Source organism: Sebastes fasciatus, chromosome 6, assembly GCF_043250625.1.
Source record: "Sebastes fasciatus isolate fSebFas1 chromosome 6, fSebFas1.pri, whole genome shotgun sequence".
NCBI lineage: Eukaryota > Metazoa > Chordata > Actinopteri > Perciformes > Sebastidae > Sebastes > Sebastes fasciatus.
This window is the reverse complement of record NC_133800.1, coordinates 10,418,425-10,490,513: the sequence shown is the minus strand read 5'-3', so window position 1 is coordinate 10,490,513 and position 72,089 is coordinate 10,418,425. Positions and strand designations below refer to the sequence as shown.

The 72,089-nt window shown below is 40.2% G+C and overlaps 3 protein-coding genes and 1 long non-coding RNA gene across 4 annotated transcripts; 1 reads left to right on the top strand and 3 right to left on the bottom strand.

Moving 5' to 3' along the window:
• Positions 1–33,960: 33,960 nt before the first annotated feature.
• On the top strand, positions 33,961–35,823 carry LOC141770180 (uncharacterized). Its single transcript, XR_012594448.1, has 3 exons — positions 33,961–34,009; positions 34,242–34,357; positions 34,444–35,823. It is a non-coding gene; the product is annotated as an uncharacterized LOC141770180 (long non-coding RNA).
• A 5,760-nt stretch (positions 35,824–41,583) lies between these two features.
• On the bottom strand, positions 41,584–47,927 carry tm2d2 (TM2 domain containing 2). The gene is made up of 4 exons (XM_074637575.1): positions 47,529–47,927; positions 45,368–45,455; positions 45,176–45,291; positions 41,584–44,211 (listed from the first exon to the last, which is right to left on the bottom strand). The coding sequence occupies exons 1-4, from the start codon at positions 47,789–47,791 to the stop codon at positions 43,998–44,000; spliced, it is 681 nt and encodes a 226-aa protein (XP_074493676.1). The 5' UTR covers positions 47,792–47,927; the 3' UTR covers positions 41,584–43,997.
• A 2,641-nt stretch (positions 47,928–50,568) lies between these two features.
• LOC141770179 (uncharacterized) lies at positions 50,569–55,487 on the bottom strand. The gene is made up of 3 exons (XM_074639833.1): positions 55,204–55,487; positions 54,644–55,101; positions 50,569–51,820 (listed from the first exon to the last, which is right to left on the bottom strand). Exons 1-3 carry the CDS (start codon positions 55,277–55,279, stop codon positions 51,515–51,517), a joined length of 840 nt encoding a protein of 279 aa, XP_074495934.1. The 5' UTR covers positions 55,280–55,487; the 3' UTR covers positions 50,569–51,514.
• Positions 55,488–60,045: 4,558 nt separating this feature from the next.
• On the bottom strand, positions 60,046–64,239 carry tbx3b (T-box transcription factor 3b). The gene is made up of 4 exons (XM_074637574.1): positions 63,869–64,239; positions 62,769–63,036; positions 62,016–62,162; positions 60,046–61,863 (listed from the first exon to the last, which is right to left on the bottom strand). Exons 1-4 carry the CDS (start codon positions 64,069–64,071, stop codon positions 61,747–61,749), a joined length of 735 nt encoding a protein of 244 aa, XP_074493675.1. The 5' UTR covers positions 64,072–64,239; the 3' UTR covers positions 60,046–61,746.
• Between the last annotated feature and the right edge of the window lie 7,850 nt (positions 64,240–72,089).

The following is a 72,089-nucleotide window of genomic DNA, read 5'->3' as shown; positions in this document are numbered from 1 at the left end:
GCTCAGGCAAAAAAATAAAAAATACAACTTTATATGATTGTTAACTTTTGAGTTTGTTCGTTGTGTAATTGTAACCAAGTCTAAATATGCCTCTAACAATAACAAAAAATAAATAAATCTCAAGGTCTGGGATTACCACAGTAAATCTTAAAGTGATATCCTGGCTCGAGGATAAAGACAATGTATTTACACTGAATATCTAATTGGTCTTTGGCTGTAGATAATGATTGACTTCACTCAGAGAAATAATACACAGACACACAATAATTATTTTTCTGTACCAATATTATTGAAAATTTCAACAATCAACCCCCACATTAACTCAGAATGAAAAATAATAACAAATGAATAAATAAAATTAAAATAAAAAATCTGGTCAGAAAATGTTTAAGTTTTCTGCAGCTTTAGTCTCTTAAGGTTGTGCACAACTACAGTCCTTATTTTAACTCAGTCCAAAAGTCATTTTAGAGGTGGTCTTCCCAATCCCAAATGATGGAGAGATCTTACTGGTGTAATAGTAGGAATGAAAGCCAAGTCCTACTCAGGCCTGGAGTCCAGAATCCAGATGTGCAATCCACCAGCCACGGTCGCTCCTGGCTTTAGGAGTCTATGTAGAGTGGAACGGCTCCTCTGCTCCTTCACACCACGACACCTCTCTCAATGTCCGGGCTATTTCAACAGGATAAAGTTTTCAGACACCACGTTGTAATATCCCCAGGTCTGGATCTTATTTTCCTTTTCTTACAGAGAGGTAACTTATCGTCTTCTCCCTCTACAGCATGCATCGGAAAGAGAACACACCGCGCAGCTCTTAGCTACAAACAGGCTAGACTCCAACACATTACACCTTCATACATGTTAGCTAAAAGTCAAACTTAACCACGGTAAAATCATTAAACACTGGCCACATAACTTTATAAAATCTAAACTAATAGTATGCAACAACAATTAGCATAAATGTCATACATTGAAAGACAACACACACACACACCATCTCCAGGACGAGCGGTGCGGCTAATCTGAACGTTTGTATTCACTACATTGTACGGTAACATTTAGTCTTAAACTAAAAAAATGACAGTTAAACAAGAAATATGAGCTTACCTATTTCAACAGAATAACGTTTTCAGACACCACGTTGTAATATCCCCAGGTCTGGATCTTATTTTCCCTTTCTTACAGAGGGCTAACTTAGCGTCTTCTCCCTCTACAGCATGCATCGGAAAAAAAACACACCGGGCATTGCAGCTGCCACCTAGAGGTCATTACCACCAAGCGTTTGCCAACTGCTTCAAAATGTTGAAACAAATGACTCAAGCAAAACAAAGTGGCTTGGCCTGGTCTATCTGTGTCTGATTAGGCAGTGAAATAGAAAACTCATAAATCAATTTAACACTTTTCTTCCAAACTTAAATTTAAAGGGACTATTTGTAACTTTGTAAGCGTATAAATGTAGCGGGTCGTCACACATGTGCGTTCGCATATGCGCGCTCGCGTGTGGCTGGAGCCTCGTCTCCGCTGCCTGCTCTCCTTCACTCAGAATGCGCGCGCGTCCTCGCTGTCTCGCTCCACCTCTAGACGTGAACGCGCGCTCACTACACACTGCAGAAGAGTTAGTTTAGCTCTGAGAATATCTAGTGAATGCACAGGGGACGTTTGTTCAGAAATAAATGCTGCAGTTCCTCCAGACCAACAGAGGTTTCCCGTGTCTTGTGAAGTGACGGAGCTACGTTACCTTCTCGTTACCGACCGGGTGCCGGTGTCTCCTCTGCTCTCTCCGGCTGCGGGTGGAGAGAGCAGAGGAGACATGCCGCAGAGCCCCGCTGCTTCAGCCTGCACTTAGGCAGGAAAAGCCAACACTAGGATCAGATCTAAATCATGTTCATGGAGAGACCTTCGTCTGGTCAGCTTACATTACTGCCAAGCAGGTGAAATATAGAGTGATATTGTGGTTTTAGCTGACGTGTGTCGCCTCACTGTTTTGAGTGATGCTCGTTCAGGTATATTTAGAGCGAGCAAGCGCGAGCCCGACGCTGACTTTCGTTGATTTCACGGCCACAGGTGTCGCTGTTAAGAAGCATTTCTGAAAGTTACAAATAGTCCCTTTAAGTGAGCTTGTAAAATTATACTACATGTCACATTATGATAATTATGATTATGATGATAATGTTGATGAAGATTTTGGGTGGGTTACATAATGACAATCAAATAGGTCCTATTCTTTTCAGGATAAAACACACGGAAATTCCTTTTGAGGCAGAAGACAAGTATGTTTTCTCAGTACTATACATCTGTGAATTGTTTGAGTTAAAATAAAAAGAGCAGCTGTGTGAAATTATATAAATCAAGAATCAAGTTTGAATTTATCTCCCACAATTATTCCACCTCAGTTTACACACACCGCACTCTGCAGAGGTTTTATACCAAAGAAGGCTTTCCGTCTTAATTGTTTGTCAATTTATATTCCACTTTGATAAGAAGGAACGAGGAATACCGTCATGTCATTTTTGATTGTTAAAGCTGATGCTGACAATGCTAATATTGCAGAATACAGCTAACAATCATCATAATAATGCTGTCATCATCATCATGTAAGATGTTGCAGTGCTCACAACACCTAAATCGTTGCAGTCCATCAAGCTTGTGGGCTCTGACAGATCAATGGAAATCTGAGTCTGTGAAATTCAAGTAGAGTTTTACCATTGCCCTGAGCGTCCTGTGATAAAAGAGGGCGAGCCAAACCGTGATGGATATAGATTTTGAAAAGGATTTTTTTTTTATCTCAAAGTCATTTTATGTCTCATTGCATATATGACATGCAAAAGACAAGTGGATGTTTCAATTGATGCCAGATGTGTCTGATCAGGGTAAATGTTGCTTGAAGAGGAAATCTTTAAGATGTTCTTCAGGTGAGAGAAGTGCCGGCTTCTTGCCAAGAAATATCACCATACATACTGTATGGAATTAGTAGACCTAATGTATGAAGATTTCTGATGTATCTTAGCCAATTAAAAGGCCCGATTGGATGTGTGTACAGCAGAGGAAGCCTGGGTCAGTGTCAGAAATTACAGATTCTATTATCATTAAATGGGGGCTACATTAAAATGTAAAGAGGGACCATATAATCTGTTCAGCGACAGTAACAAGCCTGAATTATCTTTACAATTAACCATTTAGCAAATAGTTAATCCAGCAACAGTATAAATCTATATAAGAAAGTTTGAAATTAAAAACCACAAGCCTCACAGCCCACTGGAAATGTCAAAGTTTGAGTGTGCTCTCTTCAAATGCTCCATTATATTCCCTTTTCACTGAGGTGCTCTTACTACAGAATAAACACACAAGGCTATTGGTCCAAAAGGCCCAAACACATACTTCACAGTCCACTCACTGTTAAATTGCCTGATTTCATTGTCAGTTCTGCTTTTTTTAGAGTGCAACATTCAGGTTGCTTTGGTAGGAAACCCAGCCATCCAGAGAAAGTGGGAGATCACGAGCTTGTCTGTGCTGTTTGTGGTGACTGGGTATGTGTTCTCGCTTCCAACAACATGACAACAGCTACAGTACTGTATCTAAAATGAATATTTAAAGCTGCATTGCTAGGATTTTGTTTTTACGCCACCATGAAGCAACACAACATGCCTTAAAAACAACATCTGACATGTATCACCAAGTTGTCACGTGGCAAATGTGATAGCAAAACAGTTGCTCATTTACACACCCAGCTACAACATGTTCTCACACCAAGCTCATAAAATATGGTCAGTGGTCCCATGTTTCAAACTATGGCGCTCTACGTACCCCTCTAGCGTTGGTTTTACCCGTGTCAATTTCCACTTTTTACATGCATATGTAGTACACACAAAAATTGTGTAACTACTTTTGTGTTAATTTAATTTAATTAGATGAAAGGGTATTTTCTTTTATTTCCAGGGTTAAAATTGTCCCTAAGAATATACGTGACAATCACGGGATTTTATTTTTCATGTATCATGGAAAAAACATGATGAATGTAAGCAGCACCCAGGTGGAACTTTTGTCACGGGAGTCGTTGCGCCCCAGGTTGTCTCAGGTGGGACCTTCCGCCCACGCCTCAGATGCAATCTGGATGACGAACTGAGCGCTTCCGTGTCTTCATTGCTGCTGCACTCTATCTGTATTTTACAGATTCGTACTTTGTTGCGGTACCACACTCTGGGACCCGTAACACATACACTGTCTTTTCAAAATAAACTTCCATGTTCACAAGAAACAACTTTGTTAAGTTTAGGCAACGAAACTACTTGGTTACTTTCAGGAAAAGATCATGGTTTGTGTTAAAATAAGTACGTTTGTAGGCTAGGTTATGTAAGTTAAATGATTTACGTAACGTTTCATAAATTAACTTACATACGTAACTTTAAATAAGTCAGCGTTGACTTGCTTTCAAACGGGACACGAACAGCGGTCTTCTGGGTGAAAGTCCGTTGTTTTTTGATTCACCCCAACCTCCTCCCTTTGTGGACTTTATCGCTCTTTGTATGTCACCTGACTTCTTCCTTTACTCCCGTCAAACTAGGACCAGGTGACCAGGTGATTCCCAAATGCAATCCAGTACAATGCTTACATTTTACTCTTATTTGCACTCTTGCTGAGACTCAGATGAAAAGATTGATACCACTTTCATGTAATTTCATGAGGCAGTTAGGTAATATGCCCAACAACTGAGCAAGCCATAAGAGCAGACAAGGAACAAGCAAAATAACAGAAATTGTACTAATCTTACACGTTTTCATGCTGGAGGTGCAGCTGACCTCCTGAAAACCAAACCCAAATGGAACCAAGAATACTTCCCCACTATGCCTGAACTGAACTCTTACAGACTTGGGTTGGTGTCTTGTATTTTTATTTGTTTTACTTTAAAACTATGCTGAGAAACTTGGGACATCATCTGCACTGAGTAACTCTGTTACCAGGTCCAAATCTTTCTCTGCAATATTTTTCATTCCACAGTGAATTTCTAGACTTGGGTGAAACCCGCCCAACGACTGCTCACTGGGCTGACACTTTGACAGGCAAACTCCAACCCATTGTGGCATTGTGAGTGTTCAGATCCCGAACAGTTACATAGTGCTCCCTCTGGAATACATAACCAATCCCCACATGGCAGCTTGACAAATCACCTATCAATACCCACCCTTGTAATTTGCACCTATGTGGAACATCGAACAGGAGGGATCAGGACAAGTTTAAATATGGCAGAGAGGGAGGTTATTGCCCTGCACTCCAGGCTGGCCATTACCTCCAGTGTCTGATGACCCAAAAGAGCAGTTGTTGTGCGTCTGTCCCGTCCATCAGCGCCACAGATGCCCAAGCTGAGCAACGTAATACATCCCTGAGAGCTGCTGCTGCTGCTGATTCATCGGAGAAGATTCACTGGACGCTGGTATTGATCTGTGACCCAGGCTTGTGCCCAAGAATATCATTTCCCCCATCAGGCGACAGTTAGACGACACCAGGCTCAGCAGCACCGCACGGAGAATGACTTTGATGATTGGATCTTTTAACTATATGCTGGTATTAAAGTCAGCTGCATGCTGTGCGCCTACACCTGCAGTCAATACAGCATTCTGTCTTTTTAGCAAGATGACGTGATGATTTATTTCTAACATAACATTGTCAATAAAAAAACAAGACAATCAGATTAGCATATTCCCGCTGTTTACAATTTATTTTCATTTAAAAAGGACCATACCAGTGTTTTTGAAAATGTTAGAACCATGTGTACCTTGAATATTCATTGCATTTCATAGTGTGGTCAGCAGGGGATATTTGCATACATACTAACATACAGTATGAACATACACTTATACACAAGGGCTGTCACTTCTGACCATCTCAATCAATCAATCTACAAAATGTCAGACAGACACACAACAAAGCATTGCATACAAACAACATGTCAAAAGTAAAGAAGAAAAACATGCATGCAACATTTCATATTGTGCACCTTTAAAAGGGACTGTTTGTGACTTTCAGAATTGCTTGTTAACAGCGACACCTGTGGCCGTTAAGTCAACGAAAGTCAGCGTTGGGCTCGCGCTTGCTCGCTCTAAATAGACATGAACGAGCATCGCTCAAAACAGTGAGGCGACACACGTCAGCTAAAACCACAATATCACTCTATATTTCAACCGCTTGGCAGTAATGTTAGCTGACCAGACGAAGGTCTCTACCTGAATCAATGCTGATCCTAGTGTTGGCCGGGGCTGAAGCAAGAAGAGAAATGTTATCGTCTCCCGACTGCGCCCGCAGGGAGACACCGGCACCCGGTCGGAGAACATAACGTTTCTCGCTGCGGAGCCCCGTCACTTCACAAGACACGGGAAATCTCTGTTGGTCTGTAGAAGCTGCAGCAGTTATTTCTGCACAAACGTCTACTGTACATTCACTAGATATTCTCAGAGCTAAACTAGCTCTCCTGCAGTGTGCAGTGAGCGCGCGTTCACGTCTAGAGGTGGAGCAAGACAGCAAAAACGCGCGCGGTGTGTAAGTGAAGGCGATCAGGGACTCCGGCCACACGCGAGCGCGCATATGCGAGCGCGCATATGCGATACCGACCCGCTAGATTTATACGTGTAAAAAGTTACAAACAGTACCTTTAAATTAAATTGCAACTAATCTTTTGTAAACTTGTTTGGTCCTGGGGTTTGCTAGCAGGTTATCCTGTTTATGACTGCAACCTCTGCAAAGTTTTGTTCACCATGATATTTCCTGCCTTTATTTAATACAAAGATATTCAATAAAACATGTTTTAAAGTCTTGTCAGGGTTTCTGACCTGCATGTACTGCATGTTGCAAACTTAATATCACGTTTGTCAGCTCTGAAACCGAAGAAAGATGGGTTCACAAAGCCATGGGTGGGGCATGTAATATTCTTATGACATCTTATCTTTTTGATCCTTTCAACAACACAGGGTTCAACGACTGCACCTTGTTATTTTTCTTTTTACAAGAAGTAATAAAAATCTTACAAACAAAAAACGGGGCATGTCGATCCGAGGGCACACCGGCAGTACACAGCGGAATATGTTTAGAGTTTTGTGCAGGCTGTGATCATTCTCAACATCTTGCATTATTCAGCTCCATGAACAGGTTTCTCCTTCCCTGATATCCTTTTTGAACAAGCAGCATTTTGTTTACATCAGACTCCAGGAAATGTTTGAAGTGTCTTATAGCACCATCAAACCAAGCTGCCTAATCTGTTATTCAGGTCTGTGTTTAGGCTCTAGTGGTTGAGGTCTTAATAATAGAGACCCATCTTTGATGAGAGCAATGCCATAATAGAATCTGACCGTGTTTAAGTCTGTATGCGGAACTGCTCACAATAAAGCCTTCTCACAATACACCAATAAAAATATATTACATTTATATGCAAATTGGAAGCTGGTGGTGATAGCATGTTGCCAGCAGGTATTAAGAAATAAGCACATCTTAATGAAATACCTTCTGCTTGCTGGCCACAGTAGCTGCTCGCTATTCAGCACAAAGTGGGTCAATTCTAGTTTTAATGTTGCTTGCTCACCTTTGACAAATTTGTTTAAAAGGAGCAGAGAGAGTCTGCTGTTTTTTCCTGCAGCAGTAGGAAGGCAGAGAGGGCAGCGGCGGAGGCTCTGGCAGGATTTGATGTGATGCCAGCGGGGGCACAGAGGAAATTTTAAACTGCAGAAAACAACAACTGAGAACATGATACTCTGCAACAGATGCTGCTGCTATGTTACTGCCCAACCCTACTGTCTCCCAAACATGACTTTCTTATACCTGCCTGGAGCTCTATAACTTATTACACTTAATATTTACATGTACTTAATATTATCTAGCTATAAAGTAAAGAATCTCTGTCTGCCTTTCTGTCTGTCTGTGTGTCCTTCGCTTATCTCAAAAAACACTTGTACGATAGACGTCACACTATAGTGTCGAATTTTGTGCGATTTGGACACGTTCAATATTAATACACTTTTAAGAAACAAGCACACAGCGCTCTGTGCAGCAGCGGGGGATGGGCTTCAGGGGGGCAAACTGAGACAAGCATGTCGTCCAAGCCACCATAAAGAGCGCCGGTCGTTGATGCCAATTTTCGTAGTGGCCAAACGGCGGTACTACAACTTCCGTGTCCATCTCGTGATGCCATTGGGGCTAAAAAGTACTTTTACCCATAGACTTACATTGTCAAAGAGACGTCTGTAACTCAGTGGATAATTTTCTTTGAGGTGAATCAACTTCCCAGTATGAACACTCTAATAGACCTTATTTAAATCATTAGGTCCTAAAAGTTGTAAAATTCACTAATAGCTGAATCCAGAGTTATTTCCCTTCCTCCGTTCATGTGAATGAGCCCTAGACCGAGGCTGGAGCGAGGGCTGGGAGGCGGGGTTAGCAAGCCGTGGCGACAGAATGAGGGCTGTGACCCCGTGACCGAGTCACGTGACCGAGCGGACGCTACTGCGCCTGTTCCATGGGCCCAATGGATGCCGAAGATCGTCGGAAGATACGGGTACTTTTGCACTCGGAAGTCGAGCCACTTTGGCTTCATGCACCACTGCGCGACTTTCATAGGAATGAACGGGGGCCCCGCCTCCAACGCTGTATCCAGTTCTCTTAATACATCCATGATGTCGTCTGCAGCGGGCTGACCTGTCGACGCTGCAAGCAGCAACACCAGGAGGCTTCCGGGAGCCAAGCAATCGGCCTGTTCCGAACGGGCACGCGCTCCAAACGGCCACAGCTCATTGACTGCAGTTGATTTTTACAACTGAACTCTTCTTCACCTCCCTGGAGTTGGATAGCCAACTGGATGCAGAATCAAACAAGAGTGTATTTCACCGGTGTGACCGTGTGTAAGCCGCGGATGTGTTTTTTCCCCCCCACAGTAAGACTGTATTTCCCTGGAGTAAGACTAACTTATAACAATAATACCATTACTGCCAGTAAAATACCTCCACTAATTAAATCGATGCTCTACTTTATAACGGCGGTGGTTATGTCAAAGCAAGCAACTGATACGCTTATTTGGAAATGACCTCCGTTAAGGTTGCATCCACACCAAATCATATGTATGCCGTTTTAACATTTAATAGCTAAACTTGTATACGGAATTAACATTAGAGATATCCACAATTACATTGTGACTAGTCAGAATTCTTATTCCAGATATCTATAACGTCATTGTGACTAGTCAAAACGACAGTTAGAGATATCTGTAATTCAGTTCTGACTATCCTAAATAACAATTATATCTCAAACCTCATTATGACTAGTCATAGTTGTTGTCATGAAGTTGCTCATTCAAGGCATCCCATTGGATATCGGCCCAACAAAGCATCTGAACAGTATTAGCATAAGCTTTTGCTAACTTGGATAGTTTGGTAAAGTTGGAAAGATATTTACAGATTCAAACTTCCCGGATCAATAACTCATGAGAAACAGAATTAAAACACCAACGATGGCTCTTATTTCCTGCAGTAGTAGGTGGAGACCAAAAACAGAGCTAAAGGAGCGACACTATTGAACTTAGTTTGTATTGAACTTTTCCATAAACACAGCTCCAAATGAATGCGAATGTTGCTCCGTATCTTCTGGTTGTGTAAATAGACGATTGATTGCTAACACAACAACTCCCCCAATTAACCAATGCCATTCTCTAACCTTTCCAAATGTTAAGCAGCCCAAATCTGACAAAATTTGGAAAGCAAAATAAATCCCTTCCACTAGTATTAAAGTCTTGTGCTTCTTATCTCAGCCATTGACCTCAATCAGGCTGTTCTCATACACTGTTCGTAGCAATACCTACGGAAAGTTATGCACTGTAATTAAGATATAACACACAAAATAAATTCATATGTAATCCATTTAATCGTGAACCTGGAAGTATATGGTGGGTGAGTCCAAAAACACCAGACCAGACTTTAACCCAGGAGACCGCTGTTCGTGGCCCGTGTGAAACCAGAAGTCAACGTTTGGTCAACGATTTATTTGTCATGTAACTTCCGTACTTAAGTAATGCCACTTCCGCAGTTATTTTTAACCCAAACCACGACCTTTCCTGTGAAGACAGATGTTTATTTTGAAAAGACTGTAGGTCTACGCATCTAACAAGCGGAAATTGACGTGTTGCTGGACATTCGTAGGAGAATTAAAAATGAGAAATTACTTCGTAAGATACAATACGAACTGTTGTATGAGGATACGTAGCCTCAACCTGCTTCCAGTATCTTTTATGCAGTATAAGAAGTGTCATTCTTCTTGGATCATAAAAACTGTTGCTAGGCTGCTATTCCATCTCCTCCAAAAGATATTTGGTCGAAAATGTTTACCACATAAACATATTTTATGAGATACAGTGTTGCACTACCATGTGATGCAGTGCACACAAGAAGAGAATCATATAACATAAATGATTCATGTTTCAGGCTACATCTCTTCTCTGTTTTGAATGACGCCTGCTAGTGAAATGCCTGATCTGTTGATAGACGGGAGGGAGCTAACATCACCTACTTGCACAGCACTGACAGTTTGGCTCTCACGTTAGTACAGAGGAAGGCTCATCTGCAGGCTGAACGTTGCAAGAGAGGTGCCCATATGAAGTAAATATCGGCCAGTTGCAGACAAGGTGCCAAATCCAACACATTTTTTACTTATCAGGCTAATTAACCTATCTGGAGCGAGGCTGCGGCTCTATATCACCAACCATCTGCTGACGCGCTGTCTGTGCCATTACTGTCTCCTCCACCCACGTCTCAGCAGACACACCACCCATCAATCACAATCTGTTACCCTCACTCGCTCTCTCATGATTAAGGCCTTCTGCACCATCGCAGGCTAATTATTAATGAGAGGGACATGCAAAAGGATATATGGCTGGATAAAGATGACATCTGCTCATCTGCTGCCTCGTGCTACATTTAGTCAGGAGGGGAAGGATGGTAAATAGGAGTCTCCTGCATGAAACTAACTGTAATGTCATTGTGTAGCTGGTAAACAATACAAAATACTTTTCACCACAGCAAAACACTGTTGCTCTGTTTTTTTAATTGGTGAACGCTAGGGGAAAATGGCATTCATCTCAGCGTGTAGAGTGTAAGTCTGGTTCATTAAAATGTGGGTCTTAATATCATACTTTTTAGGATAGCAGATAAAGAGAATATTTGTTATTACCAGGTGTAAATGCAAAGCCCAAGGGTTTTTCGCCAGTGTACCAGTGTATTGCAAGCCCGCCGGGCCCTAAGTTGACTCCTTGCCGGGCCTAAGCATCGGGAAATTATGTATTATTAAGATGTTTTTTAGACTTAATTGTGGTATACAAGTAGCAAATTAATTTAATAAATAACTCAGTGTGCAGGTTGTGTGTTTAATGTTAGCGAGTGTCGGGTGTGTGGTTGAGAGACAGACAGAGAAAGCGAGGGAGCGTGTGTGTGTGTGTGTGACGGACTGATGGTGAGTATGAAGTCACATTATAGCTGTGAACGTAGCAGTGCAGTGTGTGTACAGTTTAGACTGTCAGTGAATAAATGCTACAACTCCTCAAGACACAAGCCAAAGTTCCCTTGTATTGCTTTTTAAATCTCTTACACGCCAGTGTTTACAAAATAAATGTAAAAAAGCAAAAATTGCAAAGCAAAAATTACAATAGAAAATACCATAATGCATCCTACTCATTAATACATAAATGATTCTTATGGTACGTTCACACCAAGTGCGAAGCGAACTATTCGCGCGGCACGATTACATACAAAATCGATGCAAAGGGGCGAATGACACGAATTCTGTGTGTGTGCATTACGTCATTCGTGCCGGGCGACGTGAATGACGCAACTCAAACACGCAGAATTTGTGTCATTTGCGTCATTCGCCTATTCGCACAACTTGACATTTTTCAACTTGAGCGAGACATTTGCGTGACGCTGTGTCGCGAATGCCTATCAGCGTTTAGATTCTCCTGCTGTCATCACAGACGTCCTGACTTTGTTAAATCAGAGATGGAGACAAAGTTACTGTGGCTGTTTGCAGGCACCGAGAGCTACCTTCGGTTATACTTTCCACAAGGACGGTCGCACATACATGAGCTGACGTGGAATCGTGATGAAAAGCGTTTGAATCTTTTACTCCATGCGGATTTCTCCTCGCAACAGGAGACTGCAACTTCTCAAAGTTCCTCAGTTTTCCATTTTCTCCACCCAGCCACGGCCGCATAGTTAGAAAAATGGATGTGCGCAGGCAGGCGAAAACCTGCCGCACGGAACCCCCGTGGGACACTTACGACCCTTGTGGATGCGGCAAGCATAAATCAAGCATAAAAAGCGAGGCCAAAATTTGCTTTGTGCTTATTGTGAACACACAGAACAACAGAACAGAAGCAAATGTGGAGCACATTCAGATTTCAAGCTATTGCACATGTGCAAAGGCTCTGCGTGTCAAAAACTGTAACTGGAGGTTTGATTGGAAACTAGATGAACTGTGTCATTATTTCTTAAATAAGTTGAGGATTTTGAAGCACCTAAGTATTGTCTTGGTTTTCAGCTCTCACTGAGCTCAGCATGTAGTGATCTTCTCCTTTCACCTTCCAAAACGCATGCTGAGAAAGCTGGAGGAGGACACTCAGACAACCATGACTCTTTTGTCTGTACAGCATCTGTTTCAGTGCTTTGGGACTAGCTGGCCGACACCCTTATTTCCCTTTTTATTGCTGATAAACAGCATGCCGACTCTTTGGAATCGCCTTCTCTGCGCCACACCGTCAGCGTGGCTCTTCGTGTATTACAGTCATGCTGAGGCAGGCTGGATTGTCCTTATGATGTCCCCATACAAACAAACTGTCAAACACCTCCTTCTTGTGTATCTGCACTTTGCATGTGGCAAGGGGAAGGTAACCAGCGGGCTACGCTGTCAGAGACCAGTAAAAAGTAAAGGTATAAACTATGAAATATTCATGAAGTGCAAAGCCTTCAGCAAAGCCCCTCACAGCCTGTTGTGCTCTGGTGTAAGAAGCATTCACAGGTCTCTGGGAAAGTCATGACACACACCGGAAGATCCAGACATCCCCGTAAACTAGCTTGTTCCTCTGATTTTAAATGAGCACATTGTCCTGCTGTTTACATTAACCTACAGACCTGCATAGTATGGAAGATCTGAAATGCCTAAATGATGAAAATAAATAAATGCATGTTTCCTTTTCATGTCAGCATTTAGTGATAGTGATGTATGCTAAAATCAACTGTCCAATGATAGTCTGGGGGCAGGACCAGCTTACAACGTCATATGGGAATGATGGTAGAGATGAGAGTTGGTTTGTGTGAATTAAAATGCTGTGCACTGACAAAATAACACCATCCATTACACTTTGGGTTTAATTATATTGACTGATGGTCTTTGGCTGATGTGAGGCATCCATACTTTGGTTTTAAGGCACTTCCGTACTATTAATTGCCATCTCCAGTCGCAATTAAGACTTGGAAGTTTACGTGAACACTATTTACTATTTAGTCGAAAACTCGCAATTACGATAACTCCGATGCAACATTAGTGCTGCAGATGGCAGCAATGACAGACAGCCTTTTACACGGACTGCTAGATGGCCAGAGGGACACTATTAGTAACTGTACATTTAGTTACATTTGTGATTGAGTCTCTATAGTTTTAAGAGATGGATTCTGCTGCAGAAGCTGTACAAACAGACTCTTAGAGGGATCTTCTTGGCAGAATTATCAGTATATGATTACAGCTTAGCCATTTAGTCTCAGCTATTGTGTTAGCTTAAAATAAACACTTTTAAAGAGGAGGATAAGGTAATGTTAATAAATGTGTGCAAGGTAGATAGAAATGTACTATTACTGATGAAAGTAGAAAGTTTAGAAGGCAAATTGTTTTTTAACTTACAGGTACAACACTGTAACAACACATTATGTAATAACATCGCATCATGTAATAACTAAATAAAATTTAATACATTTTCACTTCATTTTGTAATAAACAGTCTGAATGCAATATGTAATACATTTCCCCGTATTCTGTAATAAATTATTACAAAATGCAGTACTTAGATATTTACTTTGTTCATGAAAATGTATTTGCATTATGTAATAACCAGCCAGATTGGATGTGTTCATCCATAGAAATCGTTATAACATTTTAACAACAATGTTTATTTTATGTATTCAAGCATGAATCATACGGACTCAAAATTATGTTTAAAAGATACAATTAGTTCAGAAGATTAGTAGATTATCTTTCATTGGCCAAAACTACATTGAGTGTCACCATATTCCCTCGCCTTCCTAAAATATCTTGAAATAACCCCTGCAATATGTGATCATTGAAATGTATTACATATTGCATTCAAGCTGTTCATTACAAAATGTGGGTGTTATTACATAATGGAGTGAAAATTGATTACACTGTCAAGTTATTACATAATGTGTCAATCACATTCTCCTCTTAAAACTGCAAACAGTCAATCACAAATGCCAATAAATAAATGTAATAGATAGATGTAAATAAATAAATGTAGAGTGACAGGAAATGAATCAATGTGAAAGGCTGTCTGTCATAGCGTCCATCAGCTCGCTACAGCGTTGATAAGCCCCGCCGATCGTTCTGCCCCCGACCTATGATTAGAAAATTGAAATGCAATACAACTCCTCCCTTTGTTTTTAGTGATGTGATTTCATTTAAATGTGGCATGTCACAATGAAAAACATGTATTCAGTTATTAAGAACAAGAACCTAAATAATTGTTCTCCTAATGTTTTTCATTTAATTATGACACAGTAAATGCATACGTAAAAAGGAAATCCATATTAAAATGTCTATTAAAAGCACCTTCCTGAGATCCGTGGGGTTGAATGTAAGTCCAAAGATGCACTTGACAACAGATGGTAGTTATCTGGCAGATTGTGCTGCGAGTGCCCTCTCCACAAGGGTCAAGGTAAAAGCAAATAACACTTGAAAAAACGATGGATAACATTTGCCAGCAGCTATTTCAGTGGGTTTTTGCAGATGCTTCGCTATGCTTACACATTTTTACTCTTGAGTAAATTACCTTATTTACATATTCAAAAGCTATCGAACCCCTTCCTAGTCGACAGGTGACTCTGACCTTTGTCTTTAAGCAGAACTGATCTTTAGTCAAGGATCAATGTAGTATTGCAAAATGAGCTGCCAATACATCCTATCAACATCATAGTAGACTTATGTAGACTTAATTTTATCCTTATAAGTTATTATCACTATCACCTCTAACATATACAAGTATACAGTGTGTGGTTAACTACACAGTAAAGGATCAAATCATAGGCAAAGATATTCAAAGTATAAAGATCACTTTTTTGTTTTTGGCTTGTATATAAATACAATATTTATCTAAATAATTGGAAAAGTTGATTCATATTTATATTTTTCTGAAGGGAACAAAAAAGTAATTTGTTTTTGTGTACGTTTTTTCGTTAGTTTTTATTGCTCCAGTTCCCTAAAATAGACTGTCAGGTTTAAAAAGTTCCTGAAATCATGCAGCTTAAGAAAACTCACTCAGGATTATACAAGTAGAAATGTGTGAGCTCCATAGTTTGATTTCAATCTCAATGATGGCTATTGTTTTATATATGATTATTATTATTTTTTTTTAAGTAATCGGCTAATGACTATCATTAATTGGTACAGAATCCTGTGAACATTATAATGATACCATATAACAGGGTACTGTAGGTCACCATGACGACTATGAATGAAATAAGATAAAAACTAAATGCATAGAAGCAATGGTTTTTCTTTCAAACTTGTCCGGTTCCAGACCTCTGAATCCCAAAACACATCAAAGACTTTTTCCAGCAGTTCAGACAGGTCTGGTGTTGTGCTCACTGATGGCTGTTTCCCCTGTTGGCAAATGGCAAAAACCAGCAAACGGCGGTAATAGAGACGTCATCTTCTTGAGCCAGAAAGCTACAGAAAAATAGCAACAAGTGTGGTTGAGATCAATGCAGCTGTATGGGTTGTTGGAGGTCAACTTAAAGGACCAGTGTGTAGGATGTATTGATATCTAGTGGTGAGGTTGCAGATTGCAACCAATTTAAACCTCTCCCGTACGGTTAGGGTTAGCCAGTGTGTAGGGGAACTACGGTGGCCGACGCAAAAACATGAATGTCCCTCTCTAGAGCTGTTGAGTAGCGTAGGTCATTTGGAGAATAGCAGAGTCAGTGTGTAGATCAAGGATCTCCAACAAGTAGCTCACGAGCTACTGGTAGCTCGTTTCTTGTGTCTGAGTGGCTCAATAAAGGTTAAAAGAATATAGACATAATTTGATAACACAAAGTCACATTGTAAACCGGTTTAAATTTCTATCCAATCAAATTCACAGACATTTCGCCCCCATCTAACACAAAATGATTATTTGCTAATCAGCCGACAATTAAACAAGTTGCGCTGCCTTCAAATTTCATGACATCAGCGACGCAGTAACATTAGGCGATGTTAGCAGACCAGCAAGCGTACACCAGATTTGACATCGACCGCAGAAAACAGCCAGGCCAATAAAAAGTAAAAAAAGATATTGTTTTAATGAGGAATGGGTGATGACAAATGTGTGCGTCTCATTTGCGCTGCAAGCCTGCCAGTCGGTAAAAGATGTGACGTCGAGCGCCACTTCACCAAAGTTTATAGCATGTTTTCATGAGACTTTCTGTCTGGTAGCAGTCTACGAAAAGAGAAGGTAAAGGAGCTGAAAACAACGCTTAAAAGACGTCAATCTCTGTTTACCAAACCGACGAAGAAGGCCAACGCTGCAGCAGAGGCTTCGTTTAAAGTGGCGCACATCCTAACGAAACAAAAAACCCTTCACCTTCGGGCCCTTCGGGATTGTAATAGAAACGATGACTGCAATGTTATTAAAGGACCATGAAAGTAAGACAGAAATTATGTCTGCTATTGGTGATGAACAACTTGGTGGCGCTATGTGTAGCTCTTGGCCACTTTCCTTTTGTCAAATTATCTCTCAGAGGAAAAAAGGTTGGAGACCCCTGGTGTAGAGTGTGTGTGTACGTGAGGAGTGAGTGGCGAATGTGTGTGAGCGAACAAGTGAGCGAGTGGAGCAGAAGACAGAGTTAATTTAACTCTGAGAACATCGGTGAATGTTCAGTGGAAGTTGCATTTTGTGCAGAAATAAAAGCTGCAGCTCTTCCAGAACAACAGAGGTTACCGTGTGTCGTTTCCCGACGGCTGATGTGTGACATCCACCAGGTGTCTCCAGTGCGCACTGTGGTGCACAGCGTGCACTAGACACAGTCTGATACCCGCATAAGATAGCTGTTTTCAGTTTGTCTATGCATACTGTATCTCCCTATCAAATAAACCATAAATAAACACAAATGAAGTTGTGTTCACTGCAGCGATTTTACACACAACAACTTTATGAAAAGACACATTTTACGCCTGCAATAACCTTGAGATGGAATTAAAAACAAAAACCTTGTAATCGTTACTTTTACTTGAAGGTTTTATCATCAAAGTAATAATCCCCTCTCATTGCCACAGATTGTCCAAAGGGCCAAACTCTTAAAAAGTTGGAGAGGTCCTTAAAGTCTCTGTGGACGTTTCATTGAAAAGCATAAATAACAAGTAATTCAGCCCCACTTTGATCGGCTTCCCTCTACATCTGCCTGACATTCACCATGCCCACGCTGAAACACACACTCTTTCCCAGCTGTCACTGCTGCCCGCTCCCAAGGGGTAATTGCACCACCAAATCATTACGCTGCTCTCTTATCAAATGGCTACCAACTCTTGGAAGCCAACAGTTCACAGCCCTTTCACATAAAACAAAGTGAAATCCAATAAGAAGCAGAACAACAAAGATGAATCCTCTCTCAGACTTGTCTGATCAAAATGATTCTGGATATAAATTCTCTGTAAAAGGGCCTCACTGTTTTTCTTGTAAATTTCCGGAGGCCAGCTGCAATTTACAAGACCAGCTGGCAGTAGTAAAACTAGCCGTACACCTTTGTTGCCTCTAGTAGAAAATAACTTCCAGGTTGGTTTACATAAGTTATAAACACTGGCACCGTCTTCCACTGAGCATTAGATCAGCAGACTCTGTCACGACTTTTAAATCTCGTCTTAAAACTCACTTTTAGTCTTTTTTATGCTTGTGTGCTGATGGGTATGTATGTGCATATGTAATTGTATGAATATGTATATGCTTGTTTCTTTATTTCCCCATTCTATTGTGTTTTATTTCATTATTTATGTTACATTGTATTCTGCTGTCTATGATGTGAATTTCCTTGGAAAGCACGTTGTGCTTTGGGCTTGAAAAGTGCTCTACAAATAAAATTGTTATTATTATTATTAAAGACTCATTCAAAATCATACTGACTTTTGTAATAATGCAAATTACGGGGAAAAAAACAGCACTGGAATATAGCTTAACTCAACAGAATGCGGTTCACTGCAGTTATTAGATAAGGTTGCCCCAACAGAAAATCGTGTTTCCATCGGCCAGAAACTGCGAGAGAGATATAGTAGTTGTTTTAGAGGAGAACCCTGACAAGGTTTTCTGTCCACTACTTTCATGCCCATGTGTTGGAGCCGTTTTTGTATTGTGTTCATTACTATGTGTGTATATGGCTCAATCCCAATGTCCACACTCATGGACTCACGGATTTGAGGCGAGTTCCTGTTAAGTCCGTGAGGGTTTAGGGCTGTCCCACTGTCAAATCGTCACGCACGAGGGCTCACTCACAGACAATTTGAGCCCTTTATGCACAAGTCCGCATTTCTACTGACTTTCCCTGAGGGAATTATCCACAATTCATAGTTGTGTGATGTTAAACGCAGGGCTACCAGGGGAAGCATGGAGGTGTTAAAAAGAAGGTAAACAAAGAGGACGGCACATTTACACAGAGACATTAACATTAAGGATTTAAGTCGGTGCATAAAAAACACATCAAATCAGAGGAATGCAATATAGGCTATATTAAACACCTGGTTTATTCATCAACCATTTCTTTTAAGTTTGCTTATTAATGCTGTTTTGACAAAAACAAGTGAATTCATTATTTGACATTTACCTCTAGTCTCGTAAGGCAAGAGCCTGGAAGACTACACAATTGTGCACAACATGTTTTGGCGTCGTCAAGGTAACATGATATGTCGCCGCAAAGTGGTTTCCCATTCGGATTTATATCATTTCGAGCCCTTGCACCTTCTCCCAGTCCATCTACGTTCCAACCCTCACCTATGGTCATGAACTTTGGTAGTGACCAAAAGAATGAGATCGTGGATACAAGTGGCCAAAATTAGCTTTTTCTGTAGGGTGGCTGGGCTCAGACATAGAGATAGGGTGAGGAGCTCAGACATCCGGAGGAAGCTCGGAGTAGAAAGGAGCCAGCTGAGGTGGTTCGGGCATGCCTCCAGGGCAGAGGGACGTCTGTAATTCTCTGCTTAGCCTACTGCCCTCGCGACCTGATGATGATGAAATAAGAAAGTTTGCTCCGGCTGGTGGGCGGTGCTTGGTATTTCCTCAACAGATCTCAACATGGCTGCCGGGTCAGAAACATTCTCATTTTACAGCTAAACAGTGCACTATGAGATGTTTCTGAAAACATTTTATGCGAGAAATAGGTATTACACTAACAGAATATTGATTCATATTTGATCAGCGCTGCCTAGTTTGACCGTTTGACCGGAGTTCACGAGTGATTGGCAGCTGCTCATGGACGGCAGACTCCAGATCAACTCTGACTGGTTGTTTTCCTCCGGTCTGTGAAATCTTGCAGATACTATTAAGAGTACCGGAGGACACCGGAGGAAACAGAGGAACATGATTTTTTTCAGTTTACCTGTCTCATGCACTACTTAGTCAGGATATAGTGACCTTTTTATAAAAATAACTTTTTTTTATAATCATATTTGGTCCAATTCTACCCAGTGCAGCTTTAACCCGTCTAACCAGACTAAACCAACAAGCATGCTACAGCTGAGCTGACAACAACTCGTACACTGACAAAACTTTTCGGGTAAAACTTGCGTTCTAAAACTCCAAAAGTGCGAGTAGCAGAATAAATATACTATCCTGAGAGCTCAACAGGTTGAACCTGTAGTGGTGAATTCATTAATATTCTGCAGGCCCAGACAGTCTTGTTTTTTCCACTGTACCTACAGTTAAGTATCAGGAATCAATAAGTATTTAACTGGTACCTGATTAGTACTGCAAATACACTGTAAAACCAAGGCTGTATTATAAGGTGTTATACAAATGTCAAAGTGGTTTTGAATGTGGTTTCCTTACTTCTGCAACAGAATACAGAAGTTCAAGTTTCCCTTCGACTCTTATTTGCCTAAGAGCGACGGTTGGGGAGTGACAAAATATCTGTTACTTTCAAAGCCGTGACGATGACGCAAAATGTCTCCTCCGGGCTTTCCAGTGCCAAGTGGTGCTGTGAAATCTACGGAGACATGACTGCAGTAACAACTAAACAGCTTCCACAGCTAATGAGTTTTCCTAGCTCTTCACTGAAGTTGTCCTCGCCTCTTGTTCCTGTTAGTTTCCGACCAGAATATCTTGACATTAAGAAAAGGTAATTCTCAGACACTTCTGCCCTCAATTTCAAACTAACCCAAATCCTCTTAATAGATTACGCGCCATCAATCAGCACACACAAAAGAGAGTGAGGGAGTAAACTCAATATCCATGACTAAGCTTATTTGCCCTGGCAGTGATCTGACAGCTACTACCGGAGAAGGGATGTTGAGATGCACTTTGCCACCACATTACATCCCATCCTCAACAGCAGACAGGGCTAATGAAATAGGACATGGAGAGTTCCCCTCAAACAACCCCGGCTCTTGACAATTGCCATATGGGACCTTTAAAAAGCTGCTTCTCAGATAGACCAGACGGGCTGTCATTTCACTTCAGTTTCATTTTCAGTATTGCAGAGGCAACCCGTCGCCAATTAGTCCTAGCGGCCATCAGTGGAAGAGGAGAGGAGCTGCAGCCAGGTCTGGTCCTCAGATGGCTGACCTTGGGAGCAGCAGACCTTCCCTGCATGCATCTGGTTCTACGGAGGCAGTGGAGCTGAAAAGGCATTCTTCTTGCTGCACCTCCTGCCCCAAATTATATAGGAGGCACTAGATTAGACAAAGCATGAAATATGGATCGCTTCTGCCCCCTACTGGCAGGAAGACAACATTCAACCACCCTCAACTGCTTTCAGAGATCAACAGTAGCAGCACAAGGTGATGATCAATTGGTTCACTGGTGGCAAAAGACAGTACTGTGGAGAAGGCCGAGTCGTACAAAAGGCCCGGCTCATGACAGCCGGGTGACAAGTCATGGTTAAGTGGAGCAAATAAGCATTTTGTGTGATATGAACTTTCCATTACATGAGGACAAAAACCAACTCCTTTCAAAGTCACTGAAAGTATCCCTAGAAGTTGGAAGAATAAACGCTTTTGAAACTGTTCTTGACTTTCAAAACTAGGCCACTCCTGATCAGGAAATTGCACAAAAGGAACGCGCGCAGCCTCTTCAATTCACATCCTCTGTAATGAGCTTATGAATTATGAGTTTTCCGGGGGAAATAATGGATTTGTATGCTGAGGGGGCAGCCAGAATGACAGCCGCTATAAATGAAAAAAACGACTCGCGCAGTAACAGTCAGCCATTATGGAAATGTCAGGTCATTTCTTTTGCCTCTGATGTGAAGGTTCTTAACTGCACTATGTTAAATGTAATCCATTTACCATGTGGACATACTGTAATTATAATCATAACAAAATAATCAGGAAATTGAATTCTGCCACAGTCTCCCTTTAGCCACTATCCAGAGGGCTCAAAGAGAAATGTGATGTGGGCCGTTGCTTTGAAAGGTCCATGTCAGTCGTCACAGTCCTCACCGTGAAATCAGACAATATGCTGCAGAGGCTGAATGTACCTAAAATAACACATTATGTATTAGTATATACATAACAAAGAGACTTATGAGTGATTGTTTCATATTATACTTTTTTAAATTAAACACAAGGTTCAATTTGTCTCTTTCAAACCACGATGCGGACAGAAACTGTCTTCAGCACAACTAAAAAGCTCTGTCACAGGCAGAATGAACCCTGGCAGATGCTACTCTTTGGTTCATCTGCTCTCCATCACCATATAATGGAGGCTGGAAGGCATTCAACACATCGTATAACGCCATGTAATTGAACTCTAGCCAAAGGGTGAGACATTTGTAATGCCAGTATCATTATTTTTACCCAAACTGTTAGCGTTATCATCAAGACCTCGTTAAAATGAACGCTCCCCCATATGTTTTAATCAGCCCGTCCAATTACTATCACAGAGTCAACCCCCTGAGGTCTATCTAAGATAGATGTGCATAGAGGTGACATTAAAGAATAATGCAAACTGTCATGATATGATACTGAATAGAACAAAGAAAGCCTGTAAACCTGATGGAGTGGAGAGATACAGGTGTAATATTACTAATACCCTGCTGATGGACAGGCATACTTGATGTAATATTCCCATAAAGAAAGCATTGTAGTACTATATTATCATGTTGTTTGTTATTGTTGGTAGTGGTAATAGCAAAAGTAACAGTATTCAGGGATATGCAAGCACTGTTTGATATGTGTCATATACATTATGTCACTGAACTCACATTGGTGCAAAGCCGGTAGAATTCTACACGTATATGACGAAGACTGTATAAAATATGGATGTATAGTCTCTGTGACGTCACCCATAGGTTTCTGAAGAGCAAAAATAAAGCTTGGCCATCTTGGCAGTGACGTTTCCAGAATGATATCAGCTAACAGGAAGTAAACATGGACCCAAGCTGTTGCTAGCAATGTAATTCCGTTGAAATGGTCTACCCAAGGCTATTACATGGCTTACTATTAATACTTGATTCTGATTGGTCAGTCACAGGGTTTTATTGTCTGTTATTTCTTTATAGCAGACCGTTGCTATGCGGTGCAGTTCTGATGTCGGACTCTGGCAGACTGTTTTTGTGTAGATTTATTGATTTTTTAAGTAAGTAGCCGTGTAATAAGCGGGATAACGTACAGCTAGTGGGTCATTGTTGTGAAATAAACTCCTTCAGGGTGGTGAGAGATCCCGACACGAAGGCATCGCCCTATCAATAATCTAAATTTTTTTCTTCATTCATATATTTATACCATCAAGCAAATAATAGATTCAATTGGTTATCATCTTTTCCATAATTTGTAATAATTCCATAATATAAAAAAACTCACAGAAAACAAAGTGCTGTATTATAATGCACTAACCCAACAATCACTGATTATTTCCTTGACAGAGACATGATACTTTGGGATTATGTTATGTTTGACATAATAATAGTAGTAGCCATAATTCATTTCTACTGTAGCAGTTGTTGTAGTAGCAGTGGCATTTTAAGTCATGAGATACTCTATATATATTTATTGACACCATTATGCATACACTTTACAAAATCATTAGGAAAAAAATATTGTTTGTCCAATTTCATTCCCTCTTTTCCATATTAACATCATGCTGAGTAGAATCAAAGAGCCAACAGTGAAATGTATTACAGTATTTGTCACGGAGACGTTCACACTGCTATACTGAGCCTGGTTGCTTGTCAGACACTATCGAGCTATTATCAGGATCTGTCTTACCGAGCAGAATGAGCGGAGTCACACTGTGTGCGATCGCAGTGTCACTGACCACAGTGATGAGAAAACAAATACACAGATGGACAATCTGTGTTTTCCAATCAACACAAAACAAATAGAGCCATCTAAAAACTACTCAGCGACCAACACTATACCTCTCTGTATCATATCTTGGATAATGTCACAGCCTAAAAGTTGATTTCACCTTCACAAGAGGTGAAAAGTATTAAATGTCATTTCAGCAGCCACTAGCTTTAAAGACACTATAGGAGGCATTTTCCTGAATGACTGTCCCATATTATCAATGACTGATATACACATCAGTGGTTTGAAAAATCAGCAGTCAGACATCCTTTTAAGATATACTATAGAGTATTTTATATGGTTATTCATTTCACTCGTCTGACTTGTTCATGTTAACTGATTTATGTTTGGGGGTGGTAATTTGTTTTATTAAACCCTTGTCAATCAGTTACAAGTGGTGGAAAGTAAGTACATTATTTACTCAAGTACTTTAAGAGCAACTTGCAGGTTGAATTTGAGATACAATTGATAATATTGATAACATTCAGCCACTAGATGACACATTGTCCCTCCCCCGTTCCATTGCTTTCACTGCACAACATGTAGTTGCCAGTTTGTTACTCAAACTGCATATTTTATGGTTGTGTGGAATGACTCGGACAGACAGTCATGTGTCAAGTGATGAATCTTTCTTGGTAAAGTAAAAGTCATTTTGCAACATGTAGCTAGGCCTACATTATGCGTGTGTACCCCCCCACCCCTTCCCTCCTTTATCCGGCACCTTTCAAAAAGCTCTGTGGATGTATTATTTAATTAAAAAAATGATTTGTCTATATAAAAATGTTATCAATATAACTTTTGTTGAGTTGATTTGTATTTAAAATGATCATTTGTTTTTATTATTTTAAAAACAGTGTAGGGAGTCAATTTATAATCTGCAATTCCACTCCCACACACAGTACAATATTATTCCACCACAACTATAAAAAAGACTCTAAAACAAAGAAGTTTACAGTACAATGAAATTGTATTTTGAACAACAAGCACACAACATATTAATACCACTTATAAATACAACAGCATGTTGTCTTAACAGTACACAAACAGTCCTCAATAGGGCAGGTCACACAATATGGCCATGTGGCACTGTGAATGTTTTTGAACTCATCAATAGAAATGACAGAAAATGTATCAGTTCAGTATGCATTAAAGTAGTCATTAAAATACTTTAAGGCAAAATGAAAACTTGATCATAATTTATAATTATGTTGTTGATCAAATTTAAATATTTGTTTTAATAAAAACTAATTTCAAACTTGTCGCGCTATCCTGAGTGTCAAGCAAACTGACTGGTTGATTCAACTCCTGTTGGCTGGGTACATAATGTAAAAGAACAAAAAGCAAATATAGTACTCAAAATCCATACAAGTATTGAGGAAAACAGCTACGCTAACTTCTCTGAACCCATGCTTGTTTGCAGCCTGGAGTTATTGACCTACAACAACTTGTGCAGCTCATTGATCTCATATACAGTATATGCTTGTCCTCATTTGTTCCGTATATATTTTTCAAGGATGTAATTTTCTGGCTCTGGCAACAGGAAGATGACATCCCCATTGTTTATATTGTGAACAAAGCTGTCACTGAGCTCTCAGTGAGTACAACGCCAGACCTATTTGAGTGAGATGTGGGCAGAGATTAAGAGGTCAAGGACCAGGTTAAACTGGTGCTGGTGTTAATGTTTTGGATAGATAGTCAGTAGGTTAGATTGAATTCTGTAGTTTGGTTAGATTTGATCATTTTCATGCCATAAAACTTCCAAAAAGGTGCAACTACTCCCAGAAGTCTAATTTTTAGTCCTGTGGGAGACGAAGTTTGGACTGAAGCACATCATCAGAATAGCCAATACTATAATGGAACTAATCACATACTTATGGGGTAATTATCATCATGCTGCATTAGAATCAGTTCATCATAAGGGCTTCCTGTATATGACCAGTGTATTGATCAGTTATACAATTAACATGTAATCAATCAAACTGCATTATATCAGAGGGCCAATATCAGCATCATATATCAGTTGACCCCTGGTTTGTCAATTTGGATCCATTTTCAGTTACACTAAAAAAATAAATGATGAAATAAAAAACATTTTCTTGGCATCTCTTATTGAATTCTAATGGTCAAAAAAACCTGCTGTTTATAGATAATCTGCTGACATACTGACTATTCACAAGATAATCTCAGCTGTGTCTTCGCATTCAAAGTAACATTCAGGGGCGTTATGACAGCCGTAGTTCCTAAATTAGATTTTGATTCCAGTTTCCGTCTACATTACCAGGCTGCAGGATAAGACCAAAGGTTGCTTTGGTTTGGATCTTTCAGAGAAGCCCCTTAAAGATGCCATGGATGAGTCAGAGTTAATGAAGTTAGAGTTAGTAAATGAGTTCCATCTGTGTATCAAACAAAGACAATGCCCTCCAACAGGTGTAATTTTGGTGAGAAAGATACCAGCCTCTGATCAATAGATAGCTGTTCTCTCGGTAATAATGAGAGCAGACAGTTAATTATGGCATCTAAAACAAAAAAAAGATTACAGGCTGAGTAAAGTAGAATGAAGCCTGTGTCTTTTGAAGAAGCCGACTTGGATCTCAAGTGCATGCAAAGTACAGAACAGAAAAGAAAGTGTCCGTGAGAAAAGGGTTAAAGGGACTATTTGTAGCTTTCAGAAATGCTTGTTAACAGCGACACCTGTGGCCATGAAATCAACGAAAGTCAGCGTCGAGCTTGCGCTTGCTCGCTCTAAATTTACCTGAACGAGCATCGCTCAAAACAGGGAGGCGACACACGTCAGCTAAAACAACAGCATATGCGAGCGCGCATGTGTCCCGACCCGGTACATTTATACGCTTAAAAAGTTACAAACAGTCCCTTTAAGTTATTGTCACCCGAAACCCTGGTGATGAATACATTTACCATTTTAATGCTGTAAAAAGCTGTAAGTACTCCCAGTTTCCAACAGAAGTCTTCAAAATGGACCCTACAGCTTTTGAAGATTTTGTTATTATTAAATGAAATTCAAAAACATTATTTATGTAATCCAATATAAACTAATTCATCATGTTCTCGTCACGACATGCATTTAAAGTAACAGGTTTAGAGCTCTTATTCTTCATCCTTCTCTTGTACTCCAGAAACATTCTCTTGACAAATACAGGTTGATAATGTTGTTTTTCTGGTGTGTGGTACTTGAAAAAACCCACTCAGCATCACTTGTGCTCTTTAATTTGACTTGAGCAGCTCCATTTTCCATTCTGAAGACTGTGCAGACTCATTTTGGATGAAAAGGATATACATCTGTAAAATGCTTGATAGTTTGATAGTGTGCCTCCGATGTTCTGCATAGTCATGCTCAGAAGAGCAAGAAGACAAAATGCTGTCACAAGTTCTCCAATGAAGGAATCCCGGCACCACACTGCCGTGTAATATCCGCTTCATTTTCCCATCCTGTTCTATCCATTTTCATAATGTGCAGTTTCTTATCATAGCCATCCACCTCCCACTGCTCTCCTATGTATGCAAAAGCTCACAGACATATAATATAGAGGTAGAGGCACCTTAAACCTGCAGTAGGCAGAACGTTTTTGGGCAAAAAAAATACATAATAACCTTTCAGCATATTGTAATTTAAGTGATCTGAGAGAAAACTAGACTTCTGCACCTCCTCATGGCTCTGTTTTCAGCCTTTAAAACATCTAGCCCGTGACGGGAGACTTTGACCAATCACAGGTCATTTCAGAGAGAGAGCGTTCCTATCAGCTGGTGGGCGGTGATTGGTATTTCCTCAACTGATCTCAACATGGCTGCCGGGTCACAAACTCTCATTTTACAGCTAAACAGTACACTAGAACATGTTCCTGAAAACATTTGAGGAGAGAAATAGGCATTACAGTAACAGAATATTGATTCATATTTGCACTGCCTAGTTTGACCTTTGATCGGAGTTGGTGAGTGATTGACAGCCGGCTAATAGACGGCAGACTCCAGATCAGCTCTGATTGGTTGTTTTCCTCCGGTCTGTGAAATCTTGCAGATGCCGTTAGGAGCATCGGAGGACACCGAGGAACAGGATTTTTTTCAGATTACCTGACTCATGAACTACTGTCAGGATATAGTGACCGTTTTATAAAAATAACTTATTTTTTTAAATCGCATTAGCTCCATTTCTACCCACTGCAGTATTAATATTTCTTGATTACTGACACAATCAAGTAATATTCTCCCTTTACAATATGCCAAGGCAACTTTAATTGACCCCTTACTAAGTCCCGCCCCTCGAACGCAGACTGGCCAATCATAGCATAGCATGTGCCAGCTCTGACCAGGGTCTGACAACTGGCTCTGCTCCATGGACTCTTCTTTAATCGTTTCAGATTTTCTTCATTTTCTGGCTGGTTTTGTGGACTTCGAGCTAGTCATGGTTAAACGTTGTGTAATAGTCGTGGTTAAACGTTGTGTAATTGTGATACTCGTTACCCACAGAGTGGTGAGCCCAGTCTCTCCAGGAATTACTTAATATTGGACCCATCTCCAATGCCAAAGTTCAGTGTCAGTGCAGGAAGTACTGTGCGTTTTATGTAACAATGAAAATATTGTTGAGGTCTGGCTATCACCACCGTTTTATTGTGTCAGCAGTACAAGTGCCTGGGTGTTCTGGGGGTGTCTTGTGGCGTTAAAGACCGTAAGTCTCGATATATATGGCTGCTTCTAAAACATATAAAGATGTACATTGTCATGGTGTAATTACAGTTACTGTCTTTATAAATATAGTCTTTTCCGTTCTACAGTCATGCAAATCAAATCAAAACCAGCTGTCAGTTGACTATAATGTTGGCCAACACTAACGCTATTTACTATGATAATGTCCTACAGCTAAACCCCCAGACTGTAAATCCATAATATATGCATGTATGATTTAGCATGCTGGTTAGCATGCCAAATTGTTTCCAGCAGAATGCATGCTGATAACATGTTTCATAATTGATGAGCCTCCACAGGTCTCACCAAATCCACCAGAACCGACAAATGTCAGGATTAACACTAATCTATGTTACCCATGCTGCAGTGTAGAGAAGGCACGCTGAGGAGCTGGGACTTGCAGATAGCAGTGTGTATGTCAAGAAGCCTGTCAGTACATTTCATCCCCTGCCACTGCCACTCAGGAACCTGGTTGATCAGGAAACAGATAAACCAAAAATGTTGGCATATCTACAGCTGCTCTGACTCCTTGATGCAAGACGTGTGTGTCCGTGTGAGATAGAAAGATCATCCACCAGTAACGTATGCGCCTCAGCATCCACAGTAATACTAATCAGAAACTGCTCATACCTTGAGAACGATTGTGTTCCCATTGGCTGTTTCGCTCATTCCTATGAACGGATATATTTTCATTGCAATCAGAGGGAATTGTCTTAATTTCAATATTCTGAAAACCTTGTAAAGAATTTGTTAGATATGGGCATTTAGTAGCTATTTACTTGTGTTGAAAGTTGACCAGTTCATCCATCTTTGTTAAACAATATGTATGCTTCAATTCACTATATTCCAGCTTTATTCGTGGAATATAGGGAATTGTAGCATACGTAGTCCAGCTTTTTTTTTAGGTCCTTGTCCTCTGCATAGTCGATAAGAGCTGGAATAAAAGCACTCTCAATTCACTCATTTTACTGGAAAATATATTATATTTGTAAAAATGGTCATTACAAAATGATTGAATAGGCCATGAATAAGCTTTAACCTTGTGGTTAAGAGACAGAAGAGGTAATGCAAAAACTAATCTTAAAGCTGGGGTAGGCAGTTTTCTGGAAAAGGCAAAAAAAAAAAAAAAATACAGCCCGTCTCCTGCAGCGCTCCTCTCGCTGTCCTAAGCCCCTCCCACCAGACGAGCACGGGCATATGCAGTATAAAATTGTATGCCAATCCATCTATTAGTGCAGGGTTAATGAAGACTTTACCTGCTGGTGGCACTAGAGGAAAAGTCACCTCTGGGCACCATGTACAGACGTAGGCAAAGTTGTTGGTAACGTTCCGTTAAAGAGAGAAAAAAACCACAATGGTCACTGAAATAACTTCAAACTGACAAAAGTAATAATAAATAAAAATTTACTGAAAATTAACTAATGAAAATCAGCTATTGTTTTTGAATTGTGGTTCAACAGAATCATTTTAAAAAACAAACTGATGAAACTGGCCTATACAAAAATGATGGTAGCCCTAGAAAAGATGTAAAATAATGTGACCATAGGGACATATTAAACTAAGGTGTGTCCTGTAATTAGCATCACAGGTGTCTTCAAACTTGTAATCAGTCAGTCTGCCTATTTAAAGGGTGAAAAGTAGTCACTGTGCTGTTTGGCATCATGGTGTGTACCACACTGAACATGGACCACAGAAAGCTAAGGAGAGAGTTGTCTCAGGAGATCAGAAAGAACATTATAGACCTTCATGTTAAAGGTAAAGGCTATAAGACCATCTCCAAGCAGCTTGACGTTCCTGTGACTACAGCTGCACATATTATTCAGAAGTTTAAGGTCCATGGGACTGTAGCCAACCTCCCTGGACGTGGCCGCAAGAGGAAAATTGATGACATATTGAAGAGACGGATAATACGAATGGTAACCAAAGAGCCCAGAACAACTTCCAAAGAGATTAGAGGTGAACTCCAAGGTCAAGGTACATCAGTGTCAGATCGCACCATCCGTCACTGTTTGAGCCAAAGTGGACTTAATGGAAGACAACCGAGGAGGACGCCAAATCATAAAAAAGCGAGACTGGAATTTTCCAAAATGGATATTGACAAGCCACAAAGCTTCTGGGAGAATGTCCTTTGGACAGATGAGACAAAACTGGAGCTTTTTGGCAAGTCACATCAGCTCTATGTTCACAGACGAAGAGATGAAGCATCCAAAGAAAAGAACACTGTACCTAATGTGAAACATGGAGGAGGCTCGGTTATGTTATGGGGCTGCTTTGTTGCATCTGGCACAGGGTGTCTTGAATCTGTGCAGGGTGCAATGAAATCTCAAGACTATCAAGGCATTCTGGAGCGAAATGTGCTGCCCAGTGTCAGAAAGTTTGGTCTCAGTTGCAGGTCATGGGTCCTCAAACAGGATAATGACCCAAAACACATCTAAAAACACCCAAGAATGGCTAAGAACAAAACATTGGACTATTCTGAAGTGGCCTTCTATGAGCCCGGATCTAAATCCTATTGAACATCTGTGGAAGGAGCTGAAACATGCTGTCTGGAGAAGGCACCCTTCAAACCTGAGACAGCTGGAGCAGTTTGCTCACGAGGAGTGGGCCAACATACCTGTCGACAGGTGCAGAAGTCTCATTGAGAGTTACAGAAATCACTTAATTGCAGTGATTGCCTCAAAAGGTTGTGCAACAAAATATTAAGTTAATGTTACCATCATTTTTGTCTAGGCCAGTTTCATTAGTTTGTTTTTTTAAATGATTCTGCTGAACCACAATTCAAAAACAATATCTGATTTTCATTAGTTAATTTTCAGTGAATTTTTATTTATTATTACTTTTGTCAGTTTCAAGTTATTTCAGTGACCATTGTGGGTTTTTCTCTCTTTAACGGAACGTTACCAACAACTTTGCCTACGTCTGTATGTCTCCACCACATCTCACCTCTCATCACACCAGTAGTTGTGAGATCAAAATCTGGAACTACTGTAAGTGGTGGACAGACCGACCAACCTACAGACTGACATCACCATGGCTAAAAATATAATTACCTCCTCCATAAACACGCCACGTGCCAAGATCTACTCTTATGTCGCTATAACTTCCTAGAAGGAAGCACCTTTTCTTGTAAACAAACAAGTTATGTTCACATTCAGTATTACTCACAGAAACACACTCTGTGTGTGTGTTTGAGGTCTAATAAAAGGTGTTGGATGCATTTCCTTCTTTAAACATTTGCAAGTCTACCAGTGGTTATAGCGTTAAACCGACTGCAATGTGAATCACGACGCCCACTTGAGCATGCACGTGTGCAATGAAATGGGGACCCACTCAAAAATATGACTCGATAGCACTACTAGTAGCCAAGCACTCTACGGAGTACCTTAAAGTACAACAAATCTTTCAACAAGGTATCACAACTAAAAATGTGCTCCATGTTTGAGAAGACCATTAACGGGTTAAAATATGTAACCCTTGTTTGAAATGACACATCTGGGATGTGTGAGCTGCATGATGTCCTATAAGTAGATCTACAATTGTTTTACAATTTGGAGACTCAACAGCAGATTAGATGACTTGTCAGGTATAAGTGGTATTCATCTGATGGATGAGCCACAATTGCACAAGTTGGCATAGCTGTACAGTGTAATTGAGAGGATAGTGAAAGCTACAGGATCTCGCTGCCAACAGGGAGCATACTGTTGATTTGTTAGTAGAGCTCTCTGACAGACAAAAATAGTTGGTGCCAAAGTAGCTCTTGGCAATAGACACATTGGCATTTGCATTGAAGGTTGTTTCTGCAGAGACAAGTTCATTTGTGCAACTCTGTAAACACAGCATCAGTCAGAATGTGGTGGCTCCAGAACAGGGATTGTGTGTTTGCTTAGAGAGCAGAGGAAGAGTTTTTGGAGATATCAGGGAAGAGATTGCACTGCCCTTAGGTGACACAAACACAGGTGTCCACAGCAGATTGCATTTTAAATGAAACCCAACCCGTTAACAAGCCTTTTAAACTGTTGAGGTTTGACCTTCCATTTCCTCTCGTGGGCACTCAAGCCTTCAACTCTTATCACATCTGAAAACAGCTAATAAACTCTATAAGTAAAGTGGTGGCAGCAAGGCAGCAGAGATGAATAGATGGCTTTGGCAGGTACTAGTCTATAATCTGATCTTTGTTTTTTTATGAAGAGGTTTGTGCAGAAGTCCATGATCTCAATTAAATTAACACCAATAAAAGCTGATAATAAAAAGCAGCAGAGCAATGATGTGCCATTGCTTGCCTGAGAAGTAAAACAGGAAAAAGAAAAAAAGTAGAAAAGTAAAAGCCTATTTACTCTTGCTAAAACAGCTGTACTTACTATAGCATATTTGCCAATTCATATCCTATTAATACATTTTAAAGTGGACGAAGGAGAGAATATATGAAAAAGTTTATCCACATTAAATTAATCACAGTCACACTAGCTGCACTGCGATTGTAAAGACTCTTAAGTCTTTAAGCAGTGGACTTAAATTCACAACTCAAAGACAAAACAAGTAAGAAGAAGGCCAGACAAATACACAGTAGATGGTCTGTGGGGAACTATAAGGGAAAGTGGGCGGTATATACAGTTTGTTGGCGAACGGATTAGGAGAACAGGTGTACAGGTGGGGGTAACGATGGTCTGAAGGACTGCAGCTCACTTCACTCCAACTCCACATCCCAAGATTTTTTTTTTACTTTTTAAACTTGTAGTCTTCAGCCCCAACAAACGCTGACTCAAGTGACATCAACTGAGGACGTTTACAGAGCTCCCTTTGTATACTCAAAAGGATTTATAAAAACGTTTTCACGTACACAGTAGAACTCAATATGTCCTGTAAACAGACTTAAGTAAATCTGTTGAATTCCCCTTTAAGAAGAAGATCTCATTGTAGACATTGAGGCTATACTTAGACCAGCAACTAACATGATTTACTCCGAACCAAAATGTCAACCTGCTGGTGGCAATATAGATGGTAAAATCAGGGGAAATTCATTCAAGTCATGAAGATGTATTGTGTGTGCAATTATGCCCAGCTCACATGGCTTGCAAGAAACACAATCATAAAAATGTTACGATTCAGGAATTGCAGGATTGAAAGCAAACACAGACGAGCCAAAGAAGAAGCAGCAGGAAGAGTTCAAAGATGTATTGAATAAATAAACTTACAGTCCAAATAAGGCACCAGGTCCGGCAGGTAGGCGACAGGTTAATCCAAAAAACGATAAACAGAGAAAGAACAAAGAACTCTACATACTGGGGAAAACTAGAAACTAGAAACAAGGCTGAAAGGTGACACACTGGGGTGTGAATAACAATGACAAACTGTCAAGGAACAAAAGAACTGTGCTGGTTTAAACAGTGACTGACTGATTGACGTGAGAACAGGTGAGCAGGAGGTCTGGTGAGTGCAGGACTAACGAAGGACAGGTGAAACTAATCAGGGCGGGACAGACAATCAAAACTGGCGGGAAAACACACAAAGGCAGGAAGTGAAGTGATCTGAAATGAGAGGAGAGGTGAGTAACAACATGAAACAGGAAACACTAAAACATGAATGAATAACATGAAACAAGGAAAGACTAAACCTAGGAGCGGGGCGGATCATGACAATAAACCAACTCAATATGCAGTTGAGTCACTGCATAGTGAAATGTCTCAACAAATATCAGATGGATCGACATGGTTGGTTTAGACACATTCATACCTCGAGTGGCCTAATCTGTCTTCTATTATCCTGTGTCCTCAAAGGAATACAACATCAAGGAAGTATGCGCTACAAGTTCAACTTCATTGCAGATGTGGCGAATACGATTGTCCCAGCTGTGGTGCATTTTTGGAGCTTTTCCAAAAGTAAAACTAACAAAGTAAGAACATTCAAATTATCACCTTCAACTGTCATATACCTACAGATAAAAATGATGTTTTCCTTTTGGCTCTTCTCTTTTGCCAGAGTGCCGTTTTTCAGTGAGGAGGTCTCCGTGTCAAGTGGCTCTGGGTTTGTATAGTGTCAGAGGACGGCTGGATCGTCACAAGTGCTCACGTATTCAACAACAAGCGCCAGATAAAAGTATAGAGCTGGAAAGTGATTCACGGTACGACACTACAGTCAAGGACGTGGACCAGAAGATGGACATTGCACTCATCAAAACTGAAACAGAAGTGAGCGCCCAGTGTTTCCCCTCAGCTCCCCAAGGGCCTTAGACTAAATTCTATCTTGTGTTTTCCTCTGGCCTAGCAGCTAACATCAACGTGTTAATTAATCCTGCACTCAATTCCATTGAGAAAGTCTAACCACCAAAAGTGGCCTCTGCCCACCGAAATTAAACTCTATTTCTTAACTTAGTCAATTTGTTGTGTAAGTTCCTCCGGGGTGGTATTTTGTCTCGTAAATTCAAAGCCTCCGATTTTTTGTGTATTGGCGAGTGCTGTTCTGAATAAAACATGTCACTGCTCAGACATGCTCTTACACAAGCAGCTGCTTTGTATGGTAGAGGGGACTCTACTCTACTCCTCCTCAGTCAGACTCCACTCAGCATGAAGCACATGATTAACATTTTTAGTACTGATCTGAATACAAGAATACCTCAAGATCCCACAGAGTAAGCCAGAGGAATCGCGGTATTTGACTGCTTTATAGGTGAAGGAGTTTGTCTGAACACAATCAGGGGAGTGGTGACAGCTATACAATGCTATAACTCCTCTGTGTTACATTCATTGTAGAGGGGAGTTCGAAAGCTTGCCTAAAAGGCAAATTTGTGATGACATAAGACTCCATGCCCGAGGAGATGTGGCTGTAAATTTGGCTAAGCATTACAAGACGCCCCGGAGACAAATGGCAGCAGCCTTGAGGAGGCAGGAAGAGACAACCTTAGTTTAGTTTTTGTATACTCAACAGATCCCATGTTGAGACTGGTGCTTATAAAACAAACATGTCCAGCTCAGTCTCAGGGACATAGGCAAAGATTCAACAGAGCAGCTGTTATTACCAAGGGCGTAGATTCAGCTTAAAATTAAGCAATCAAGGCTAAGAAGGAAACTTGTAATTAATAATGTTAACCTAATTGCTAATAAGATTGCTTTGTTTTGATGCCTGAAGTTTAGTGGTTACACATGCAACCACCCTGGAAACTTGAAAATGATTTGACTTCCGAGAAAAGCAGAGCATTATTTTCTGATTCAAATTCCAGTCAAAGTTCCACAATCTTTTGTCAGAGGCCGAGCTGCAGGCAGAAATAATTTCAGTGATGAAAGAAAACCTTGTTAAAAGAGCACTCCACAGATTTAGGATTGCAGTCCTATAACACTGTTGGACTCAAGATGGACAGTATAAAAAAAAAGAATAAAATAAATGCAGCAGAACCAAAGCTATTTTATATTTTTTATTCAATCCATTCTTCTTTCTTGTCAAAACCTGCCACCTGAATTACCCCTAATCTACCTTGACTGTGCCGACACTTCGGTCTTAGATTTAGGTGTGTTTTGCGAGTACTAGTGTAGCCTTGAGCTGCTATAGCCTCAAGCAGAGATGAGCAGGAGGTCTGGTAAACTCACTTCAAACTTGTTGTCTTCAGACCCAAACAACACTGACTCAAGTGACATCATTTGAGGACAATTCACGCCGCTCCCTCTGGAGACACGAGGCTTTATACCACTTTTTTACACATACGCAGCAGTACTCCCCAAAACCTGGAAACCCACTTTGGTGTGTAAAATGGGTGGAGTCAGCCTTTAATGGGTAGGGTTAAACAAACAGCGCCGTTAACTGTTACAGTTTGTAGTCATAAAACTAATTTGTCACCACAAAGTTTTATCTAAAGGTGCTAAGTCAAAGGCAACTGCACCTGCTCTATATGGCTTACTTCAATTCTGAAGATTGGTCGGCAAAGACATTTTGCCGGGAAGACAGCAAAATGTCTTGAAGAATCAGATCTAGGGCCTAGGTTATAAAGAAGTAGGCGGGCTGCAGTGTCTAGTCCTTAGCTGGTCTGGATCAGCGTGGTTAGGTCGATGTGGTGGCATGTCAAGGCGTACATCCTTTGGACTCCACCCACTGTACCCATAGAGTCCAGTAGAGGGCGGAGCCTTTGTGAGACCGAACGAAGGTTACGATATTGTAACCCTAGTTCTATAAGCACAGGTGGAGCCCTCTATTAAGGGGGACCTGCTGCTCCTGAAGAGGGCTTGGGATGCCAGGCGGCACTGGACGCCGAATTATATACTGTGTGGACGCACATATTCGGTAGGCACGTCCTGATTGGCCGGCTAGGTTCATGCAATCTCAGTGGGCAAACGTGTGCGTGTGATTGGAGGAGAGTAGTACCCAAAAAGGTCCAGTAGAGGGCTCTGCCTGTGCTTATACAACTAGGGTTGCTGCTGACCTTAAGCAATCTTACAATACCATGGTCAGCTAATTAATGAAATAATGACATTATATCAGCCAACATGTGTTCCTGTTCCGTTTATAGAATAGATTGTTATCCTTCTCTGTGGGTCGTCACGTCCTTTTGTGTCTTAATGCAGAGTCCCCTGCCTGTGCTTCGTCTCGGCCAGTCCTCAAACCATCATTTATGTCAGTGATACCACAATTAATATCACAAACACAGTCCTTTCCATTCTTGGTTCTTTCCTGCATTTCATTTGATCTGTCTTGACAATTTTTGTTCCACTTTAACAATGATTAAGAAAATGTTTTTGTTGCTCTGTTAATTCACAGTATGGCAACTCTGGTGGGCCGCTTGTCAACTTGGTAAGAGGATTTATAGTGCTATATCGCATGAAAAGTGATAATACCATTATTCATCATTTGCGTATTTGTTATGCTTCCTGCTATGTAGGCAATCTTTCTTGTTTTATTCATGACAGTGAGGACTAAGGTCATGATTTTGGTTTATTTACTACCCAGTCTCCAGTGTATTAGTCGCCAGTCTACTCCTTCAGGTTCAAGATTACGCCTCCCTCACAGTACTTTAGGACAACACCTGATTGTGGAGGCCTTTGCATTGTTACTGTGGAATAAAATCATACAGATGGTACATTCATTTATCAAGGTTGCTGCCTCCAGCTTCCTCTCCCTAAAAATGCAGTTCTTTCTAAAGAGAACAGTTGCCATACCAACGATGTATTTTATAAATCGTCCTTCACTATGAAAACCCAGCATCATCCACAGTTACTACAATAAGACTGATGGTTTTTATATTAGGTAAAAAGAACATTGAATAGACTATGAGCTATGAGTATGTGCATTGGAAGAAAAAGAGGCATACTACTCATGCTGCCGTTTTGTTTCTCCGCAAAGCTATTAAATCAATGAAACACTTGAGACCACAATAGCCAGGTTTCCATCCAAATGTGTCGCAATTTTTTCTATTTTCCATTTCTCCAGTCGGAAAACTGTTATTCCATTGCAGAAGAAGAGGGTGCAACAAGATGGCGTAGCTAAAAGACCGGCCGTCGAACCTCAAACGGTGAAAAACAATGTAGAAAACTCAACATTTCTGTGTGTTTCATGTGTTAATGTGAGGAGGGTTACATCAGATCTGTGTGGAGCGATGAGGAGACTTGGACTCGGTGGACATTGAAGTCACATGCTTCATGTATGTCATTTATTCGCTAAATCTGTTTCCATTTATCGATACACCAACTTTTACACCTCGGCCAAGCGTAAAAACTTTAATGTGATAGATTTTCGGGTTGTTTTATGCACAATTTGAAAATGTGCATTAAAAACAGGTGGATGGAAATGCACTTAGTCTCAAGGCTCTCCTTCTATTCTGTGTTTAACAGGACAGAGACGTAATAGGCATAAATACTCTGAAAGTGACAGCAGGAATCTCTTTTGCCATCCCCATGTGGACAGAATACGCCAGTTCCTTGCTGATTCCTACAACAGACAAGTCAACGGTGAGCAGGATCTAATGCTGGTGTTGTGGATATACTCAGTCTCTAGGAATTACTATATGTAGCTGTGGATTTTCAGTAACTTGCGCAATACTGGATATACGTAGGCTAACCATATCATAACGTGTAATATATATGGCTGAATAATCTTGTAATCAGCATGTGTCTTTTTGAACAACATTTTGATCCAATTTGAGTTGTTTCAGTTGGAACAGACTGTTTCTAAATTTCTCAAATCCATCTTCGTCTCCATTTGTCCAGTTTGATCTGAGATCTCAAGGAGTGTGAGGGTGGATTTCCAGATGTGAGCTCAGGTGTTTACATTTATGAGGTAATAGCTGGAACAGCAAAATATCCATCCATCAATCATCTGTAACCGCTATTCAGGGTCGCGGGGGCTGGAGCCGACTGACTTATTTTACCTTAGTTTTGTTTCATAACTTCCATACTTTACTAACGCCAGTTACATAACAAATGTAGTTATTTTCTTTAACAAACTAGTACTTCTGTTGCCTAAACCTAGTTTTATTGCGTAAGTAAACGTAAAAACTATGTAAACCTTTGTTGGGAGTTTATTTTGAAAAGACACTATGCATGTAACATACGGAAACTGACACGCCATCCCTGACACGTCCAAAACTGACGCCTGAGTGTTACCTAGAGCGTCATTACGTTTGAAGTGTCGGTACATGTTGAGTTGGGGAGTGAGAATGTGTTGAATATTCACTCTATTTCTTTGATCTCCACCAACTTCTGAGAAACATATCTGTCTCTGTAGCTGCTAAACGCTCCACTATGTTCACCAGCTGGTCACCAGCTTTGTCTGTGTACTGACTGGTGCTGGGCATGTAGTGTACAGTGGGTTCATCGTAGGTTGTTGGCTGTCTGCCGTGACTGGACACAAGGTTAGTGTGAGTGAATGATTTGGAGGTAAAAAACTATAGCAAATGAGCTAAAGGACGCTGAAACGCTCTGTAGGATTCATCACTCAGAGTGACAGCTTTCACATTAGGCCATTAGGCATTTGATCCTTTGCTAATATGAAAATGTTGACTAGTGCAACTTTAATATAATAATCAGTTTGTACACTGGATTCCAGTAGTCAATGTTGTACATATAATGGAATATTTAGGAATAAACAAATCTGTACAGGTTTCCGTATTTCTTTTGTTCCAGTAGTTTCAGTCCAAAACATATCAGCATCACCTAGGCCTTAAAAAAACAGGAGTCACTAATTGATACATGCACGTAATCATCAATGGTATTCATCAATGTCAACCTAACATGTTAGTTCTGGCATAAAAGATGTATCCTTGTCAAGCTTCAAAGCAACATACCTCAGCAGTTGAGCTGGGATTTTTTTATTATTAGAAAGTGTTACTTGGAGCTAATCAGTATGATGGACAGTTACAGCTTGTTTAGGCTCTAGCTTTTACAAAATGCAACAGCAGTGCTGTGAACTGGCATTTTCGAGGCCTCTAGATATTTTTTCAAGCCGTGGAATAAGAGCATCCCTGCAGTTCTCAGCGAGGCTGCAGAGTGAACTGTGGTCCGGTTGCTCATTATACTTGTGCTTCCCACAGGCAAAGCTCTGACATCTTTCTCTGGGTGAAGACAGGATCTCTCTCTGACTCTTTAGACTCTCTATATTCTTAATAGTCTGACACCGCCTCCCGTGACATTGAAGCCTGAAGCTTTGAACAGCACACAGCAGTGTACACAACCAGTTCAGCGAGGATTTCAGTTCACCATGACAATGCTGAATTTGTCCGCCGTACTATACTCCCTGCATCTCTCACTATCGTCTGGTGCAACCAGAATGTTCTCTGGTCTGGTGGTATACCCAAGAGCCTTTGCTAAAGACCCTGATGTCTAAATTAGTGGTCAATCATTTAAATATTTTAGAATATTTCAGCGACCTTTACTATCAAAAGAGCCATTTTAGGCAACAAAAAAAAAATCTGTCTGGAGCCGCAAAACATTTGAGCATTGTGATGAAGGTAACACAGTTTATAGTCGAAGTATATACAGTAGTATATAAGTCTAATGCAGTGAGGGCCAAAGTGCAAATGTACTACGGAGTATTAGGGACACATTGAGGGGAAAAAAATCTGAGATTTCCAGAATAAAGTTATATTACGAGAAAAAAAGTCGTAATATTTCGAGAATAAAGTCAAATCACGTAAAATGACTTTATTACATTATGACTTTATTCTCATAATATTACTTTTTTCTTGTAAACCTTTGACTTTATTTTCATAATATTACGACTTTTTTTCTCGTAAACCTATGACTTTATTCTCGTAGTATTATGACTTTACCCTCAAAATCTCAGATTTATTTATTTTTCCTCAATGTGCCCCTAATACTCCGTCGTACCGTCGTACCATAGACCTACAACAATGATAAATAAAATGAAAATTTAAACAAAAAACAGTTATTCATTTCCTTTTTTAAAAATCCACAGGGAGCCACTGGAGAGGGACTAAAGAGCCGGAGCCACAGGTTGCAGACCCCTGAGCCAGATGAATGGTTAGGTGACATCACTGGAGGATATCTATCAGACTTCACACAGCTCCCTCTGGAGACACAAAAGGCTTTATACAACTGTTTGTCATATGTACAGTTGTACTCCTCAACACCTGTAAACAGTCTTTTATGTGTTTGTTCCCCTTTAAAGTGAGACAATGCTGAACAGCAACCACTATGGCCAATTACAATATGATGGTAAATGCTAAAACACAGCAAGAGAAGAGTCGTCAAGTAGACATACTCCGTGATGTCAATTACACAGAAATATCAACCTAAATATACCTTGACATTTGTTATGTTCTTCACTTAATGTAATTAGTTTTGTTCAAAATGTTCATCATATGCTGCATCGCTAGAGGAACTCAAGGTGCTCAATCCATCCCATCCTGTAACCCGTGTCAATATCTTGAAGTACTGAGTAGAGACAACAATCTCTTTTATTGACATTCTCCCCACAGCCCATTAAATTTAATCAGAAAACTAAGAGAATACACTGTACCAGAGCCTCTTTATTGAGTCATGACTGTGAACAGTGACAAATACAACATGAGACACTTTGGATTGCTTCTCGCCATCACAACAGGGGGAGTTGGGTTTTCTAGGAGCGCGTGTATAACTTTAATTAAAAAGTAGAGGCGGCGCACAGAAAAGATCTATAATGTTTTCCTTTTTTAAGTTTTATTTTTTTATTATTTCAGGAGAAACAAGCAAGGAAACATGGTCAAATCAACATCAAGAACGTTTCCAGGAACATGTCTTTTCTGACTCAACACATTAAACACATCAGGCAAATACAGAAATACAACAGTGGATTAAAGTTAAAGAATATAAAACCCTTCTCAAGCAAAGCTTCTGTTGGGTGGATCAATATTATATACAATATCTTACAAGGCCAACAGACACCAGAACATAAACGTTTTTAAAGTGGCATGAACACACTATGTTTCAGTATTCATTTTTCTACAGAGAGAGAATTACATTCAGATCTTATGTATGAACAACCCAGTATATATGTTTACATGTGTGTATAAGACAGCATATCAATTGCCATATTGAGTGAATTAAAGCAGTGTCTTGCGGTTTCCTCCTGCAAAAGATGTTTAGCCAGCTGATAATATATTACATGGCTACTAAAAGCATATTAGTGCTGCTGGATGAGAAGAGTCGACACGTTGACGATCATGTCTTCTTCAACTTTTTATGATCTAACAGAGTTTTATGGATCCTTGCATAATGAAACCTGCTCTATCTATGAAAGAGCACATAAACCTTAAAGAAAAAAAAAATTAACAAAGTGGAAGATGAAGATTTTAATATTTAATGTGAGGCCTGAGTCTGGCTGGAGAAAGAAAAAACAACTACAAAATGTCAAAAGACATTTGAACAGGGTCAGACAGGAAGGAAATGCTCCCACACAGCACACATTTAGTTTTTTTCTAGGTAAAGGATTTTTAGTGCTCGCCCCGTCTCAAAACGTTCCTCGAGCCAATACTGGAAAACACTAAATCATCACCTCCGTCAACTTGACTTTCTGTGAACACGCTGTCCATCTTGAGTTTTGTGTTCCAACTTGCTCGAGGCTGTAATGTTAATCAATCCAAGTACAGTAGGAGCACATTAAAGCAGCAGAGAAAGTCCAGAAGTCAGAACGCCTCCAGTATAGAAGAGGACAGCGAAAGGGTTAAAGCTCAGCTGTTGGGTAATCTGAAGAAGGAAAGCTACTCTGGGTGAGAACTCTTGTGTAGGATGTGACAGGATATTTCTAAGATCATTGCTCAGAATTTAACTGGAATGGAGACTCCTTGGTCAGTATACAATATTAAGTATACGAAGAGCGACTGTCTTACTAGACTATATCACAAAATTATGGAGTGGGACTATAGCTACAGAAAATGTGGATCAAGAGTAAATTGTATTTTATATAATTTTATGCCAGATAATCATCAAATCCCCAAACTATCCAGGACAAACTGGTTCCACAGACCCTGATGTGCTTCACTTTTCAGAACAGATTGTGCGATTGCAGGTCACTTTCACACCTGTAGTTCAGCTCATTTAGTCAGATCATGGTTCATGGTCACACTGGAGCTGTAAACATGACGTCATATGGACTGAAAGGTAACTCTTTACATTTTTTAGTGATGTCATCCGTGTGTCATTATTGCTACATGGGGAACGGTTTGAAAAATGACAGTCAAGTTGTGTTTATTTATGTTCTCTGGTGTAACAAATAGCTAATAAGAAATAACTTATAATGACTATTAACTAGTATAGACTGATACTGGACCTTGTTTATCACAGTGACAAACGAGAACAGAGGGAGAACCAAGGGGTGTCCTGTACTAGGTTTTTTATTCCTGCTAAAATTACACATTTACTATCGTAAGATCCTGTGGTTGGTTGGTTGGTTGGTTGGTTTGCTTTCACACCACATATTAACCTCCCTTGTTTTGATCCTTTCCAGCGCAGACTAAACAACTGGGCTGAGACCCTCCTTTTTCAGGCGGTCTCAGTCCGATTCCAAGCAAACTCTGGTGCGGTTAGATTGTGGTGTGAAAGCCACCTGCGTGCCACCATATGAGTGCAGTTATTTTTCCTCAATACATCACTTAAAACAGAGGTGTGTTGTACTTGTGTCCTACTCCATGTATCAGTCAAGTCAGTGTCATCATGAAGCAGACCAGAAGTAAAAAGCAACAACATGTCCTTGGTCCAGACCATATGAACTGACCTACAGGTGTGAAAGAGACCTTAGTTGACAATTTAGTACTAAAAAGTAGTACTGCCATCACTGTCGCTCTGGTGAAAGCTGCGAGTAAAATAGTCATTCTTATGCGTTCTGTAGGGAAATTTCAAGCGGATTAAATTAGAATGAAATTAAATGATTCCTCATTTTTTTCCTGGGAGCCCTGTAGGAGTCCTCAGGACCTCCCTGGACTCCACTTTGCACAGCAGAACAGTAAATCCCCTCAGAGCAAGCCAGCCCACAGATTCATAACTATGACGGCCGAGGTCACGTCGCTGGAGTTCTCAATATTTAACTGATAATGTCTGACTGAGTCCTCAGTAGCACACTCAGTAGTAGGTGCACCAGTTGCTGTAGTCGCTGGGCATCAGGCCACCGGTGATGAGCAGGATCAAGTCCACAAACCACCAGATTCCCAGGCCTCCCAGGGTGAGCAGCTTCCCAACAGCGGTGCCGGTATGACCCAGGCAGAAACGATCGACCCCAAAACAACCCAGGAAGAAGGAGTACAGCAGCGTGGTGATGAAATAGTGCCCGGTGTATCTGTGCAAAACCAACAGCAAAAGTTACAAAGGAACATTTAAGGCAATTTAAATGTCCAAATAAAATAAATCATTAACATTTAATGTTACATTTCATTTCAACGCCATTTAACACCTTGAACCTCAATTATTTGTACAATTTCTGAAGCTACGGGAGTCCAGTGTAAAACTGAATATAGTGCAGAATAATGATGCCAATATTCAAGCAGAAATAATGGAAATACTAATATGATAATGATGAAACAAACCACAAGACTTTAAAAGAAGCTAGAAAAAAACACCTGCAGTTCTGATGTACAATGAGCGGACACAATAAAAGCAACACCTGTTCTGTACGACAGAATGGGAGGACACAGTCTGAACAGGAAGTGATTATTATAAGCTTCACAAAGGTAGCATTTATCCAAGTACCAGATAGCAGAGGTGTCTTTGTACAGGTGCTGCTTTGATTGTGTCCAGCAGCCGCACCTCTCTGATCTGTATGCAGATACTACAGAGATTAAGCTCATGTGCTGATGAATGCAGAGAGATGCTGGAAGGACATGGTGTACTGTGAAAACATGGCCAAACAAACAGGGAAGTGGTGCTTCCAGACATTCGTAAACATTGCCCTCTAGTGGCACACCACAGATGTTCACCTGAATTAACTGGATCATTAGTTTTGAACGGTGCATATTGCATGGGTAGAAGCATTTCTAACAGTGAACACTACATGTGTTTTGAATGTAAATCTGTAATTTGTCTGAGTTGCTCTACCAATATGTTTAGTGTGTGTATGTATTAGCCTCGGTGCTCATGTGTCAGTCTTATCTAATGTATACTGTATTCAGTCTCTCATTCTCTTCATTCCTTTTAAGAATAATAATTAACACATTAACTCAATACTGTTTTGCATGACGTTTTGGGTGACAGTTTTGGCACAGGTAGATTGCACAACTGCCATTGTCCAGCAGCGTATCTCTTACTTGATGCAGGGTACGTTTCCTCTGAGGAATTCTTTGGGTCCAGCACACTCGATACCGTCGAGTGCAGTGCAGATGACCTGTGTGTGGTTCACCTCTTTTTGAGTCTGGCCACCCCACTAAAGACAGAAACAGTAAATAAATGAAGTGCTGAGTGATTAACAACATAATATGTTCTTAAAAAACAACACTTACCCCAACACAGCCATGGCCCATCTCCTGTAAGGCACTGTGGTTATTTGCATGATCTACAGGATCTTGACAGTAGATGAACTCCTCTGGTCTTCATCATACATCATAAAGAAAGACAAAGAGTGAGGGATGTGAGCCAGTTTGCCACTGCTGTGAATATGACTGATGACTGAACCCACAACAGAAAAATCTATAGATTCCATTACCTCCTTTAAGTAGAGAATACAAAACAAACTTTATTCATAATATCTGTTTGCAATCTTCTAAATTATTGGCAAAAATGTATGCTGAGGGTTGTTCTACAAAGCAAGCGTGTGATGGGTTTGGTATGTTGAGCCTCAAATCAGAGTTTTCAATGTCACAAAGGTGGTTCTCTTTTAATCTGGCATGATCCCCATGGTATCTCATGCTGTACACCTAACCTGCTCCGGAGGAGATTATGTTCAGATTTCGGTTTTGAAATTGGCAACAAAAAGCGCATTTTACTAATGAGCTCCTCTGGAAATGGTGTCACCATTCTTGCAAAAGTAAATTAGTAATTATGCCACCGAACGAAGCCTTGTAATTAAAGTAGCTCTTACTGTATTTATCGTGTGGCCATTATTTGCCACGAGACATCACTCAGGCAAAAAAAGTGAGCAAGAATACTGTGCAAGTCTCATCTCAGAACTGTGTGTCAAGTTGGTCCAGTCATAAATCAAAAACACAAATTAATGAATTATTAATGAATTAATTAAAATAAAAAGTTAAAGTGTATAAGAGTTTGGAACATTATGATGGAAGTATATGATGGTCATTCTCATGCTCACTTATTTCTCAAGTTGTTGCAGCAATTTGGGGTTAATACCATTTGTGACGCAGATTTGGTGCTAAATTTAATTTAATTAATTAATTTTTTTTACCACTGGAGAATTGATAAAAATGATCAATAATCCCTCCAAAATACCACATCAAGCAATCCATCCCCTGAATGCTCGAGGTTTGTAGTTTGTGGCTGTACATTTTTATGAGGCTGTGATCATCCTAGAGATCACCATAGCTCATTTTGAGGTCACGTTTCAAAAAATGGTCTCACATCATCACACATGAATACAGTTGGGCTCATTGGATCCACATGTCTCCACTTTTACAGTAATACCCAATGTATGTAATTCAAGACTGTTTAGGGTCCTCAATATGCAGAAATATTCAAACACACCATTTTAGAATAGGAGAAAATAACACATTTATACTACTGCATTTAAAAAACTGCATGTGATTATCATAAAGTGGGCATGTCTGTAAAGGGGAGACTCGTGGGAACCCAAAGAAACCATTTACATCCAGATAGAGTCAGTTTTTTCCTCGACAAAATGTTGCTCAACTTTGGATTGTTATTTAGCCTCCTTCCTGACAAGATGACATGACTTGGATTCCTTAGGTCGTCTAGTTTCATAGGATATCCTACCAGGGAATGAAATTAGCACCTGCCACCTGCCAAATACAGAGTAAATGTTGGCTGAGGCTGGACAATGTAGTGGCTAGTAGAAATGTTTAGTGACCTGCCACAGTGGCAGGTGAGGAAAAAGGTTCATTTCAGACCCTGTATCCTACTAATATCTCCACTTTAAAACTGAGCATCTGCTACAGCCTCTGAAAGACAGCAGGCCTCCAACATCACCTGGTCCAGACCAGGTTAGCTCGCAGCAGAGTTACCATGGTGATCTAGCCAGGTTAAAGAGACCCACATTCATTCATAACATTGGAAACTCTGCTGGCTTTAGGCTCAACACACCTCGCTAATGTCGCTTCATAGTACACCCCTCTGGTATGGACAGGTTTATTATGACTTTACAGTACATTCGGCAGACAGATAATATCAGTGTCGGACCTTCTTTTGAGTCATTTAAATAAATGACAGAGTGTTTCTGAGAGCATTTTATCAGTCTCACAACAACAGCAACCAGCAGCATCAAGGCCTATAGAAGGAGGTTAGGTCACGGCTCTTGTTGAAAGGGTACAACGCATGCGCAGTGTAACTCAAGCTGCGTTTTGATTGGCTCAATTGCCACCAGATTTTACTGCGCATGCGCAATACCCCTGAAGATATGACGCGTTACCCAGCCTTCTTTTCATAGGCCTTGGCTGCGCGTAGTTAACATTAGCTAGCATTCATGTTACTCACAGGTAGCTGCAGAGGACGACAGGTGACGGGGGTTTGTACACGTAGGGTTCTGTGTAGTTACTACTACTGTCATATTTGACTATCTCCGGCGGCTGCTCGCTGAACGGCGCGGTGGCTCCCTGACTGCCGGTAGCAGCGGCAGCAGGAGTCTCCGTGGCGGATGAGGAGTTCTGGGAGTGAATCCCTTCCAGACATTGTAACAGAATCACCGTCAGCAGCAGCAGCAGCTGTCCGCACAGCAGAATGTAGCTCACTGAAATCATTGTCGCTCTCAAAATACTACATTCATTATGATAACAGAGCCATTCATGGTTAACGGCGACATTTAGCGAGCTACCAACAAGCTGTGTTTGGGTTGCGTGTGTATGACGTCATCAACACCCGCCTGGAGGCTGGTGTTGTTGGTGTGTTCTTCTTCTGCTTTGGTTTATTGATGGTTGGCAAACCATCTCAGAGGTGCATTACCGCCACCATCTGGACTGATGTGTGGAGCAGGAGATTGTGCAGAAACAAAATAAAAAAATAAATAATAATAATAATATTAATAATATCTCCTGATGTTTTGCCTTCCTTAGTGACTGTAAAAGGTGATTCCTCTGTATACTGTTATTCTTGCAGTGTATCAGTACATGTTCAACAGTTTCTGGTTGATTACAATATGTGCATTTCCCAGTTGGGTGCTTGCCTATTCTATATAATGTATGGTTAAGACCTGTATGTCCTTTTTTGGTGTGTTTTTTCCTGCAACTTTATTTAAAGCAATTATTACAGTGACAGACTCAATGCTGTACAGTTCTAGTAAGGATTCCTGTTCAAAACAGAATCACACCTCCTAAACTAAGAACACCAATTAGCCTACTTAGGATATAGTAATAAACTAGATATTATTGAACATAGAGAGAGAAAAAATAAATAAATAAAAAGGATTGCAATAACCAAATAACATGAAATGGCATGGGTGCTTTGATCTTCTTTTTTTTTTATACATTTACATGATTACTCCTTAATGGATAGTTTTGAAGTATAGAGGGTATCTATATTTATGCATTTGGGGTTCAGCCAATCTTGCAAGGATTTATATGCATAGACGTTTTGAATCATTTCACAAGCATAAAACAGCTGCTTTGTGAACATGTAGCATATAGGTGACAATCTACATCAAATTTAAACCCTGTTCTGATGAATTCATTGGAAGGATCAATTTCATTTATGGTTTTAAAATGTATTCCTCCATTTAAATTTATGTATAATAGTACGCTTTACATACAGACATATAGACAATACATTTATTTACCTTATTTACTGTATTACTTCATTGTTCAGTTAATGTATGACCTCAAGTGTTTTACCCCGGCCTTGTATGCACTTTCATTTTGTCATGTAGAGCACTTTACAGCTCAAGTTGTTTAGGTTAACTAATGCAGTCAGTAAATATACCATGTTCATCCTGTCTGTTGTTGCTTTTGAGAAAAAAAATAGCTTGGAAAGCTTTTTAGCCTTCTTTGTTATTTCAATTAGCAATCACATTGATCATTTTCAACTTTTTGACAGGCCTGTTAATCTACATCTCTTTACTTCAAAATAAATATTCACTATTTAATTTCACTGGACCGTGTGTATGGCATATATTCTAATACATCATACACTGCACACAACACTCTATAGCCTAATGTAATTTGATCTTCATTTAAACTGAGCTAAAGCGAACTCCATAAAAGGGAAGAAACAGATCCACTGTGCCGATCCCAGGGTGGAGACAGGGCTGCAATGGGATTAAGTGGCTGCTGTGCACATTGCTGTAAGGGTCCTGTAACATTAAGTTGTTTCTTTTTAATCAACTTTTTTCCTACTTTATTGAATACAAAAGTTCCAACCAACACATTACAATACAACCGAGAACATGACTGCCACACATACTGATAAAAATCAATCTGTTGCGGTGTGGTACAGGTGACCTCAAACACAGGACATTGACACAGAGGTCGGTGAAGTAAAATGGATTTATTTTAAGGGGATAAGGAGGGAATGGAGGTGGAATGCACGAGGAGGTAGCTGTTTGAGGCAGAGGGTATAGGGAGGGTTGAGCAATAGTTGGAGATGGTGAGGTGAGGGAACGAAGAGGGAAAGGCGAGGTTTGCTGACTTGGAATGCAAGGTGAGAGAGCAGGCAGGATGATGAGGTGGCAGGCTGTAGATGATGATCCTGAAGCACAAGGAAAACTGGATTAAGCAGGGCAACAAACAAATAAGGAGATTGAGCACAAAACTAGAACACTATAGGTGCAGCCAGAAACGTAGAACTACCACCACAGCTGATGGGATGATGTGACGAGGACTGGTAGGAAAGCCAGGGTTGATATGCTGCAGGGCTGATGAGTTGATGTATTGCAGGTGTTTGGTTTGGAGCAGGTGAAACAGCTCAGCAGCAATCAGGGAACTGGGAGAGTGGAGACAGGAACGACACACACACAACCACAGAGAGACAACGACATGAGAGGGAAACACAGAGAGGCAAACTGGGGACATGGAAGAAGAGTGGGGAACGTAAGGGAGCCGTGACAAAATCATTTAAATTAGGAAGTAAAATAATCAAAATAAATGATAAAAAGGACAACCTGTCTTATAAAAGTGAGAGAGAAATACAATTCGAGGGAGTCAAGTAGTTTTAATGAATTAATGTCTAAAGGATTATAAAATGCTTTAAATGCTTCAGAATCAGGAAGAGATCTACATTTGTGTAAATAATATTTTGCCAGCAGAATCAAATTGCTTACAAGGTATTCAGTGTAAAAGTATTTGTGGTAGTCATGTTCTCACTTGTATTGTAATGATCTCATATCATGTTTTACAGATATTATATTGAAAGAGTTTGCTGCAGCTGGTGGGCGGTGCTTGGTATTTCCTCAACCGACCTCAACATGGCTGCCGGGTCACAGACGTTCTCATTTTAAACAGTTAAACAGTACACTACAAGATGTTTCTGAAAACATTTGAGGAGAGAAATAGGCATTACAGTAACACAATATTGATTCATATTTGATCAGCCTTGCTGATGCCATTAGGAGCACCGGAGGACACACACCGGAGGACACTGGAGGACACAGAGAAACATGATTTTTTTTTTCAGATCTCATGCACTACTGTCAGGATATAGTGACCATTTTATAAAAATAACTTTTTTTTTATCTATTTGCTCCATTTCTACCCACTGCTGCTTTAATGGGTTGGTGGTCACTGCCAATCAAATCTGTTCAATCCACTCTTGACTGATAAATATACCTAAAAGATGTTTTTTTGATATATTTAATGTTATATAAAAATACTTGAAGCCAAATTTACACAAAGGGACTCTTTGTATAATATCATTTTTCATCATTTATTGGATTTCAGTCTTTGAGAAAAGAAAAACTACACAATCACATGGACGAATAGGTCGATTCTTTAAATGTAAAGAAAGCTGACATGTTTTTAAGATATTCATTTGTGTGTGTTAACAGTACAAAAGTTGGTTTATAACTTTTTTTTTTTTTTTAGTTTTATGCACTGAGTTATTTGTTTAATTTCCTTAGGCCTATTCATAATTTATATGCCAAAATTCATTCTGAAATTTGTCAATTTAATGTTTCTGGGTTCAAAGGTATAAGACATTTTCTGAACTTAAAAGAGCCGTTAAATCAGCGTCTTCATATTTCACGAAGCAGCATCCAATTTCAATAAAATCACAACTTCATATGTCATTTATTAATGAAGTTACATTTGTTGAAACAAAATGCTTTTTGACACACAGTGATTCCGTCTTAAGTCATGTAGGCAATAAGATGCAGATATATGAGACTTTAACAATACGCAACTTTCATTTTGAAATAAGTCCAGTGTCATTCCCACGAGAGAACAGCCATTGGTTTCTGTAGATGGGTAGTGGGCAGACCACATGCAGGCGGCAAGAACACTTTAAATCAGCAGTAACTGCTCTCAGGTTCAGTATTTTCACCGTGTTTGTGACTCATCTTGACTGCAGTCAATTTCAGCTTCGTCCACTGAGTCCTTCTGATCTGTTTTGGGTAGCATTAGCAAATCAGGGGCAAGATATTTCAATCCACCACCACCACCCAAAGCAGGAACAGGTGAAGACATCATGGGAGAGGTGAAGTAGTCCCGGCTGAGGACGCTTGGATAGGCTCTGAAATCCACTCTGGACCGCGCTGGTGGAATGAGGTATTGGGCTGGTGCTGCAGAGAAGCTGGAGTAGGGATAAAACAGAAAGCCTCCAAAGTGTGAGAGGCTCACCAGGTCCTGTTAACAAGGGGAAAAATACATACAACAGATTATCAGTTGTTCTTTAATGAATACAACAGACAAGTGCTACACTTAAGTACAACATTAAGGTACTTGCCCATTACTTTATGTTACTTTCTACTATACACCTCCACATTTCAGAGGAAAATATTGTACTTTCTATATTTGTTTGACAGCTGTTGTGACTTTGCAAATTAAGATAATACATAAAAAATGACGAGTTTATAAAATACTTAATGAGTTCAAATTAGCTCCACATTGACCTGTAACATTAAAATGCTGCTTTCACATTAAAGGATAGTTTCACGACAAGTCTGTCTTACATCAATAGTCAGGTCCCATACAAAAAGGAACATTTAAACCAGGTTGGTATTGCTGTAATCATTCTTCCTGTCCATACCGGACAAAGATCCCTTCCTGATGCACTTCCAATATAAGTATCCATCCATTATCTGTAACCGCTTATCCTATTCAGGGTCACGAGGGGGGGCTGGAGCTGATCCCAGCTGACATTGGGCAAAGGTGGGGTACACCCTGGACAGGTCACCAGACTATCCCAGGGCTGACACATAGAGACAGACAACCATTCACACTCACATTCGCACCTACGGGACATTTAAGAGTCAACAATGAACCTAACCTGCATGTCTTTGGACTGTGGGAGGAAACCGGAGAACCTGGAGAAAACCCACTCTAACACGGGCAGAACATGCAAACTCCACACAGATGGGCTGGATTTGAACCTGCAACCCTCTTGCTGTGAGGCAACATCACTAACCACTGCAACACCGTGCAGCCCCCTAATATACATGTAAATAATTGAGGACAAAATCCACAGTCCGTGTTCAGTGTAAAAATGTATCCCAAAGTTAATCGGAGGCTTCAGCAGACAGTTGGATGAATCAAGTAAAGATCTTAAAGTAGTTAAGTTAAGTCTTTTTAGTACAAAATGTCCCTCTGAAGTAAAAAGACATCGGACGATACCCACTTTTGTGTTACTCAGACGGCTTAAATCCCACACTATCTTCAATTAAACTTTGGAATGTAGAGCAGCTATTCTCAACCACTGGGCCGGGGCCCACTGGTGGGCCTCAGAGCGCCACCTAGTGGGCCGCGAAGGTACTGCCAAATGGTTAGATTAACCTGCTATTCTGTATTTCAGAGGTTGTAGCGGGCTCAGTTTTAGAGCTAGAGTGAAGATACTGGTATACTGGTATGAAACTAAAAACCTAAGGAATCCATTGGTACAAACCATGTCATATTTGCTTGTCGGGAAGGAGAATCAGTAACACTATAAAAACGTACGCAAAATTTTGGTGAGGAAAAACTGGCATGGCCATTTTCAAAGGGGTCCCTTGACCTCTGACCTCAAGATATGTGAATGAAAATGGGTTCTATGGGTACCCACGAGTCTCCCCCTTATAGACATGCATGTCTCGGATGCAGTGACATAAAATGGAATGTTTTGTAATGTTGGAGACAACCCTGCACCAGTAAAAGCTCCAAAGCGCGTGGTGAAGAAATATGACCCTGAATACTTTAGATTCATAATGGCAGGGAGTGATGGGTGAGGGTGAGATGACTATTGACTACACTTGACGGTGGCATCACACATATTATAGCCCAGTTTGTCATCTATTTGGGAAGCTAGTCCCCAGAAACTTTTTAATAATCAGGAGTAGGCCTCCTGTTACGAAAGGTTGAGAACCCCTGGTGTAGAGTACTTGTACTTTACTTTTCACTTCATATTTATAGTATATAAAATGGTGAGTTGAAATTAGCTCCACGTTGACTGGCTACAACCTCAAAATGCTGCTTACACATTATTATGCCATGCACTAAAGAGAATATTAGAGATCCAAAACAAAACTGACAGGAGGGCGGGACTCAGAGAAAAAGTCGCTATTACAAATCTGTCTGCTACTTCAGCACCATGGACAGCGTCGTGGATTCATCAATACACAGCGGAGTTAGGCTGCTGATATTTCAGAGCCGTGGTCGGGGTCAGAGATTGTAACTTGCACAAACCTCAGTCAGATAAAGGATCAATGAGTCAGGCTGACTGGACTAACATATTCTGCCCCTGCACTCTCTCTTAGGAACTTTAAACTTAAAGGTCCCATATCATGCTCATTTTCAGGTTCATACTTGTATTTTGTGTTTCTACTAGAACATGTTTACATGCTGTAATGTTAAAAAAAACCTTTATTTTCCTCATACTGTCTGCCTGAATATGCCTGTATTTACCCTCTGTCTGAAACGCTCCGTTTTAGCGCATTTTGGCGGAATTGCAGCAGAATTGCGTTGCTAGGCAACAGCTTGGGTCCATGTGTACTTCCTGTCAGTTGATGACATTCACATACACTGCAACCAGGAATTAAACTGGGACACATTTAGAATGTTTACATTTCAAAATGTGTCAAGGGTCTAAATATTGTAAATTCGTGACATCACAAATTGGTTTCAAATGCAGAGTTTCTGAATACAGGCTGTGTGTATCTCTCTGTGGATTGAGTGTTTCGATACTTTCACAGTATTTATATAGGACTAATGCATGATTTATAATAAAAAAACGTCACTCAAAATCTCACTTTTTTATAATATGGGACCTTTAAGTAAGATTTTGAATGAAAGATTTTAATTATATTGGGATATTCCTATAAAATGGTATTGCTAATTTTACAATATGATCTGAATTATTCTTCCACTTGTGACAACAACTTTTTTCTGAGTAATAATGAAATGTAAAAATGATGTGTTCTATAAGTATTTCATGTGTTTTAAAAGCGTTTCACTGGTTTGTGTGCCGTCTGTGTATACCTGTACTGGTGCGTGCTGTTGAAGGCCAATGGGAAACCCTGGAGTTCCCGGAGTCCTGACAGGTGCTGCCAGGCCCAGTCCATACGGCACTGCTCTGTCCATTGTGGCACAGATGTTCCAGGTGTTTACCTGAGCAGACTGGAGAAGACTGTTGGGGATACTCTGATCCCGCAGATGTCTGTTTGATTCCGGTGGATGAACACAGCTGTGTGCAACACCGCTGCATAATTTGCCAAATTGTTCCTTCTCTGAGTCCTGTGGCTCACAGCAACCTGCTCCATCATTTAATACGCTGATGACGTGGCTCCGTCTCCGGTCCATTTCTTTCTGTTCCCCACATGGAGTCTGTACTGTCCTCTCTGCTATGGAAACCTTTGGCTTAGGTTTGGTTTCACGCACCTCTTGTCCAGGATTGTCATCGACGTTATCACCTATGTCACTGTCACTTTCTTGAGCATCTTGGAAAAAAAGAAAGATGGGATGTTAGTTTTGGATTCATGTTTGCGGACTCACCGAATGTCACATATTGACAAAATTAGCATTATACAGGTTTTCCATACCTGAAGATTTTGAATCGTCTGAATATTGTGCAGATGATTCTTTTACGGGATCAGATTTCGTGTCAGTCATCCGCATCTCTTTAGACTTTTGTGATGGATGTTGTAGTTTCCTGATGTAACAAAAGAAAAGAAAAGAAATGACTGATGATAATAAAAATTATCAATAATGATGCATAAAATTGAGAGGATATTTTGTGCTGCATATTCACCATCTCGTTAAAGGTGGAGTCACCGATTCTGGATAAAGATTGTTGATATTTGAAATGAACACTCAAACAGATCCCCCCCCCCCCCCCCCCCCCCCCCCCCCCCTCCAGATTGACCATCCCTCTCGCTCCCACTGCCTTTCTCTTTACACAGCCATGGGGCCTTTCCCCTGTTGTTTGGACATTTTTCTTAGCAAAATCTCCAACCAACAGTGGTCGCAGCTCCTCCAATGTGAGCATTTGCTGCCTTTTCTCTGTTTTACATCATTCTAAACTGATCGTCTTTGTTGTTGTTTTTAGGCTGTTGTCTGGACTGTCTTGGATACATCTTCAGGCTTTAGGAAACTACAGTGGGCATTTTCACCATTTTCTGTTACGTTATAAATCAAATAATAAAAAATTTCAACAGGAGAAATATCAGCAGATTCAGTGATAATTTATGAATTGATTATTTATCGTAGTTATTTTATAGGCTGATTTGTGTTTTTAGACTCAAGAGTGTATTTAAACTTTTAGTACAGTAAATAAATTAGTCAGTATATTTCCCTACTAGAATTGTATTCCTGGCACAGAGGAAAAAAACATTTCAACCTTCATGTTGTATAAAGATTTACAGGGAATATGGCTGAACTTAAAAAAAATAAAATATGACAAATCTATAATTTATTTAGACACTTTCTAGACTTTTATTTTGGTGTCGGGACAGAATTTTTTTGGGGGGTGGACTGGAGGATCAGTATTTTCAAGGATCCTGGCTATGGCCCTGCACACAACTAAACAACAAAATGAAGTAGTAATATAGTAAGTGCCACCGGACTGAATCCAATAAAGTACACAGTCTATACGGGAGTGTTAAGTAACATTTACTGAAGTACTGTGGCTAAGTATCATTTTGTGTATTTCCATTTTCTACTCTACTACATTGCAGAGGGAAATGTACTTTTTACTCTGCTACATTTATCTGACAGCTTGAGTTATCAGAGTCTTTACAGATGAAGGTTTTACATACAAACATATAATGAATGTATAAGCAATGATGCAAATTAAAAACTACCCAGCAGTAATAAAAATAGCTCCACTATGAACCAACTGCAACATTAAAATGCTGCTTCTACATGAATGCATCAGTACAAATAATCCAGTAATATCTAACAGGCAGAAAGTCGACATGTAACAAAATATTTTACATTGTGGCATCTTTGCTTGATTAAAGGCTCTGAATAATAATCTACGACAGCTATTCGGATCTGTGGCAGAGGGGCCCATGGAGCTGGACGATAATTAAGAAAAAAAACACTATAAAGCAAACTTTTTCATACTGTAACAAAATATTAAGGCGAGACAATACAGACGAAAACATTGTTTTACATGCACTGGTCAATTTTTAGATTTTAGGCTATTTTGCCTCCATAACATGTCTTCTTTCAGAGTAGTGGAAAGAAAACATCCAAAATACACATTTAAGTGTTTATTTTACTACTTTGTCTATTAGATTTCTCCTAAATTCACCAAAAGTCAGCATTAGATAATGCCTTATTTTCATATTTAAACATAACATTTCAGAAAACGTGTAATACAAAAAAAAATGTCTTAATATCAGTAATCAACTGGGGAAGTTTCATGGTGTATATCTATTAGTTCGAGATTTTTACTCTGCACTGTAAACAATTGCTGTTAATTTATAGCAGGATTTCAACAGTATTAACCTGTTATTGCTAAAAACAGTGCTTTACTGTTAAGACAAAATAAAACCTGTTAAATTACGCTCATAGGCCGTTTTTTAACTGAACTATAATGCATTCTTAAAAAACAGCACTTTACTGCTGATCAACTGTCTAAAGTATCATCAGTAACAGTTTCATGCAGTATTGTTTTAATTCTGGGACCTGATCTGCACATGTGAGGCTTGTACATTGTACATGATTGTAAAATCAGTGAATTAGCTCTGTTCTTCACTCACATGTTGTTCTGGTTTGCATTCTGTGCTTGTAGCCAGTTATAGACAGACATTTTGGGGAAAAGTGTCAACAAGTCTATTATAGCCTTTTTCCTAACAAGTGCCTTCAATTGTATTTAGTGTGACTATTCCTATGTCTGTAACCTGCTAAGTCTATTCATCTAGGAAACAAATAATGTTTATTAAAATGTATGTAAAAAATACAACCTAAATAGTGCATTAAAACAAATCAGTAAGATAATGTAAAAGAAAGGTGCAAAACGGCTATATAATGTATCTTTAAACACTAAATTAACTGTAAAATACTGTGAAATTAATAAAAAAAAAAAACAGTTCAAACTGTATTTTTCATTAACAGTACAAAGCTGTAAATGTCAGCTACAGTATAATAATGTTAATTTTACAGTAACATAAAGGCAACCCTGCTGCCAGTTCTTTACTGTTATTTTACTGGGAAATTCTTAACAATGTACGTTATCCATACTCCTGATAGGAAAAGAAAAACTTGAGTATGTCACATTAACTCAGTCACTCATTCACTCACTCACGTCGGCCGACCAGTACTGTGTCTAACCAGGCTCTCTCTCCATAGGAGATCTGAAGCTGGTATATATATATATATATATAAATATATGTGTGTGTGTGTGTGTGTGACGTCACCGGCCCCCCAGAACAGGCAGCACAAGAGCACAGATAAATAAATGACTATATTTCATCATTGGAATACGGTCATTTAATAACCCTGATTCTGGGTCAGAGCTATTCATGATATCATTAAATAATGTTTATGCTGACGTTGAATAAACTATCGCATTTAGCCCACTGATTGGTTGATCGGAGATCATCGTCTTTGATGTTATGACTGACTTTATGACAACACAGACGTCATGACTGACGTCACAGTCCTCGCTCGAAAAGTTTACTTATAGGACCCGCGCTGCGATCAGGTTCAAATTTCCTACCTAGGAGATTGCTGAAAAGCTAGGTTGTCCGGAGCAGATCCGGCCGGAACCTCTGCTGTAGGCTGACTGGAAGGTCACTGACTGAAAGGTCACTGACTGGAAGGTCAGCCTAGAGGACAGCTCCTTTCTGACAACGGGGTCAGTTCGGAGTAGAGGCTCGGACCGGCTCTCCTCTGAGCTACATGAGGACTATCAGCTTTTTCTAAAGGAGGAACCCGTGAAGGGGATTGGCTGGAAAGCTAGGTTGTTCGGAGCAGATCCGGCCGGAACCTCTCCTCTAGGCTGACTGAAGGTCACTGAAGGTCAGCCTAGAGGACAGCTCCTTTCTGACAATGGGTCAGTCTGGAGTAGAGGCTAGGACCGGCTCTCCTCTGAGCTACATGAGGACTATCAGCCCTTCTCACAACAGGAGCCGCGGGGACCAGGTTCAGACCTCCTCTGGAGAGAGAGCCTGGTTAGTCTCAGGACTGGTCGGCCGGATTGAGTGAGTGAATGATGAAGTAACAGTTCTGGTCAACGACCAATGATCATGACTCATTGTTGCTCTTTCACAATGAAAAGTTGGAGAACAGTTTTCTGTTTACGTTTTCTTTCTTAACTTACCCTGTAAAGCCCAAATGCGTTGTCCTTTCCCTCAAACCAACATTCGCGCACGCACAAGCCGATCTGGTTACTTGAGGTAATACAGCAGGTAAACAGGAGCAGAGCGCGCCGCGCTGCGGGCGCTCCAAACAAACTTTACGCACATGCGCATCAAATCCTTTAATTGTATTTAGTGTGACTATTCCTATGTCTGTAACCTGCTAAGTCTATTCATCTAGGCAAAAAATAATGTTTATTAAAATGTATGTAAAAAATACAACCTAAATAGTGCATTAGAACAAATCAGTAAGATAATGTAAAAGAAAGGTGAAAAACAGCTATATAATGTATCTTTAAACAGTAAATTAACTGTAAAATACTGTGAAATTAATTAAAAAAAACGTTCAAACTGTATTTTTCATTAACAGTACAAAGCTGTAAATTTCAGCGACAGTATAATAATGTTAAATTTACAGTAACATAAAGGCAACCCTGCTGCCAATTCTTTACTGTTATTTTATTGGGAAATTCTTAACAGTGTATGTACCTGCAGTGTCTTCAAAATGTGTGGAATCATCTTTAAAGGCCGTTTTCTTTGCATACATGTGGATCACCTTACACCCGTTTTTGATTATTTGATTATATTTTTATCCAAAGCATCCGTCTGCCACATGGCCTGATTTAGCAGCTGTCATAAAGTCATAAAGAGATTTTGTTTTGATTTCACTCTATAATTACCCAATAGTATACTACAACTTGTCATTATATTGATTTTGCTCATCTTACTTTACTGTTATTTCCTGACAATTTCTGCACATTACTACGTACAATGTTAAAGGGCTATGACATTCCGACCTGATTCCACACAACACGTTATTAAATGTCCAGGTTACATCCAGTATAACTGTTGTTTCAACAGCATTTAAATGACTATATTTCATCATTGGAATACGGTCATTTAATAACCCTGATTCTGGGTCAGAGCTATTCATGATATCATTAAATAATGTTTATGCTGACGTTGAATAAACTATCGCATTTAGCCCACTGATTGATTGATCGGAGATCATCGTCTTTGATGTTATGACTGACTTTATGACAACACAGACGTCATGACTGACGTCACAGTCCTCGCTCGAAAAGTTTACTTATAGGACCCGCGCTGCGATCAGGTTCAAATTTCCTACCTAGGAGATTGCTGAAAAGCTAGGTTGTCCGGAGCAGATCCGGCCGGAACCTCTGCTGTAGGCTGACTGGAAGGTCACTGACTGAAAGGTCACTGACTGGAAGGTCAGCCTAGAGGACAGCTCCTTTCTGACAACGGGGTCAGTTCGGAGTAGAGGCTCGGACCGGCTCTCCTCTGAGCTACATGAGGACTATCAGCTTTTTCTAAAGGAGGAACCCGTGAAGGGGATTGGCTGGAAAGCTAGGTTGTTCGGAGCAGATCCGGCCGGAACCTCTCCTCTAGGCTGACTGAAGGTCACTGAAGGTCAGCCTAGAGGACAGCTCCTTTCTGACAATGGGTCAGTCTGGAGTAGAGGCTAGGACCGGCTCTCCTCTGAGCTACATGAGGACTATCAGCCCTTCTCACAACAGGAGCCGCGGGGACCAGGTTCAGACCTCCTCTGGAGAGAGAGCCTGGTTAGTCTCAGGACTGGTCGGCCGGATTGACTGAGTGAATGATGAAGTAACAGTTCTGGTCAACGACCAATGATCATGACTCATTGTTGCTCTTTCACAATGAAAAGTTGGAGAACAGTTTTCTGTTTACGTTTTCTTTCTTAACTTACCCTGTAAAGCCCAAATGCGTTGTCCTTTCCCTCAAACCAACATTCGCACACGCACAAGCCGATCTGCTTACCTGAGGTAATACAGCAGGTAAACAGGAGCAGAGCGCGCCGCGCTGCGGGCGCTCCAAACAAACTTTACGCACACGCGCATCAAATCCTTTAATTGTATTTAGTGTGACTATTCCTATGTCTGTAACCTGCTAAGTCTATTCATCTAGGCAAAAAATTATGTTTATTAAAATGTATGTAAAAAATAAATAGTGCATTAGAACAAATCAGTAAGATAATGTAAAAGAAAGGTGAAAACCAGCTATATAATGTATCTATTAACAGTAAATTAACTGTAAAATACTGTGAAATTAATTAAAAAAACTGTTGAAACTGTATTTTTCATTAACAGTACAAAGCTGTACATTTCAGCGACAGTATAATAATGTTAATTTTACAGTAACATAAAGGCAACCCTGCTGCCAGTTCTTTACTGTTATTTTATTGGGAAATTCTTAACAGTGTATGTACCTGCAGTGTCTTCAAAATGTGTGGAATCCTCTTTAAAGACTGTTTTCTCTCAGACTCCGAGCTACAAATCTCCACTTCAGCAGCACTTACATCCAACAAACTTTCCAGTTTCATTCCTGTCTATATTCTGAAGGTTTTTAGAGAGGGGTTTGTTCATATGTCATTCATAGCCTGATTTATACAACATTTGATTCCTTAAAAACATGGAGAAAATTGATGTTTTATGGCTGTTGACAGTATTGTGTGATTTATGGAGTGATAAAAAAAAAAGAGATATCCCAAATTCTCTCTATAAAAACCTTTGATTCTAATATGTCAACAAAATTAAACAATAATTTTGAACCTGGTTTTATCCAATGTTCAGATTTCTGTGCTGGAAATTAATGCAAATTAGCACATATTTTATAAGATAATGCATAATTTGCATATTTAAAAAAATATTATTTCAGAAAACTTGTAAGACAAAAAATTATCTTCTTAATTTAAGTTGTCACCTGGGGAAGTTTCATGGTGATATCTATTAGTTCTTATGTTGTGATGTGAGTGAATGAATGACTCTTAACTCGCCTCTTCTCTCTTCTCCCGTTGCCGGTGTCTCTGAATCCCTTCGCGAAAGGATTGTTGTCTATTTTCAGCTGCGTTATCTGAAAATTGGACAAAGGGAAGGCAAGATAAAGTACATCACTGATTATACATCTGGTTGATCAGAATTATATAAATTGTTTTTTTAAAAAAATGTAAATAGGAGCGTCTTTTTCTTTGTAAAGTTGAGCGCATGCAGCACCTCTTACTGTACCTGGTCGTTTTGGTAAGCTGTCACTGCGATGAATTCTGTCTCACAGAAGACATATGTCCTAAAGGTGCTGTACGGCAGCTTCACGATGTCATTTGTCTTCACTATGTGAAATCTTGGCTGGTATTTGTGCATCGAGTTGAGAATTGTCTGCAAAATAAAAATGATAATGAAGTTAAAACCATATTTTGTTCTTTTTCTTCTTCCTGTTTGTTTGTTTGTTTTTTTTCTTTTCTTTTTTCTGTAGCTGCTTGCCAATTTTGTATTGATTAGTACATGGACATTTGTGATTATATTTGTTTTACTCTATTGGTGATCTATCAATTTGTAACCCCACCCTATATAATTATGCTTAAATACCAATAAAAAATTGATCACAAAAAAAAGAAATGTTTTGGGAAATAAAAGCTTATTAGTCTTGTTTCATGGTTTTAAAAATGAACTAAACGGTTATGGCGAAGACACGAGCAAGAAAACATCAACATCATATTAAATTCAACACGATTACTTCATTACAGCAAATCTATTGCAATGTTTGAGAAACACTAGAAAATACCACAAAGGCCCTCAACGGGCCTTAAACAGATTGCCTGACAGCATCTTGGTTATAATTATAATTATAATTATTATTATTATTATTATTATCATTATTATTATTATTATTATTATTATTATTATTATTATTATCATTATCATTATTATTATTATTATTATTATTATTATTATTATTATTATAAAGGTAAAATCCAAACATACAAATCCATGCTTATCGGACATGTTGTTGGTGAGTTTCAGTTTGTGGAAGTTGACCACTTTGGACATCCACTGCTCGCCGGTGGCCGGGCTGTCCGGGTGGATGTACATGCGTTTGGGCATCTCCGGGTCCGCCTTGCCGGCCACCATCCAGCGGGAGTTGTGAAACTTATATCTGCAGTCATCAGCCGCCACGATGTCCATCAGGACTATATACTTGGCTTGTCTGTCCATCCCGCTGCAGCTGGCCTTGAGCGGCGGAAACATGCGCCTGCAGGGAAGACAGAAGAGATAACGGTGTGATGCTGCACTGTAAACAATTGCTGTTAATTTACAGCAGGATTTCAACAGTATTAACCTGTTATTGCTAAAAACAGTGCTTTACTGTTAATACAAAAGAAAACCTGTTAAATTACGCTCATAGGCCGTTAACTGAAAACAGCACTTTACTGCTGATCAACTGTCTAAAGTATCATCAGTAACAGTTTCATGCAGTATTTTTTTTAATTCTGGGACCTGATCTGCACATGTGAGGCTTGTACATTGTACATGATTGTAAAATCAGTGAATTAGCTTTATTGTTCTTCACTCACATGTTGTTCTGGTTTGCATTCTGTGCTTGTAGCCAGCTATAGACAGACATTTTGGGAAAAGTGTCAACAAGTCTATTATAGCCTTTAATTGTGCCTTTAATTGTATTTAGTGTGACTATTCCTATGTCTGTAACCTGCTAAGTCTATTCATCTAGGCAAAAAAATAATGTTTATTAAAATGTATGTAAAAAAATAAATAGTGCATTAAAACAAATCAGTAAGATAATGTAAAAGAAAGGTGAAAAACAGCTATATAATGTATCTTTAAACAGTAAATTAACTGTAAAATACTGTGAAATTAATAAAAAAAAAAAACCAGTTCAAACTGTATTTTTCATTAACAGTACAATGCTGTAAATTTCAGCGACATTATAATAATGTTAATTTTACAGTAACATTAAGGGAACCCTGCTGCCAGTTCTTTACTGTTATTTTACTGGGAAATTCTTAACAGTGTGCATTTAGTAAAAACTCCCCATCCGTGCGTAATTCTTAAACATTTTACTTTACCTTCCAGATTTTGTAATGACCATTTCAGTGCCACATCTGTGGAACTGTGTCCAAAGGTCGCTGGCTTCCAAATAAACTTTCGGCTCATCCTCTGTCATCTCCCCTTCCTCCTGAATTTCATGAGACAGCGAGGGTCCGGCCAAGATAGTCCCGTGAAGGGCTGCATCTCCGACTCCTGTGCACGGCTCCGAGAAGCTGCGCATGGTCTGCAAAGGAAAAAAAAGGAAACTTTTACGCACGACTCTTGTCGGGTTACACTTGGTGATACCTGCAGGATACACGTTTCTGCATATGTGTAAAGTCACTGAAAGGTAGCAGCATCAATACTGTGTTCGCTTTTTTTTTTCTCTGGATGTTTTGTCCAGTGTGGTCAGATGCCTCCCAGCCTGCATGTGTCCAAGCTGATTTGCTCCTTGACACGTTTGGACTGGAGTATGACGCCCAGCAGTGGGTGGAGTTTCCCTGTTGTATTGCACTTTATGTTGCAGGAAAAATGCTGCTTCAAGTTTCTTCACTTGGCTGATAAGGCTGTTTGTGACAATTTGGGATTACAATCCAGTTTTATTAATCATAAAGCCACCAAACCTGCACCAATTCTGCACATAGAACACTTTATCAAGGCAAGGCAAGGCAGCTTTATTTGTAGAGCACATTTCAGCAACAAGGCAAATCAAAGTGCTTTACATAAACATTCAAGAACATTGCGACAACGTGCAAAAGAACATTAAGACATAATTAAAACAGTTATAAAAAGATAAAAAGATTAAAGATTAGAAAATATAAACAAGCTAAAAATGAAAGCTAGCATAGAAGTTAAAATAGAATAAAAAACACAAGAGTAAAAGCTTTAGTGCAGTATAAGATCATTATCTGGTTTAATAAAAGGCAGCAGCAAACAGGAACGTTTTAAGCTTTGATTTAAAAGAACTCAGAGTTGTAGCGGTCCTGCAGTTTTCTGGGAGCTTGTTCCAAATATTTGGTGCATAAAAACTGAACGCTGCTTCTGCATGTTTGGTTCTGACTCTATCAGACACAGAAATGAGCATCTCTAACTTTGCTCCCCATCAGTTCAACATATAATGGACTCTTCTGTGTGTTGCCCCATCTGAGGGTCCCCCATAAACACTGTGATGGACACCATCAATCCATCAACCCAACATTATGGTACAGACACTGACTTTCTGTCCTCCTACATCATTCCAGCGACTTGTGGTTTGATTAGCTCCACTGCTGTGGTCTCTCTCCTCCCATGCAGCGCTGCATGGGAGGACAGTCTGCAGGGATTCAGATCTGTGGAGGTTGTAGCCTCTGCCAGCAATTGTCCCGGCTGGATTAAGCTCTGGGTTTGGTTACAGGCTTTTTTATTGCTCAATGGTCCATGACAGCGTAGGAACGTCCTAGGGAAGACTTTGTGTGAGTGAGGGCGGCAGGTTCAGAATACATATGTGCCACCCGTGATGTGAAGCACTGCAGGCGCTCTACATTATGTCAACATGAGAAGATGTTGCTCAATATGAAGTCACATAAAACCATAGTGTGGAAAAAGACAATTACGCAAACGTTTTAATACAAAAAACAATCTGAAATCTTGTTTTGCTTTGCTGCGGACTTCATTGGCTTCATTCATCTCCATCTAATGATGAAGGAAAGGTCGTGGTTACGGAGCAAAGTTGTGTGAATAGGAATGGATGGAATATGATGAAGCACATATGGTACGGCACCCTCACAGTTAAAATCAAGAATCAATAACACGGTGAAAGCAGCACTGAAAGTGACAGGACAGAATGACTATCCGTCCCTTCAACACGTTCTACGAGAGTCCTGTTGTCACACACAGAGGTCTGAAGGACCCGCCACACATTCTGTTCTCTGAATATGAATCATAACCTTCAGAGAGACGTTACAGGGCAGCAAATGTATAAGAAACCGCTTCAAGCTTATTTTCTCCCAATGTCTATAACACTATACTCAACAAGTAAACAGGCGGATCATTGGTTCTGTGGTTCAAAGTAAGGAGGCACTGTGAAAAGTCTAATGCATTATGTCTTATGGCTTTTTTTTATCTCAAGAAAATGTGATATATTTGATATATTTTTCTACAGTGTCTTTGGTGTACCACTGTAAGGTCTTGTTGGCTTTGGTGTTTTAAGCTGATTGTAGCTATGTGCAGCCCGATTGTCCAAGCAACATTTCCTCTTAGGACAATAAAGTATCTTGTCTTATCTTATCTTGTCTTGGCCCAGATATCTGCTTGCTACATGCCTCCACATCGGCGACAGGCGTTGCCAGAGGCATTATGTTTTCAGGTTGTCCATACGTTCGACCATTCTTTTTAACGCAAAATCCCAGGAATGCCTGTCGCCAAATTCGACACGTTTGGCAACGTCCACCTGGTTTCAAGGATGAACTGATCAGATATTGGTGGTCAAAGGTCAAACGTCAAGGTCGCTGTGACCTCATGTCCGTCCCCTTCTCGGGATATCTGAGGAACACCTTGAGGGAATTTCTTCAAATTTGCCACAAACGTCCACGTGGACTCAAGGATGAACTGACTCGATTTTTGTGGTCAAAGGTCACTGAGACCTCACAAAACACATTTTTGGCCATAACACAAGAATTCATATGCTAATTATACAATTTCACAGAAATGTCTAATAGGATCAAATTATTAAGTACTTCTAGTTTCACTCATAATGTGTCTTCACTTGATTGTATTTAACCGAAAAGCAAACACATTAAGTGTGATTGGGATGATTTCAATCGGCCAACTTTGACATGGATGTGTGATGCTTTTTTTAAAAAGGACTCTCCATGACTTCTGATGATGAAAATAGTATTATTTAGTAGTTATTAGTCTCCTTATTAAATACAAGAGCTGCAGTCACTGTGTTTAAGTCCAGTGTCAATGTCTGTCCACTTATTTATAGCTTGTTATAACTTCTAAGTCGTGGCCTTTGATGAAACAATGGTAAGGGGTAACAGCAGTTTTTCTAAAAGTATCACACCGAGGCTTGTATTTCAGCGAGGACTTTGCTGTGAAATCAGGAAATACCTCACACTTGGACCTTTTGTTATAGTTTCCCGACGGGTCTCTGATCAGATGCCTAAGTAAGCACACGTCTTATTCGGAGGCCATTCAAGATATGCAGTGGGTGGCGGAGCTGTTGATGACCCAATCTTTTTCTGGCAGAGGAGCAGGGGAAAACCCTGCCTGTCCGTCAGCCAACTTCAAAGAGCCAGTCAGTAATTTGAAACAGGAACGAGAATGATGGCAAACAAGACGCCTGGCTGTTATTTGTGGGTTTGGCCCACAAGCTGCGTGTGAAACCTGTCACTGAGGATAAACCCGTAGATCTCCACTGGGTCACTGCCCAGTAACACACTCTCATAAAACCTTCCCATTACTGGACGGCCCGTTTTGGGTGTGGGGATATGATCCATAAGGCCGGAGCAGCTCTCAATCCCTGCTTGGTTAAAGGGACTATTTGTAACTTTCAGAATCGTTTGTTAACAGCGACACCTGTGGCCGTTAAGTCAACGAAAGTTAGCGTCGGGCTCACGCTTGCTCGCTAGAGACATGAACGAGCATCACTCAAAACAGTGAGGCGACACACGTCAGCTAAAAGCACAATATCACTCTATATTTAAGCTGCTTGGCAGTAATGTTAGCTGACCAGACGAAGGTTTCTCCATGAATCAATGCTGATGCTAGTGTTGGCTTTCCTGCTTCCAGGGCTGAAGCAGGAAAAGCGGGTCTCTGCCAGGGCTGAAGCAGGAAGAAAAGCGTTATCGTCTCCCGACTGCGCCCGCAGGGAGACACCGGCACCCGGTCGGGGACAATAACGTTACTCGCTGCGGAGCCCCGTCACTTCACAAGACACGGGAAACCTCTGTTGGTCTGGAGGAGCTGCAGCATTTATTTCTGCACAAACGTCCCCTGTACATTCACTAGATATTCTCAGAGCTAAACTAACTCTTCTGGAGTGTGGAGTGAGCGCGCGTTCACGTGTAGAGGTGGAGCGAGACAGCGAGAACGCGCGCGGTGTGTGAGTGAAGGCAAGCAGGGAGAGGAGACGAGACTCCGGCCACATTAAAAAAAAAGATGAGAGTAAAGAGTAAAACAATATGTTGAAAGATGAAAACAAAACTCAAAAAGACAAACTTCAGCAAATGTTTCAGTCCCTCAGGAAGTCAGAGCCGCTGCATACGTTGTGGTGTGCTGTCAACTTTTCCCCTTTTTGAAACCGTTAATGCTTTTTAGTCAGTGCATCCAAAATAACTTCAGTCAACTGGTAGTATCCAGCATAATTTATTCACAATCTCTTTGATATTAATATAACGCACCTCTGATCGAGTCTCCCTGTCGTGTTCCTGCAGCACTTTATGTCCTCCGACTAGAAATCTTCTCCACCGTCGGGGTCACTGGAAAACTTCCAAACCGCTCTGGCCGCACAGTCTCCCTAACACCTCTCATGTTTGGACAGTTGAACGTTGATGAATGGCCTAACGGTAACAGGTTAGTGTGAGTGAACATAGTTGGGCTTCGGAGGTGGGAGGAATGTAGTTTAACAGCAGAGCAGAGGTGTTAAAAGAGATGATATTAAACACACACACACACACACACACACACACACACACACACACACACACACACACACAGCGGCCACATGTCTCGGGGTGAAGAGACTGAAGACTGCAAGACAAGCCATGAGAAAGTCACCATCAGACTGCAGTGTGTTATATCATAACTCCCTTCAGGAGATTTCCTCTGAACTAATTAAATCATTCTGGAGTATCATATTGTATTTCTACAAGTATTCATTGTAATTGTATTGAAGTAGAAGATACGAGTGGGATCTAAGTAGGGAAATACAAACAATCTCACAGTTATATTTCCTATTACAGATTATGCTGACGTCAATACCTCTGATACACATCTTCCATGTAGTTTAGATAATGTTTGTATAATTGTTTTGAGGTGTCACTGTATATTATTATTGTGTTATTCCAACGCAGTCTCGCAGCAGTTCATGAAATAGTCACAATATTCAATATATTTGATTCAAATTTCCCTTTTTTTCCGCTCAGCATGACTTTCAACAACGTATTTTTCATGCATTTTCCTACGAATGTCCAGCAACACGTGACGCACGTGTAAATTTCCGCTCCAGTCTTTTCAAAATAAAACTACTTAGTTAGGTTGAGGAGTAGATCGCGGTTTGGGTTAAAATAACACCAGAGGTGGCGTAACTTAAGTATGGAAGTTACGTGATAAAAACTACTTAGTTAGTTTTAGGAAAAGATCGCGGTTTGGGTTAAACTAACTCTGGAAGTGCTGCAACTTAAGTATGGAAGTCACGTGACAAATAAATCAACTTTGACTTCTGGTTTCAAACAGGACATGAACAGTGGTCTCCTGGTGAAAGTCTGGTGTTTTTTGTGACCCACCCATCAACCCTTGACCTCCTCCCTACGTGGCATTATTCGCTCTCCATACATCCTGGTTCACAATAACGTGAATACGAATTGATTTCGTGCTGATCATCACGAAAAAAAATGTGATTCTGCAATATTACATACATTACATAATCTTGAGGCCCAGTGTTGTCGAGGGGTCCTGAATTAAAGGTTAGTTGTAAAGGCTTTATTATTCTGTATTGCGCTTACATAATATCTGTAATGCACATATTTTTGCCCCAGGGTCCACGAGTGGGTTAATCTGTCCCTGCTCTCAAGATCATGATCATGGGATGCATGTGATGCCTTCTTTCATTAAATACAACAGATTTACTACATTCTGTTCTCACTATGATGCTTTTTCAGTGTCAGATCATGTCATCAATATAAGTTACATTGTGTGACTGCGAACACTATGAGCAGCCAGCAGTAAACAGCGTGGAGGCCATCAGAGCCACAGCTCTCGGTACACGGTATACGTCTATTTGAGATGTGGCTGTTGGACAGGATTCACACCAGCACGGTTCAGTCACAAGTGTTTTTAGAATTAAACTGGGTATGCAGACGAATCCGGCAGCAGATAATCTTTGGGCTGCAGGGATGAGTGGGGGGGTTTGAAGCAGAAGATTCACAAGGTGATGCTAAGCATTCCTCACATTTCCCAGATCCCCTCTGGAAGAAGTCAGACACAGTTAAGACCTATTTGCACGGTAGGCCTGAAGATGAGCAACAATACACATCAGCGCTGTAGCAGTGTGTCGTCTGAAGATTAAAAATGTTGGAATAACAAACCACATTTTTATATCCAGAGGAATTACATATTTAACAGCAGTGGCTCCATGTGAAGAACTGTCTGTTTGCTGCACAGCAAAAAAAGGTTCTAGGTGTAAAGATGTTTGATGTGTAAATAAAAATAACTAAAACCTGTTATGTACAATGCATCCTGTTCTATGTGTACAAAATACCACTGCTATCTTATAATCTGTGGAGTCAGATCAGTCTCAGTATAAATTAATGCACACAGAAGGATTCAAAAATGTATTTTGTGATTTATATATAAATTACTTTTTCCACAAACATATTTTTCTACGCACAAAAAATAGTTATCGTTATATATAAATGTAAAAAAAAAAAAATCCACATATAAAAAAATAAGGTTCAGAAATACTGTATTTCTGATGATATTTCTTGTTTTAAATAGATATAATAGAAATCTCTATTGTGTGTGTTCTGAGGGCTCTCTGGGTGACAGGCGGAGGCTGCAGGATGCTGAGAAGAGGCTGTAGGCAAGATCGGGATCAGGTTTTTGGGTGGATTGAAGGTTGTCTCTCAGAATCTGCTGGTGGTGGCAGCAGTGGGTGTAGGTTGCTGGCAGAGGCAGTAAGGTGGAGTTTCGGGCTGCAGCATTTTGTCAGAATCTTCAGGTAGAGGCGGCGGTGCAGGTTGATGCAAAAAATTGTGGGTTGCGGCTGCCAGCATCTTCAAGTGGACGTGGAGGTGGAGGTATAGGGCAGAGGCCATATAGGTGGAGATCCAGGTATAGCACCTGTTTGCTTGTATTTGAAGGTGCAGACAGAGGCTGCAGGTTTCTGGTGAAGACTCCAGACTGGACCTGGAAGAGGCTGTAAATGGAACAGGAGTCTGGAGCTGTCTACCAGAATTGACAGGTGGAGGCCAGGGCTGTAGATTGCTGGGAAAGACTGGAGGCAGAGGCAGGAGGAGGCTTCAAGTTGCTGGTGGAGGCTGTAAGTGCATGTACAGTATGTCTGCCAGAATCTGGAGGTGGACGCGGCTGCAAGTTGCTGGCAGAGGCTGTAGGTGGAGGCCAGGACTGTAATGGACACACAATCGCGTCCTCAGTCTTATTGTCTGCTAGAAGTTTGGTTCCAGTCTGATGAACAGCTACGGACTTGAAGGCCTTTTGCAACGATTTGACACAGAGACTTAACTGCAGCCTCATAGACCTATTACAGGCTGTTCATTTAACCTTTATCTCAGAGTTCATCTCAGAGTTCTGGCTCTTTCATTTTGTTCTATTAAAATTCCCCTCAAAATACAGTTTTGAATGTGATTAAGTCTGTAAAGGGTTAAATTAATGAGTTTTACCAGTAAGTGTTTTTCCTCAAAAACTGATGTGTCTGTTCACGTTGACAGATCATATTTAGTATTCCTTCCTTTGAGTTTATTAAATACGTGCAGTCATAACACAGCAGCAGGACTGAGAGGATATGTGCGTCTCCACACTGAAAGAGGCGCTGTGCGCATTTTACGCACGTGGCACAGTGTCTAAAACTTCATTAATGAGGCCTATTGAAATGTCCCTACAGGACAACAGGATCAGCGAGGATCTAACGGTAAGTGACATTCAGATTTATTTCTAAATATTACTCAGTTTTGTTGTTTCACTCAGATTCCAGGTTGATTTAGTAAAAACTTGGATTTTGGAACATAGCAGCCGTCCTCAGGATGAGTCCAGCTCCATCACAGCTGTCGGGACATTTTTATTAGAACTAAAAATCCAAACTACATTTCCTCTTGAGGGTCAAAAATATTTTTATCTGACCTGTCAAAGTTTATATAACATGACATTTTTAATGTTGGTTTGGGATTTATAAAAGAAAATTGCGCACATAGGCATGGGTTTGTGAGTTTATTTGCTCTTAATACATTTATGTTTGCAGTTCCATAATGTTTGAGATATGTATGTTAAATCAAATTGATCATACATGGTACATATTTTCTGTTTAGACAAAACCAGCATCAA

What these genes read in the sequence shown, in the direction of transcription:
- tm2d2 (XM_074637575.1), bottom strand. Translation starts at nt 47,791, where the DNA reads ATGATTTCAGTGAGCTACATTCTGCTGTGCGGACAGCTGCTGCTGCTG. An exon ending in GTCGTCCTCTGCAGCTACCT is followed by an intron (nt 45,456 to 47,528) that starts GTGAGTAACATG and finishes TGTATGATGAAG; the next exon opens with ACCAGAGGAGTTCATCTACT. An exon ending in GGAAACGTACCCTGCATCAA is followed by an intron (nt 44,212 to 45,175) that starts GTAAGAGATACG and finishes GGTTTTGCACAG; the next exon opens with ATACACCGGGCACTATTTCA.
- LOC141770179 (XM_074639833.1), bottom strand. Translation starts at nt 55,279, where the DNA reads ATGCGGATGACTGACACGAAATCTGATCCCGTAAAAGAATCATCTGCA. An exon ending in AGACGATTCAAAATCTTCAG is followed by an intron (nt 55,102 to 55,203) that starts GTATGGAAAACC and finishes TTTTTTTCCAAG; the next exon opens with ATGCTCAAGAAAGTGACAGT. An exon ending in AACAGCACGCACCAGTACAG is followed by an intron (nt 51,821 to 54,643) that starts GTATACACAGAC and finishes CCTTGTTAACAG; the next exon opens with GACCTGGTGAGCCTCTCACA.
- tbx3b (XM_074637574.1), bottom strand. Translation starts at nt 64,071, where the DNA reads ATGCGCAGCTTCTCGGAGCCGTGCACAGGAGTCGGAGATGCAGCCCTT. An exon ending in GTCATTACAAAATCTGGAAG is followed by an intron (nt 63,037 to 63,868) that starts GTAAAGTAAAAT and finishes TCTTCCCTGCAG; the next exon opens with GCGCATGTTTCCGCCGCTCA. An exon ending in TGTCCGATAAGCATGGATTT is followed by an intron (nt 62,163 to 62,768) that starts GTATGTTTGGAT and finishes TTTATTTTGCAG; the next exon opens with ACAATTCTCAACTCGATGCA.